The following is a 72,089-nucleotide window of genomic DNA, read 5'->3' on the forward strand; positions in this document are numbered from 1 at the left end:
GCGTTTTTCTTGTCACGCGTACGCGTCGCCTTCGACGATGCACCTCCTCACGCGTGCACGTCTGTCACGCGTGCACATCACTCTAAGCACTCCAAATCCTTATTTTTCCATGAATCCTCCACTTTGCATGCTTTTCTCTTCACCTCTTCCATCCAATACTTGCCTTATGAATCTGAAATCACTCAACAAACATATCAAAGCATCGAATGGAATTAAAGTGAATTAAATTTAGCCAATTAAAGGCCTAAAAAGCATGTTTTTACTCTTAAGCACAAATTCAGGGAGAATTACAAAATCATGCTATTTCATTGAATAAATGTGAGATAAGTTGATAAAATCTACTAAATTAAGCACAAGATAAACCACAAAATTGGGGTTTATCAGGGTTGACGAGACAGGGAGCGACGACAACAACCAGTCCCATGACCTGCAATTTCTGCTACCGACGACGATGAGGGCAGGAAGGACGTGCGAGCGCGATAGATTACGAGACCATAGGCTGTAGGAGAGACCAGAGCAGAGGGAGAGATGATGAGCTTGTCGAAGATAGTGAGAGGGATCGGAGCTGAGAGAAGGAGATGTTTTGGGTTCGAGAGCAATGAGGCAAAGTGCGAAGGATGAAAGAGCAGCTTCGAGAGTGACATTGAGTGAGGAGAGGGAGATGTTAGGATAGCTAAACGACGTAGTATCACAAATTTTTTAAAAAAATTAAGCATAATTCGAATCGGTTTATTTAAATCAGATGGGTCAAACCCAATTTAAAAAACTGAATTTAAAAAATAATTTATTAACCGATTATTAAGAAACTACCAATTATAGTGTGAAATGTCAGCAACTTATGAAAAAGTTGTTTTTCCCCTTTACTGATAGTAAGGTTGTTGATAAAATAGATTAGTAATACCCAGGTTGTTCGAAAGATTGTTAGTAAATTTGTTTCTTGTAGTCTGTATTATTTTTTTAACATACTAATTTAAAAAATACATTACTGATACTAATATAAAAATATCAATACATTTATACATGATTATTACTTTTGATTATTAAAAAATAAATACATCGTATTTGTATAATTTTTTTGACTTGTGTTTAAATAAATTATTCTCCCTAATGAGAACATTATATTCCATCTCTTTAATTCATCCTTTAATGATAAAAAGAGTTTTAGTTCTCAAGGATAATTATTCTAAAAAATATTGAAAAGAGTTAATTATAAAAGAGGACCTTCTATATTAAAATTATTAAGAATAACAATAAAGATCAATTTTTTTTAATAGACAAATATATCCCTATGTTACACAGACTAAATCATACTTATTTCAACTAAAAGTAATTTTTCGTAAGTTGAAATAAGGTTTAAAATTGGTAAAAAAAGTGCTATAAAGAGTTGTTAAATTTAATTATCAAGGCTAATACTGAAAAGAATTTTAAAATTTTTAAAGGATAATTTTTAGTTGGATTCAACTAAGAAATTGCATGAGATTGAACTTTACTATTATGTGATAATAGAGAATTTAGTTATTTCGGTCATTAAAGTAGAGAAGTAGCAGCAACTGTGACAGGTTAGTTTTTTTCAAACTCCAATTCTAATAAGGATATAAAAAAGCAAAAAATTTGAGGATAAAACATAATTCAAAGTTACAAAGTTCAAAAAGAATAATATGGATTAATATAAGAAGAAGATTTTTTTTTTAATTTTAACTTTAATTCTTTAAAGCATTGATAAAAGTATTTATTGAGTATGTTGTAAGTAGAGATGTATAATAAGAGAAATCGAAGGTGAAAAAAAAATTTTCAATGGGTCAATGGGATGTGAGAAAATAAAAAAATAAGAAAAAAAAGAGATGAATTTAAGAGATGAAAAAAGTGGTAAAAAGAGTGAATATTTGAATGAAAAGAATCAATTTTTGAGCAAAAAAGAGAGTTTTAATAGAAAGAAAGAGAATACTATAAAAGAAAAAGTCAACGAGAAAAAAAAAACTAAGAACAATAAATACACTTGTAATAGATCTAAAAAATGCTAGTTTAGACTAGAATATATTAGTATAAACAAAGTCCAAAAAATCTTTAATTTCTTATATTTAAACTACCTATTATTTTCATGTTACATTTTCAAGTTGCAGATTTTGTGGTGAGTTTTAAAGATATTAATGTGTACGGAAAGGAAAAAAAGAAAAAGACAGCGAATTGCATACTTATATGAAAAATTTCATAGAACATGTTTTAAGTACTTAATATATAACAATGTGTTCAAGAGATCTTGAGCAGGAGATATATAAAGTAGACTGAGTTGTTTAAATATCTTTTTCTTATGTGATTGAACAAGGTAATGAAAATTATAGTTTAGCCCATCTTACAGTCTTTTATATATTTTCTATCATAAGGCCTTTTTTTAATGTTTTTAATGTTTTTTATTGTACCATTAATTATACTTATTTTTAATATATTAAGTATTAAGATAATATACAACAACAACAACAACAAAGCCTTGTCCCACTAAGTGGGGTCGGCTACATGAATCAAACGACGCCATTGTGCTCTGTCATGTATCATGTCTACAGAGAGACCGTTTACATGTAGGTCTCGTTTGACCACCTCATGGATGGTCTTCTTAGGTCTTCCTCTGCCTTTCGCCCTTTGTTCATCTTCCATCTCATCCACCCTCCTAACTGGATGTTCTATCGGTCTTCTTCTCACATGTCCAAACCACCTGAGACGCGATTCAACCATCTTTTCCACAATTGGTGCAACTCCAACTTTCTCCCTTATATCTTCATTCCTTATTTTATCCAATCGCGTATGACCACTCATCCATCTCAACATTTTCATCTCTGCCACACTCAGCTTATGTTCGTGCTCCCCTTTAGCCGCCCAACACTCCGTACCATACAGCATAGCTGGTCTTATAGCGGTGCGATAGAATTTACCTTTAAGTTTTAAAGGCACTTTTTTGTCGCATATAAAACCAGATGCACTCCGCCATTTTGACCAACCTGCTTGGATCCTATGATTTACATCCTGTTCAATCTCTCCATTGTCCTGTATGATGCACCCAAGATACTTAAAACTTTTAACTTTTCGTAGAGTGTTTTCTCCAATCTTCACCTCTATATTGGGGTTTTCCCTTCTCAGACTGAACTTACATTCCATATATTCCGTCTTGCTACGGCTTATGCGCAGACCATACACTTCTAAAGCTTCTCTCCATAACTCCAACTTCTTATTTAGGTCTTCCCTTGACTCTCCCATAAGGACGATATCATCGGCAAAAAGCATGCACCATGGCACAGGCTCTTGGATGTGCTCTGTGAGTACTTCCAAGACTAATGTGAAAAGGTATGGACTTAAGGATGATCCCTGGTGTAATCCTATACCAATAGGAAATTCCTCTGTCACACCACCTTGAGTCTTCACACTAGTTGTGGCCCCATCATACATATCTTTAATTGCCCGAATATATGCGATCCTTACTCTCCTCTTTTCTAAAACCTTCCATAAGACATCCCTTGGTACTCTATCGTACGCTTTTTCCAAATCAATAAACACCATATGTAGATCCCTTTTATTACTACGATACCTCTCCATCATCCTTCTTAATAGGTATATTGCTTCAGTGGTAGATCTGCCTGGCATAAATCCAAATTGGTTCTCTGTTACTTGTGTCTCTTTTCTCAACCTCCGTTCTATCACCCTTTCCCACAACTTCATAGTATGACTCATAAGCTTAATCCCTCTATAGTTTCCGCAGCTTTGTATATCCCCCTTATTCTTGTAGATAGGTACCAAGGTGCTCTTTCTCCACTCATCAGGCATCTTCTTAGACCTTAAAATCTCATTAAAAAGCATGGTTAACCAGTTGATGCCTTTTTCTCCAAGACCCTTCCAAACCTCAATCGGGATATTATTAGGTCCTACTGCCCTGCCATTTTTCATCTGCTTTAGAGCCTCTTTTACCTCGAAGTCTCGAATCCTTTGATAGTAGTCAAAGTTTTGATCTTCTTCCCTTGTGCATAAACGACCAAGGCTCGGAAGAGTCTTCTGTCCCTCATTAAATAACTCGTAGAAGTAGCTCTTCCACCTTTCATTAATCTTCTCCTCTTGAGCCAACACCTCTCCATCCTTATCCTTTATGCACTTAACCTGATCCAAATCTCTCGTTCTTCTTTCCCGACTCTTTGCGATTCTATATATACCTTTTTCTCCTTCTTTCGTGCCCAAAGACTGGTAGAGACCCTCATATGCTCTTGTTCTTGCTTCACTTACAGCCACTTTTGTCTCTTTCTTAGCCGCCTTATATTTAAGATAATATATTCAATCTAAATTAAATATATAGTAAAAATTAAGAAATACATACATTTTTATACATAAAAAATAGAAACTAAAATATAATTAAATTGTTAGATATTTTTTATATTTATTCTTTATCATTTTATAACATAGAATAGAGCTTAATTTTAATACATTAACAATTAAAATCTTTTATACAATTACTCAATCATATTTGTCCGTTTAGATGACCATTCATATGGTCAATATAAGTAATTATATTTTGTGATTTAATGTTATGTAATTAGATGCACGCATAAATTTATTTTACACTATCAAATTTTATATGTATATAAATGTTGACCTTTGATATTTATTTTTTGTATATTTGAGTATTTGACGCATGTGTTGTATTTAAATGTAATTATGAGATTTTAATTGGAATTATCCTTTTAATTTGTATATATTTAAGAGTTATACCAAAATATATTTATATTTTTATATATTTATTTATCATTTGATATATTATTTTATTATAATTCGATTATTTTGGTTGAATTTCTAAACCGATAAATCAATAATTTGAGTAATTTGATGATCAATTCAGCTATAATCTTTTTTTTTTTTTGGTCGGTGGATTGGACAACTCCCAATCCTAGGTACCCAAATGGATTTGACAACCTTCAATTCTAGGTACACAACATATCCACACACTCTTCACATATTTTATCACATTTTTTCTCAATTGCATTCTTTAGGGTTTGAACCCTAGACCTTGAGGTGGGGAGGGGGGAGAAATGCCATTAGAGCCCAGGCTCATTGCCAGCTACAATCTTAAGTGGGATCAAACTATTGTTTGATGTCCAAATCGGGTTGAACACGGGTCATAGTACCCATGGCTTGAACAGGTCGAGTATGTCGACTCGTATAGTGTCTGGACCGGTCTTTATAGTTTGAACATGTATTATTGGATCTATTGAGGTGGGTTAACCCATTTTGGGCCTTGGCCTTAAGTATTGAAGCCATTATATGAACAAAATATATGTTAAAAACTTGTAACAAACTTGCAAATTCTTCATCTACCAAATAAAGGAATATGAGAACTAACTTGGGTTAGTCGAGTAGTCAGTTCACTCGTCTGCTTAAACAAGTGTTGGAGATTCGAATCTCGCCTTGTGCATGCAGCAACCTATTGGCCAGCGGTAGACCCTTAAATGAAGCTCAGATCCGCGACAGATTAGTCATTGACCTGTCGGATTGGGGAATATCGTGGACAACTAAAAAAAAAAAAATAAAGGAATACGAGAAAAAGAGTATGCAAAAATGAAAAAGCGGTGGACTCAATAATAAATTCAAATAAAAAAGAGAATTGAGCCAAAAATAAAACTAGTGGCATTATTGAAGAATGTTACCTCTTTTAACTGTTGCAAAAAGAATGAAGGCTACGTTAGCATTGCAAGGGACAATAACTTAGTTGATATGGTTATCCAATTCAAGCAATTGAAATATATTAGGTTGTCATATATTAACACTGACTTAAATATTTTATGGGTTAAGTATGATTTTGGTCCCCAACGTAGAGGTCGAAAATCGATTTCGTTTCTGGCCTTTTTTTCACTACAAAATGGTCCCCAAAGTTTCAGTTTGTTTTAAAATCATCCTTCGGACGAAAATTTCGTTCCCCCTTCACCCCAAAATCAATCAAACTCAGCAAAAGCAAGCAGAACAGAAGCCTAAGCCCAGAACCCACCACCACCACCACCATTATCATCATGGTCATTATCATCAGAATTTTCTCCAAAATCAACCAAAATCAACCAAAATCAAACAGAAGCCTAAGCTGAACCAGAACCCACCACCACCACCACCACCATTATCATCATGGTCATCATCATCATCAAAAGAAGATGAACCATCAACAAAATTGAAAATCAGAAGAACCATCAACCATCAGAAAATCAAAACAATCAAAACTCAGAACCACCAACAAAATTCAAAACTAAAAAACAATTCACAGAGAAGAAGAAGAAGCAGCGGGCGATGAGGGTCGTGGAGCAGCAGCAAAGATGCGGGTAGCAGTGCGAGCAGCGAGGAGCAGGAGTGGCGGCGGCGACGGCAAGGAGCAGCGGTGGTGGTCCTTAGCTTTCTCCCTTCCGATCTCTCTCTTCTCCCTTAGCTTTCTCCTCTCTTGCTTTCGGTTTCCCCTTCCGATCACAGGCGGTAGTGCGGCGGTGCAACGGTGCAGTGGTGCGGCGGTGCGGCCTTCCCTCCCCTCTCCTCTGGATTCTCTTTCTCCCCCCTCCCACCCCACCCCCACCCTTCTCTTTCTCGCTGCCCCTCCCCCTCCCCCTCCCCCAATTCTCTTTCTCCGTCTGATGCCTTTTTTCTTTTTTTTTCTTTTTTATTTTATTTTATAATTTTTTAATGGAGGGTAATTTAGTAATAAAAAAATAAAATTAATAAAAAGGATGATTTCAAAACAAACTGAAACTTTTGAGACCATTTTATAGCGAAAAAAAGGTCAAAAACAAAATTGATTTTCACCCTCTACGTTGGGACCAAAATCATATTTAACCCAAAATATAATTACTAATAAGTTATCTTAAAGGTAAGATCTAATAATCACTACTATTACTCTTATGTTGTTAGGATTTCAATATATGAAAATTTTTATATAGTTGACCCAGATTTTAGTTTAACATATGTTATATGTCCAATTGTCCATATAGAGGTTTAAAGGGCATAATAGAATAAAAAGAATCTCATATATATTATTTATATATTTTTGTTAGCCTTAAAGATATAAGTGTTGAAATAACTTATTCTAAACGCATTGCGCGTAAAAAAGTTGAATCTCAATTTTTTTCACATGTATTACGAATCTTTTTCTTATTCTTACTTATGCTTAGATTGCTATTTCTATAGATTTTGTAGTTGACTTACTTAGAATTAGAAAACATATAACACAAAATAATAACAATAATATTAAAAATAGTAATGTAATAATTATTATTATTATTATTATTATTGTTGTTGTTGTTGTTGTTGTTGGCTATCTAAAGTTGTTTCTGTTTTTTGGAAAATGAATTTATTGTTAAAAAAAATTGTGTAAAGTGTGATCTTTAACTCTTTATTGTTTTCTTTTATATTTATTTTTTTTATCTTACTTATAAAATTAATGATAATAGATCACACTTTACTCTTTCAATTATTAAAAAAAAAAATTAAAAGGATGCATTTTCTTTTTGGCGGGCTTCAGGTCTGACTAGGTTCAATTTGCAGGTGTTGTGCCATAAGTGCCATTTTACGGGCACTCCTTGTGAAATGGAGTTGAAATTTATTTTACAAACGGCGCATGTAAAATAAACTCTCTACATTTTGACACTTCTTGAAATTCATGCATATTTTGTAACGAGGAATGTTAGAGCCAGCAACTTTTGTAATTTGTAGCCATCAAATAGCCATCAATGATAGTTTTAATGGTGTGAGATTAATGTGAGATTTCATCCAATAGCTCACTTTTTTTTGCTGGTTATATGCTGACCAGAATTTAACAAAATTACTACCCCCTAGACTTTTCCTTAGTATATTTCCTAAAAACGTGTGATTATCTGTATCCTATCCACCTCAATATAAAGCACGAACATAAGTAAAGGAATTAATGCTTATTTGGATTACTGTTATGGAATTTGTACATGATTTGCAAGCATCACAAGTGGTTTAAAATAATCAAAAGGAAGCTATGTGAAACATTGATGCTGCATGGTGCATCCACCAATTGCCAGAAAAACCAGAGGTTGCCATGTAAGGGAAATACACTTCATTCCTCATTATCAAGTTAGTAACTATATATATTAAAAACAAAATTACATAAATAAGAATCTGGGTGGGTGAAGGTGATGAACTCTTGGAACTAAAGATGAACCTGATTTTCTTTTCTAAGTTGCAAACAGTGAGACCATCATGGCCAACAATAACACAATGAGGAATTGCAAGGATAAAAAAGGGCCTTGGGATGATGCTCTTTACAACTTTTATTTAAAAAGAAAAAACTATACCACACAACTCCAAACACCTTCTGAAGAGAGACCAACACAAAGGGCCAAAAGAAAAAAAAGGACTTTTATATCCACAAAAAAGAGAGAAAATATGCAGGATTCTATGGATAAACACTTTGTCACATACAAACTTACACCTCTGCAAAGGGGTCCATCCTAACTGTTCAAGTTGGAATTTTCAAGCTTTGAGGCAGCCTGCTTATCCAAAAACCAGACCAGCTTCCCCGTGGTCGGTTGGACCATTCTTGCCGGTATCAAGGAGCCATCAGGTCCAACTTCTTCTATTGCCAAGTGTAAGGCGTCCGCTTTACCCTCACCTGTGACCACCACAGCTACATTGGATGCGGAATTGATAACAGGCAAGGTGAATGTGATTCTTTCAGGTGGGGGTTTGGGGGAGTCTGTAATGAAAGTTACCCATTCTTCCCTCTCATCAAGGGCCGGGTGATTTGGAAATAACGAAGCAATATGGCCGTCTGCCCCCAATCCGAGAAGAATGAGATCAAACTTGGGGCAGTCGTTAATCTCGGACACGCTGACCACATGGGTTTTCACTAACTGCCGGATGACAAACTCGTAATTGTCAGCTGCTTCTTCTGCTGACACCAAATCGTTGATGGAATGAACATGACTGGGTACAATAGGGACCTGTCGGCATAACAAGCAGATGTCAAAGGAAGGATAAATCAATCGAAACTATACCATTTTGAATTTGTCAAACTCAACATTTAAATATCAAACAAGCAAAAAATCAAGTGATATATTCTAGCAGCAAGGAATCTATCCAGAAGCATCTCATGTAATTTATAGATGAACAAAAACCTATAAGGAACCAAAGAGACTTTGGCAGATTATATTTACCAAGAAATGACCCTAAAATTGGAAGCTAATTCATGGTTGCTAACGATTCAAATATACAAGGCAATTCAAATATCCAATTATAACGTATATTCATCATTCAATTGACAGCCATCCATCAAAAAGTATCATAAAGCATAAAGAATAACTGAATCATCCAGGTATGAAAAATTTTCACTAGATCCCAGTTATATATATATATATATATATATAGGGATAAACACTCTATACTGCTATTTAACCTGAAACAAAAGAACAATTTTCCGGAATTTGCAATCTAATGACCAAACATGCAGAATGCAACTTCCTCTATCTCTCAGTATGTAATGACCAAGAGATGTCTCATGTCTGTCTATAAAGTCTAGATGCCTAGAAAGCTTCAATTCAAAGTGCCATCTCATCTCAAAAATATAACACACATCTCTCAATTTATAGGAGAATGCAAGAAACAAAAGTAAAATTAGGACATTAAATGAATTTCAGCAAATTATGGCACAAAGTAAATGTAAACTGGGCAATGATATACAAAAATGCAACTCAATTGTGCTTCCCCTTTTCCGGGAATCATATTTGCTGTAATTTATCACACCAGAAGAGAAAAACCTATGTTGTAGGTTCACAAGCTTTTGCTTTTGGGAGCTCACAGTGCTACTGAAGTACAACCTTCAAGCATAATTTTGATGTGGTACAGTTCTTAGCACTGCTAAGACCTTAACTCCCAGTCCTGAAAGCAGACTTGAAAACCAACATTTGTAACTTCTATCAACAGGAAATAGGGAAAAAAATTGGAATTGAAGGGAAAAATACTGTGTCTGTGTAGTGAGAGCATAGAAAATTGTTGGATAAAATAAGCCTACAATTGGAAGTTTTCTTATGATGCAATCATAAATCTTGTTAGGACTGCGAGTCCCAAGATGACAGCAATAACTTTGCAGGAACTTAATGTTTCTGAGAGTTAGTAACCCTGCACTTGAGGAAAAGATCTTCCAGTAGCTTTTGGTTTGGGTCCCATAAACCAAAGACTGGCTTATCAACTAACAATTATACTTGTCTTGTGGTCTCTACTTAAAACGTTAGGAAATCAAGTGATGCTTCAGAAAGAATATTGAGAAGTTAGTCCCTGTTCATTTTCTCTTGATACTGACAATATGAACGAACGCATGCTTGCAGACAAAGGCTCTAACTGGGGATTTTTACTGTGTTTGCTGTCAATAGATTCAATAAGAATTTGAACCTCCAATAGAACTCTATTAAAGTAAACAGAAACAACACAACAGCCAACAGAACTAGAGTAATTCCTTGAATCAATTCTCTGAAAAGATTATCAAAAGCTCACCATTTCAGGTAAACAAAGAAGAAATGGAAGAAAGGGATATGGCCAGAATTAGGTAACAAGCTAGAGCACAGAGAGTGCTCTCAGCAGTCCAAATCTGAATCCTTTCCTGAAACTGAAAAATGTAAGGGCAAGTCAGAAATGCCACTCCTTCCTCCCTCCACTCAAAACTACTCTAGTGGAAATTAGCCTCAATCTTCCCAATGCTTTCCAACTAGTCTATTCCCAATCAAAAATGCTATTTGTACAATAAAATTAGCCACCAAAGTCAGCCATCATTTGTGTACAAATACATATGTAACTTAAGTCATTTTTTAAGTGTATTTTGTATTTCAATGTGCATTCTACACTGTGGCTGATTTTAGTGTACACACCTAGCATGGTTGACTCTCCCAATACTACAGTCATTCCCATATAGTCTAAATTATAAAATGTGATCGTGGCTCCACTTCTCCCTGCCTCTGAAACATAAGTCCTTCCAATTCTTCTCTTGCAATTCAGCCTAAGACAGCCTGCCTAGGGAATTCCCTTTCTTGTCAGTGCCCGAATTCTCAACTGTTCCCCTTTGGAATTGGACTTGGACTTGGCTCTCCCATCACTGAGACCACTTTAGCTCCTTCCCTTCCATGGAAAGCATCACCAGTTTAACATGTTGTTCCAGTCACACTACATTCACCTGGAAATACCTCTCCATCTTCAATTTAGGGCTGGCAACCCCCATATTTTCTCTTTCTTCTTTGTAAATTTTCTTCCTCCAATCTTTGCTAAATCCCTTAATTGGCTTTCCTACCATTGACGTCCTATCAGCTTCACCAGATTGTTGTTTATGAGGTAGTATTCCTTTTGCCTCATATGTACAAGCTGACTGGACAAGAAGATAAGAGAAAAGTCTGTTTATGAGGAAAACAAAACAGAAAGCTTAAGAAACAAGTGCCTAACACTACGACGAAACACACCACATCCACCTGATACCACCGGATTTTGCAAATGTATTGTCAATGGTTTTTTTGTCACCAGCCATCTAATTGATATAACAATGGTTTGTCTCAATCCTGCGCATACATGGTTGTCAATCCCATAGACAAATTGTTATTTATGTCAATCCTGTGGACACATCAGAATAACTCAATTGTAGATAATGAACTAAAGGGGTCTCTCAATCCACCTAAGTCATTGATCTTAATCTTCTAGCTCTCCTAACTTCAACTTGAAAACAATTGATCAGACATCCATAAATCTCAGTTGGACACGCCCTAGTATTCAACTTGCCAAATACCAAGTCGAGGTGCAACTGAACTGTATTAATCTCCTAGATCTGTGTTTTGTATAGCGCCAGTTAGCTCAGCCAGCTTTCTAGCACTTACAGCACCAAATGTTACTAACTAAAAACTCCAAATTGTTAAACGTTTATAACGGTATTTAAAAAGAGCCAACAACAAAGGATCCCAGTGATTGTCGCTAGCCAATATCAATCTTTATTGAGATTAAGGACTCCAAACATGACCAAGTACAGGTAAGAGAATTTCCCCTGCTTATAAATAGGGGCCTAGCTTCTCCCTGCTTATAAAATTCACCTATACAAGCAGAATATATAGGAAAGACTACCGTACTAGTTTGAATACAATGATCACTATTCATAGATTAACCACCATCACAACTGTGAAGAAAATTCACCATAACTTTACAGGTTACAACAGCCTAAAGTTACATGAACGAATACATATATGATGAACCCTGTGTCTCTTTCCCCCTGCCCTGACCATTAAAGGAAATGGAAATAAAAGTACAAAAAAGACATTAGAACTGGACTACTATGTCTGGCTCAAAATTCTATGTCTTGAAAGGGTGAATCCAAATATTACCTCTTGCAACCTTTCAGCTTACAAATCAGAATAAATGCTAAATATCGATAAAGTAAACAGTAAAAGTGACATCGAGTTTACAAATTTTCATGATGCAGCCCCAAAAGTACTTTGCATTGACTGCAAAAGAAAAGGGAAATAAAAAGAAGGCACCTTAACAACAAGATACACATTACCATGACAATTTTGAGGAAGTTTTTTTTTAAATATGCTCAACACTAGAATATCTATTGAAAATAAAGCACTTCGTCTTCTAATCAGATGATATTGTTGCTTTTTTCTCTTATAGAGCAGCCAGGAAACAAGTCAAAACAGCAACGAACAGTTTAATACTCGAGAAATAAGTAAATTTATTACTCCAAATTATTCCAAGAGAAATTTGTTCTTCATGGGAAATAGATAAAGCAATGAGAAACAGGAGATGTTTGAATTGGGGACAAAACCTTGGACAAAAGGCCATCCTTGGCAAGCTTATAATTGCTATCAGCATGGTTTCTCGCCACGACGCGCTCATCAGCCCAGAAGATATACCATTTCGACCAGTCCACTGTCTTGTTGTAAGGAACTTCGCAAAGTTTTCTGTCAGCAACCATAACTCTTAAATGGTAATACTAATCATGAAAGCAAAAGAAGAACATATGGCAAAGATAAGATACAGATACCCCATTAAGCCAATGAGAGAACCACCAGATAAAGCAATGGCAAAGAATCCGCGCTCCTTCACTGACACATCTGATAATTCAGCAATATAGTCTGCCAAATCTGTCTTCAGCTCATCCATACTCTCATGAATCCTCAACTCCCCTCTATCCTTCTGAGCACCAGGTAAAGCCATGTTTTCAAAGTGTCTAGGAGCTCTACTTTATACCAACAGGAATAAAAGGGTGAATAAGAAAACACAATTAAATAAATAAATAGCAAAATAGAGTTAATCAAATATAGATTATCACATAATTTTAGTATTTTATTTAATCATCAACATCATCATCTATAAGCTAAGGCATTTATATGATTAAACCCTTAAAATTCAATTCAGCATGTTAAGTCTATAATAATCAAAAGCAGCTCATTTCAGCAAAAGGGTCTCATACATAACAGAAACTTCCAGAGATCGATGCCATAATAATAATAATAATAATAATAATAATAAATAAATAAATAAATAAATAAATAAAAAGTAGAACAAGCACACACTGAAAGACTGAAGAATAAATCCACGGAAAAACAGACCCGGATAATTCACGGTGTTTGCGTCACATATAATCTCAGCAGCATAATAAAAATAGTAGAAAAGAAGGTCAATGATAGTCTCAGGAAGCTTGAGATTACTGAAACTGCATCACACAAAGGAATCGCCGATGCTTTTGAGAACCACATAGAAAGTAAGAAAATGCTTACCAAGAAAAACAGAAAGGGTGACACAGAGAAGAAGAAACTGAATAACGTTGAAGATGGGTATCAACACCAAGTGTTTATTTATAGTGTAATAGAGTAAAGTATCATTTTTGTCTCTAACATTTGGAGTTCTAAAGTTGTTCTTAATGTTTCAATTGTTCTATTTAAGTCTTAACGTTTTAAAATTGACTCAATATTGTCCTGTTGTTAGGGATCCGTTAACAGAATTGACAGCGGGACAAAATTGAGACGATTTTGAAACATTAGGGACTTAAATAGGACGAAAACGTTGCGGATAAAAATGATACATGGAAATAAATTTTAATTTTATCCTTCAATAATATTAATTTTTTATCTACACAGTATTCAATTTTTTTTAATTACATCTAAATAAATTACACTTAATCACATTACTTTCATTTTAAATAAATTAATTTTTTTATAATTTTATTCTTAAAGATTTTTATAAAATTATAAAAAAAAATTATTTAAAATGAAAGTAATGTGATTAAGTGTAATTTATTTAGATGTAATTAAAAAAAATTGAATACTATGTACAATAAAAAATTAATATTATTGAAAAAATAAAATAAAATAAAAATTTATTTTTATGTATCGTTTTTGTCCCTAACGTTTTCGTCCTATTTAAGTCCCTAACGTTTCAAAATCGTCTCAATTTTGTTCTGCTGTCAATTCTGTTAATAGATCCCTAACGGCAGGACAACATTGAGTCAATTTTGAAACGTTAAGGACTTAAATATGACGATTGAAACATTAGGAACAACTTTGGGACTTACCCCAGACGTTGAGGACAAAAACGATACTTTACTCTAGTATAATCAATATACACTATTAACTCTTATTTATTTGCTAAACGTGCATAAAGGTAACAAAAGTATAATTAGTTTAAACGGTAAATTACTTGTAATCTAATTAAGAAGTCTTGGGATTAAATTTTGAAAAAAGCAAAAAAGAATATTTTTGTGAGTTGTATATAATGATATATTTTACGTAGTCTTACTATTTAAAATGGTTCTTGAAATTTGACTCCCGATTTAATTTAGTCCTCTAATTTTTAATTGATCTAAATTGTATCTTAAAATTTTAAGGCATGACTCAAGTTGGTATATCCCTCTATTTTCGTCACCGAAAAAATGACGTGACACGATTGAACGATGTTGTTTTGCTGTTCGCGCCTAAACTATGTCGTTTTATTGTTCCTTCATTACACAAACAATTAATTGAACCTCCCTTCTTCCTCGTCTTCAATTTCATCAGTAAATCTCCCATGCTTTCTCTCTCACCTCATTACACAAACCTTAAGTAATCATTCTTCTTCTTCCTCCTCCTCAATATTTGTTTTTTTTTGTTGTCTGAAAAGGAAACTAAAAACCAGAAAAAAATCCTTTTAGACAGAGCAAAACTCAATTCACCGTAATCATATAAAAGCAACAACTCAATTCACCATAATCATATAAAAATAGCAGCAAATCAACATATTATAATCTAATAATTGAAACAAAAAAATTAAAAAACATACCTGATAATGTGAAGGCAGAATGCGGGAGAAGAAGAGGGAGACCAAGCACGGTGATGCAAAGACTGGTAAGGGGGAGGCAGCAGAAACGCGAGCAGCAATGCGAGCCCTGTCGGATGAGGACACGACGACGACGATGAAAGACACACAGTGGCACAGGAGCAAGGAGACGCGAAATGTAACGATCTAATTTCTAGCATGTCATGATCACACTAGAAGCTAGGCACTACTAACTTATCTTACTACATATTATTTAATATTTATTATATGAGCTTGTTTCGTTATTAGAGCGTGGTTATTTTGCCGGAAAATTTTTTTCTTGAAAACGTTCGGTTCGATAAGCAAAAATATTCAAAGATAAAATCACAGATAAAGCAGAATCAGAACTTTCATGTACAAACATTAAACATTGATTAACATCATTAGGAGCATAGTTGTCAGAACCGAACCGGTGATCGAACCGGTCAGGCTACTGGGTCACTGGTTCAACCGATGGGTCACTGGTTGAACCGGTTAACCCGGTCCCATATAAGTAAAATGTATAAAATAGCTAAAAACTTAAAAATTAACAGTTAAAAAATATATCTCCAATAATATTTTAATAAATATTAAATCTCAAATCCTAAAAATAAGTAGTAATACGAGAATAAACATAAAATTTAGTACTATTAGTCTATTACATGAACAACTCAATTTAACATAATGAAAATAACAATTCATGGATTATATCCAAGGAGTAACTTCAAAGTCTGGATATCTTTCTTCATCTGACAAATCTGGAGCTACATGTTGATTGGTTTCATTCTGATTTGCATTTTCCACAGAAGTATTATTAGCTTCACCATCATCTCGATCGTCTTCCAGATTCAATTCATCTAGCATTTCAATAATGTTTCACAAATCATAATCAATAATAAGGCAAAATATTTGGTTAAAGCATTACAAAATCATCCCTAACAACAACATACCCAAATCATCTAAAGCTGATTGAAGAGACATATTTGCAAGATCATTCCGTAAAGCATCAACTTCTTCAGGAGTTAAAAATGGTGGTGAATCTTCCATTATCCATTCCGAATGATCCTCAAATGCATCAAGACAAATTGGATCATAACTTTGCTTTCTCATTCGGTTCCTATGTTATCAATTAACTTGATTATTCTTATTATGACTAAAAATTTTAAATAATGCCTTCAAGAAAGAATAATAAAAAGTACCTTTGTTGTAGCCTTAAGTTGTAATGAACATAAACAAGATCATTAAGCTTTTGATGCTCTAACCGATTTCTTTTCTTTGAGTGAATGTGTTCGAAAATGCTCCAGTTACGCTCACAACCTGAAGAACTGCAAGTTTGACTCAAAACACGAATTGCTAACTTTTGCAGGTTTGGTGCTCCACATCCATAAGATTCCCACCATTGATCTTAACATAAAAAGAAAACAATCACAATCATAAAAATCAAATCTTAAACATATCACAATAATAAAAAACTAATTTTAATACAAAATTTACCAGGCATCACTGTGCTTCGCTCACGTATTGCAGGCTGTCTCCCAAAGTCTCCTTCAGCATTCTTAAAGATTCTCTTCTCACTTGTCAATTTAGTAATCAAATCAGCATCACCATAAGCATATCTCTCAATCACATCTAATAGGCCAGAAATTGTTTCTTTGTGCTTGTCAAATTCTGCAGAATTAAATCGAAAAGCTGGATTTAACCAATAACCAGCAGCATGAAGGTTTCTTTTAAGTTGTAAATCCCAACGTGAATCTAAAATCTTCAAATAAGGTTCAACAACCCTCTTTCTATTTTGAAACCTCTTCACCATGTCTTCCCTAGCCTTATACATAGCTTGATAAAGGAAACCCATTGCAGCTCTATCTTCACTATCCACAATACGCAATACATGAACAAGTGGCTCCGTAAGCTTAACAATATCAGTGCATTGATTCCAAAATTTAGAATCTAAGACTTGATCCACAAACTTTTTTGCTTTGGCTTTTTTAGAGTAAGTTGAACTTGTCCATTCTCTAGATGTCACCATAGCTCTCAATGCATCCTTTTGAGTCAAAATACTTTGCAAAGCAATGAAATTAGTGGCGAATCGAGTTGGAGCTGGACGAAGTATTTCTCGGCCGCCTATGAACTGCCTCATCAAGTACAAAGGATGGCAGTGATTATAGATATACTTCGTAATCATTGAAGCTTGTGACACAGTTTCAGTCACTTCCACAAACTTTCCAATATCCTGCAACATCAGATTAATACAATGTGCCGCACGAGGAGACCAATACAATCTAGAAAACTCTGATTCCAACAACCTTCCAGCAGCAACGTAATTTGCAGCATTATCCATCACTACATGTACAACATTCTCAGGACCAACAAATAACACAACATCCCTAAGCAACTTAAACAAAGTCTCAGCAGTTTTCGAGATATGAGAAGCATCAACTGACTTTAGGAAAACAGTTCCTTTAGGGCAATAAACCAAGAAATTAATTAAAGTACGCCTACAACGATCAGTCCATCCATCAGCCATGATAGTACATCCAGTTTGTTTCCAAATCACACGATAACCTTCAATCATCTTCTTTACATCTTCAACCAATTTACTCAACAAATATCCACGAACTCTTTGGTAATTTGGCCCTTTATACCCTGCACCCATATTTGCGATAGCATCGATCATCGGCTGATAATAAGCTGAATTAACCGCGTTGAATGGCACAGAAGCATCCATCATCCATCTTGCAATAACAATATCACACTTCTCCACAATTTCTTTGCTTTGGAGAACACTTTTAATACTTGGTTGAGCTCCAAGTGTTGCTGCCGGTGGAAAAAAGGATTGTAGTCCCTTGAGTTGTTTCCCAACTCCCTTTCTAGAGCTAGGTGCTGGAATTCTTGATGCTTGTTGTTGTCGCATCTCATTACGTTCAATCTCATCAAATTCCCTTTCAACGTCATCACAAGCACCATAACTTTCTGCATATTCTTCTTGAGTTTTCCTTTTCTTGGTTCGAAGATCTTCAATGTTTTGGGAGAATTGGTGTCTCACCGCAGCTGGCACCTTTCGACATGCCTCAATATCTCCACCTTTTCCAGCCAAATGATGCTTAACCCGGTTAATTCCTCCACCCCTAATAAGCTTCTCGCAATAAATACATACCAGAGTAGATTTTCCTTTATCCAAAACTTGTTTACAATGGCCCCATGCAGGATCAGTTTTTCCTCTGTAACTATTTTTTTGGGTTCCAATTGTTGGATCAGGAGTTGATCCTTGTTCCTGAGAAGTTGGTGTTGGTGTTTCTGATGGTGTATTTGATGAAGCCATCCTAAATTCCTAATCAACCAGGGTCCAGGACTAAATGACTAACAATACACAACAACAATCCACTAACTACTAAGAATAATATCCAACAGCAACCAACAATTCACAATCAACAAACTGAAGTACTGAACAGAAATAAAAAAAAATCAAGAAACATGAGAGATCAAACAGAAAAAACATGTGGAAGTGTTCATGTTCTCATCTGCCCACATACCAAAATCAAACAGAAATCAAACTATCAAACATATGTGAACCACCAATTAAAAAATTAACTTCAAACATATGTAAACTATCAAACATGTTCTCATCTGCCCGCATACCATAATCATTAATCAATTAACTTCAAAAAATTAAAAAATTAAAAATACTTACCTGCACGGCTGGACCCTGGACCTGGAGGGATGGAGCGACGAGTGTCGAGCAGAGAAGAGGGAGACCTGGAGCGAGGAGCGACGAGGAGGCGACTTCAATGTTCAATCTTCGATGGACGGGGTGAGTGGCACACTGCTCTGGATGCGGTGGTGAGGTGATTGCCGCGTGGTTGAAGGCTTGAAGCTGACGGGCCGACGGGGCAACGAAGTGGCTGAAAGCCTGAAGCTGAAGCAGAGTAGGCGAGTAGTAGGGGATGGAGTCATGGCGCCATGGTGATGGTGATGGTGGTCTCTCAACTCAAACCGTTTGGGTATGGGAACTTGGGAAGGGAAAGTGGGAAACATGGGAAGGGGATGGAGGCTAGGGTTACATCGTTGAAACGTAGCAGCTCTGCGCTTTTGTTTTTTTTTTTAAAGAAACGACGTCGTTTTTCATCGCAGAAAAATTTTTTTTTTTCGAATCAGTCCGGGTTAAACGAAACCCGCCGGTTTACCGGTTCTGATAAAACCCGGCCGGTTCAATACGGGTCTTGCCGGTTTAACTCCTTCTTCGGTTCGATGACTCACCCGGACCGGTTATAGCACCGATTCGCCGGTTTTTCGGTCCGACCGGCCGGGTCAGTCCGGTTCTGACAACACTGTTTAGGAGTAGCTAACTATTAACTATTTACATATATATATGACATCCCCTAGTCCCTCTAAACTACAAAGGGAAGGGAAAAAACACTCTAGGTCTTCAAAACTCGGGCTAAGCTGAACGTCGTCAAAATGCATGATATCATCCATCACCCTTCCGCACGATCATACGTTATCACTCGGCCACCGGTGCTCCATATGAGGGGAGAAGGAAAGAGGGTAAGAATTTGGGGGTTCTTAGTAAGGTCGGAGTTGTTAGTTAAGTTCATTAATTCTTTATTATTACCAAATAACCGTGCTTGAACATAAAAATAAGAAATAGTAGATAAATAAAAAATATAGAAAAATAGTAAACAAACAAAGAATACAGAATATAGAATACAACAAAAAAAGCTCACACACGTACAAAATATACATCAAGGAATATATGTGGCAAACAAGTATGATGTATGTCTGTCCTTTGCAGGCCATGAACTCACGTATTCGTTTACACCCTGCAGTCCGATATTACTTGGGCACAAGTCTCAGATATGGCTTTTCAGTTGCATCATTTTCATACAAGTTGTATGACCGAAGCCACATCAGTTGACTTTTGACCCATTTTCAATAGATATGCGTACCCCTGGAGAGCAGTTCTCAGTCTGTGGGCGTCCCTACTATACAATCGGCACCAAGGCCTGATCAATATTTACCTTTCTGTTTTCCTTTTCTAAAAATCCTTTTCAATTCTTTCTCTATTCCTTTTTCGTTAATCATTTCATTCAATTATCAGTTCTCAATTACTATAACTCATCTTAGTTTCTCTTTTTCTGTTATTCCTTTCTCTCAATTACATTCTTTGATATCCATTTTTCCGTCTTTTATTCTCTTGTGTTATTATTCTTTCTCTATTTTCTTTTATAATTTTAATCAATCTTAGTCTCTTTCACTCGCCAAACTTAGGTCTTTTAGGGCTTAACCCACTTTTGATAATCTTGTTTCGCTTTTCTCTTGTATTAATGTCTTCTCTTGATATTTTTAACCTTTCTTTAGTACTATAATCAATTCTAAACCTCTTCTCGAGCCTTTTCCTAAGTATTTTATGAAAAGCCCTAGAGTTTAAGCTACTAAATTATCTTTCTATGTCTTTTATTATAATTATTGTTATATTCTTAAATTTTACGGCACTTACCTCAATCTGTACTTACATTTTTTTACATCTTTTCATTTTTAAATATTACACTTACATCTTACATGTAATCTCAAAATTTTAATTAGTTATAATTTAGTTCATAAACTTTACTTAATTATGCTTTAACTATTCAATTTTTTTCTACTAATTACACTAACTCTTTTGCATTTAAATTAGTTATATTTTAATTCTACTAATAAAATATATTCTTCTCTTATTATTATTATTATTATTATTATTATTATTATTATTATTATTATTATTATTATTATTATTATTATTATTATTATTATTATTATCTTTTTCTTTTTTTTTACTTTTATACATAATATATGTATTAATAATTATATAATATATACAATATATATATGTCAATGACTATTATATATAATATATACTATATGTTATATACATATTTTTATATTACATGTTATAATTATTTATTATTCATGTGCGTAGTTTGGACGCCTGGCGTCCTTATTATTTTACAACACATATTAAGTTATATATATATATATTACGATTTGTTCGATTGCTCATTGGAATGGATGGTCGTTTGAATGGCTAGATATAAGCAACGGTGGGATGATGAGAATCAGGACTTGGATGCGGGTTTGGTGAGGGAGTGGGGCCACGATTGTCGGTAAGTCGGTGGGTGGGGTCACTTGTAAGGACACTCTGATGTTAAAGTAAGTGTCCGTACAATGAGGCTGCTAATTAGGGTAAAAAAATGACATACCTTGAGGGGGGTAAATCCCTCCCCTTTTATACCTTCTACTCGGGTGGGCCCTTTCGCTCGGGCCCATTCGTTTGAAAGCTTCTGTTAGCTATCCAGTTCATTTTCAAGATATGGTGTGACACATGGGTCACTTTAGTTCATACGAGTTGGAGTCTAGTCGCGCGGGTTGGTAATCTGCCAAATGGACTTCTGACCCTTATTGGGCTAGGACCAAGGTTCTGAAAACCGGTTCGGACTGGTCGATTAAACCGGTTGAACTGTGAACCGCTCATAAAAACGAAATGGTTAAACAACAAAATCGCAAAATTTGAAAAGTGAAATTGAACTGGTGAACCGGCCAGTAACCGGTCGGTCGAACCAAATTGTGACCTAGCTGGTTTTTTGGCTGGACAGCAAAACGTTACCGTTTTATACCTTCTGGAGCCCTAAATCCCCAATTCGATCCTCCTCCTTCTCTTCGAGCTTCAAAAACTGAGAACTGCAACTGAGAGTGAGAACTGGGACCTTGGAATGCTTCTTTGACTCTCACACGATCGTCCTCGTCCCTCACCTCCGTCCAGCCACCGCGTCGTGCTGCCGTCGTCGTTCATTCGAACATCCACCTAATCGCGCAGCAGCCGTCGTTCCTTCGCCAAGCCACCTCCGTCGCGCAGCAGTCGTTCCTTCGAATAGCCACCTCCATCGCGAAGCAGCCGTCGTCTATTCGAAGGTGCTCCACCACTGCTTGGTCACTTGGCCTCGCTGTCTCCCACTCTCCCTATTGCATGTTCTGTTGAAGCCTTGAAGGCACCTTCGAGCTTCCATAGTTCCAGGTAATTTTTTAAAAATCTTTCTTCAGTTTAGAATGTCTCTGTCTCCCTGATGAGTTTGATTGAGTAGTTGTTTGATTTTGCAAAGCTCTGTGAAGTGTGAACTGAAGTCACTGCAGTGTGACATGATGAACTCTGAAACTGTGAACTCTGTCTCCCTATTTTATTTTTCTGTGAACTGTAAAGTGTGAAACTGTGTAGTGTGAAATTGTTCCTGCTAAACTGAACTGTGAACTTTGGTTAATAATTGTTGTTTACTAATTATTGAACTGGACTGATTCCATAGTTCCTACTTACTGATTACTGATTACTGATTACTGATTACTGAACTGGTTCTATAGTTCCTGCTTTGTGTAATGAACTTGATTTTGTTGTTTGTTGAGTAATTGTGAATAATTTTTAATAATTTAGGATGTTGTTTGTTGTGAACTTGAGAGTTGAGATTATTGGGTTGGATTGCTGGTAATGTTTAGGTATGAATGAAAGTATCAACCAAGAACTACCTAGGAATGATAATGCTGGAAATAATTCTGCTTCGAATGAACCTTCTCTTCCTCCCGCATCTAACGAAAGTCAGTCACAAACTTCTAATGTTCAGAGAAAAACTGATCCTGATTGGTTGTTTTGTTTTTTGACTTTTGAATTTGTATTTGAATTAGATTATAACATTCTGGTTTATGTAGTACTTTTAATTTGAATGATATTTTAAAGTTTACATTAGACTATAATTATATTTTCATGTGTTTATTTATATTTTATTTATTATTTTATTATAAAACAATTTTTTCGATTTGACTACGGTCAAACCGGTTGAACCTATAAACCAGTGAACAAGTAGCTAGAGCGGTTCGGTTTTCAGAACCTTGGCTGGGACAGAACAGTGCCCCTAATGCGGCAAGTCGCGAGACTCGCGGTTGGTGCATCAATCCTGACCCGTTATCTTCTTGCATAGTTGCTCCCCTTTGATCGCGAGCTCGGCTATCCGGGAAATGCTTCTAGCACCTTCCTCATGCATGTGAGCCGCCCCTTACCGTTGCTCGAAAGAGTCGCTTCGATTTCCATGCCAACAACATTAAATGCTCATTATGTGTAATTTGAAAGCAAAGAAAAAGGTCTATTTTTTCCTTGGTCTTTCGCGCTTCTTCCTTGACGATTACCATCCTCTTAATCATATTTTCCTTTCATTTTTCACTCACCTCATAACTACTATTCCCCTCTATGGCTATTTCTTCATCTTCCTTCTCCATGATTTGCTACTTCTATCCCTGGGTCATTTGTGGGTCTTTGCGCCGCCGCAATTCTCCATTTCATCCTTTCCTATTGGACATATTGGTAAGTAGGCCTTTTTTGTACTTATTTTGCTTTTGTTTCTTCTATTACTGTTCTGTTTCTTCTATAGTTGCTGCCTCTTGTTCTTAAAATTAGCACTGTAGTTTAGGCTAGAATGGCCTTAGTTTCCACGGGGTGTCGTAGGTCTCCTTGTATTTTTAGGCCTAAAATGGTGTAGTATAGGATAATAGTGCCAAAGAAGAACATAGTTTTAGTTTTGGCTTGTGCCAATATTTCGACTTCCCGTTTTAACTTAAGTGGTGCCCCCACTGTAGGTATGGCGTAGCGACCTCTCGTAAATCATGACGCCTGGTGTACGAGCGATGTTACGAGCACGTCCTCCAAGGTGCCGCAGAGGACTTATAAGAGCTTCGCAACTCGGGAGCGTTATGTAGGGATGGTCCCGAAGAAGCCAACTATGACATTTTTGTGCCGAGCCCCTGGGAGCGTGTCTGCCAACTTAACCCCGAGGCTCCTCGGGTTCCCGATTAGATGTGGGTGTATAAACCCATGTCACTTCATTGGGTGTCCGGCTTCCATTTTCTCCCTTCGTCATGGCTCTCTTAAACCGATGAAAAGTTGCTCCCTCGCAACTTTACCCTAATAGTTGGGCCGTGATGACAAGTCATCTTAGCCTAGTTTAACTAGTCTTTTTCTTTTGTTTTCATTAGAATTATGCACTTTCTTGAGCCACAAGCAAGCCAATTAGGTAGATTTTCATGTTTCCCTTGATTGAACCAACCATATATGAATTCATGCCATTTCATGAGGTTTTATGCTATATTTGTTGCATATTATGAAAGAATGAATATCTCATGATTTTGAGCATAGCTTTGATGAGTTTGGTTGATTAATGATAGGTGAAGAAAGCTTGGAGAAAGGTTGAAGCAAGAAGGAATGGCTAGGAGTGAAGAGAGGACAATGGAATAAGTGAAATTGAACCAAGAAGCAAGAAGCTGGACCTAAAGTTAGCATCAAACTTTTGCACAAACTTTTGGTTGAAAAGTTAGCCCCAACGTTAGCCCCCTAACTTGGAGGCTAACGTTGGAACTTGAAAATTCTCCCCTGGGCTCCAAAAGTTTGCGCCAACGTTAGCCCCCTAACTTTGAGGCTAACGTTGGCACATGAATTTCTCCCCTGGGCACCAAAAGTTTGCGCCAACGTTAGCCCCCTAACTTTGAGGCTAACGTTGGCACATGAATTCCTCCCTGGCCATCCAACGTTTGCGCCAACGTTAGCCCCCTAACTTGGAGGCTAACGTTGGCACATGAAAATTCAATGGGGAAGGAGCAAAAGTTTGCGCCAACGTTAGCCCCCTAACTTGGTGGCTAACGTTGGCGCCACAAGCACACTAGGCAAGGCCAACGTTAGGGTCAAAGTTAGACCCCTAACGTTGGCACCAACGTTGATATCAGCAAAATGTGCTAGCTGATATGAAAAGTTGGAGCCAAAGTTAGACCCCTAACTTTGGCTCAAACTTTTGGTCCAACTTTTGCTAACCTCAAAACCGGTTCAATTGGTTCACTTCGGTTCTTCTCCAAACTTCAAGAGCAATCAACCAAGGCCTCTTTCAACCCAATTCCACCAAGAGCAAAGGCCCAACTCAAGGCTTGAAGATCATTTGAAGAAAGTGTATAAATAGGATAGAATTCAAGTTCTTCGGGGAGCTTTCTTTTGGAATTTTCATAATAGTTTTCGGAGAGCTTTGGGTATTGAGTGATCTTTAATTTCTTTGTCTTGGGGAAGGAGAATTCACTTCTCTTCCTCTTAGTTTTATTGCTTTCAATTTCAATTACACTTGTCTTGGATCTTGGATTGGAGAATTGAAGAAATTCTGTTTCAATCTCAATCTTGGATCTCTCTGCTTTACTCACTGCATAATTGAATTTAATTTTCTGTTAATTGCTCTTCATCTATTCTCTTTGCAATTTACAATTTCCTTGCAATTGTTCTTGTTGGATCTAGGAAGGCATTGAGATCTAGACTTGGTTTTCTAGTCTCTGGGTCCTGAGATCCAAATCTCCAATTTACATTCTGTTTCTTCCTTTCCATGTTTATTTACTTTTCTGCTATAAGATCCGATCCAATCCCCTTTCCCCTTTACTCTTCTGTTTGATGCAAGTTAACTTTTCCTTGTTTAATTTCTGCAAATCCACGTCCCAATCCCCTTTACATTTCAAGCAATTTACATTCCTTGCACTTTAAGATTCCGCAATTTACATTTCTTGCACTCTAAGTTTCTGCCATTTAATTTCTTGTCCTTTAAGTTTCAGCAATTTATTTCTTGTTCTCTTTAATTCCATGCACTTTAATTCTGCAAGTCACAAATCACCCAACCAACACTCAATTCGCTTGACTAAATCAACCACTAAACTAAAATTGCTCAATCCTTCAATCCCTGTGGGATCGACCTCACTCCCGTGAGTTTTTAATACTTGATGCGACCCGGTACACTTGCCGGTTAGATTTGTGTGTTTTGGGAGAAATTTATTTTTCACCAAAATACTCATCAAGTTTTTGGCGCCGTTGCCGGGGATTGATTAGATTGACAATGATTAAGTGAAGTGGTGATCTAGATCAAGCACTTTTTCTTTAATTTTTGACTAACCCACTAACTGTTTGAAGTTTTGCCTGAGCTAATAGAAACCTCATTCTAGCAATAGAGTGAAATTTCCTTGGCTCATCCTGCTGAATATGATTTTCATAGTTTGAAAAACAAACGAGAGGAGTTGTTTTCATTCATTACTCTCTCAAGTTTGCCAACTGTTTGATACTTTGTGTCAACTGATCCTTCAATCATATCCTGGCCTGAATATGCTCTATCTTCACTTGAATTGGTTGTGACTGTGCAGATCATGGAAGGGAACTCAACAAATTCTAGCAATCATGAGAGTGATACCCCCACCTCGGATGATAATGTAACCCATAGTTCGAAGCAACTATCCATAACCATGAATGATGTTGCCCAATGGTTTGAAGCTTTTCCACAAGGAAGCATTATTGGATGGGAAGAACTGATGAATGGGCTCCTAGTCAAATTGAACCCATCACAAAGAATTGTTAAGCCAGAGGCAGAAGTGCATCCATTCACACAAGAGAAAGAAATTGAAGGTGCTCGTGCAGTAATAAGCCAAAACAAGCAGATACATCAGCAAACTCTATAACAACTGGACATGATGGCTAGGAAAATCACTGAGTTGAGACATACTGTAATACATACATACAACCTAACTCAAAGCTCATATGGGAGTAATCAAGCTGAACACAATTTTGGGGTCATTAACCATGAGCAACAGAATTATGAGCAACTACAATCTCCAAGCAATCACTCTAGCATGCTCCAACACAGGCCACAAAATGATGTGTACAATCCACCTTGGAGAACTCATTCTAATGGGAGGGGGTTGAGAACCAAAACCAAAAACCAAGGGACTTCAACTGTAACAATCCCAGCTTCAAAAACCAACTTAAGACACACCTCCACAATAACAATCACACACACTTCCAACCCCGTCCTACTTTACCATTCGCTCAAAATGACCTTCATCAACCACCACAATTGACACAGCCACAACCACCTCCAACCTTTCAAAGAATCTATATTCTAGAAATGCTGATGGAGAGGTCCATAAAAATTCAAGAAATGATGGCAATAGAGCGGGAAGAAATAAAGAAACATCAAGAGATGATAAGCAAGAACCAGGAGGCTTCACTCAGAAGACTTGAAAGGCAGATGGAACAACTGGTTCAAAACCTTGCTGAATTGAGTAAGAAGGAGGGGACTCTGAACCCAAAGAGCCATGAAAAGGATGCTGTGTTGAAGGAGAAGGGAGTCATGGCGGAAAGTAAGAGGGCTATGGAAAGAGAAACAGAGGGAAGGAAGCCCATAGCAAGAGGAGGAAACCTAAGGCAACAGAAGCCTCAACTTCCATGAGCACAGAGTGAAGGATGTCAAGCTAGTGACAATAAAAGAGCGCTTGTTGGGAGGCAACCCAACCGGAGGTAACTATCTTTTCATATCTATTTCAATAAAAAGGTTAAGTAGTTTTATCTATAATGCAAGAAGCTAAGTTTGGTGTTGCACACCAAAACAATCTAAAGGAGAATGCAGTATTCTAAGTTTGGTGTTTCACCAAAATCCCATTATAAAACACATTCTCACTCTCTACATAATGCTGGCTTCAAGCATGTTGGATGAACTAGTTAACTATTCTGCTGTTTCCTAGTTTTCAGTTTTATTGCTTTTGAAAAAGAAGAAGAAAAGAAAAAAGTTATTACACATGGTTAATTTGATGCATGAAACCCATTGGCAAGGTACTAAGTTTGGTGTTCTCACACCAAAGTAAGTTCAAAAGCCGATAAATAAATCAACCAGATTAACCATTGTTTCCAAGTGCTTGGGGAACAAGCAACTTTCAATATCATTGCAGAATGTCATACAAGCCTTTGGAGGGATTAAGAATCATCAACCAAAGAAACAAAAGATGAGCATAAAGGCCAGCAATGGTGATGAGAAGGAAAGCAAGTGAACTCCAACAGGTTGTATTGTTAAGAGATTGTTTACATCAAATATTGCTGCTATTGCAAGTTGGATTGTATCCTTATTTGCCCTGCCTGTCTGCATAGTATAGTTTTTTTTACATATATACCCCCTGCCTGCATGCATAGCATAGTCTCTTTATAATTCAATAAGTAAGATGTTTGATCATTCACAACATTCTTATCTTCAAAACTTGTTTGCACTCAATTTTCAAGAATGCATCACATGAAAGTTCTTTGAAAAGAAGGATTGAGGAATTAAACAATTTTGAGGCAAGCAAAAGATTAGGAGAAGTGGTGGTTCTAGTTGTATGATTATGTATTGAGGTTGCATGCTTGTGAAAACTTGCATGGGAGCTCATAGGCGGGACATGAAGTTCAAAGAAGTATTGTGGAGATTCTCAAAAATCAATTGATCCGAGAAGCAGCAAACAAAACAAAAGAAAGTAAAGAAAGTACAAAAACAAAAAGAACATGGCCCAAGGCTCTGAGCATCAATTACTAGGCAGAAAAAGAAAGAAAGAAACAAAAACTCAAAGAGTTGTTATCCTAGTAAATGCTTGTGGTTGAAGTGTGTCAAAGAAAGAGGCTTGAGCAAGTAAATCCTTAGGGGTGCTTCAACACCTAATACCTTAAAACCAACTGGTTTAGGAGTATTGATTGAAAGCTTATCTAAAGAGCCGCTTTGAGACATGATACTTAGAGTCGAGGCCAAAGCACAGAAACTATAAGCTGCTTCAAGGTGATTACATATAAAGAGATCTCCATGGTACCATTTGGATGAAAATCCTAAGACCTACGACTCCCAATATGTAAGGACTAGTGAGCACTGAAACCCTTGCATGAGCATATGATTTAGAATTCACTCCACTGATACTTGATCACTTCACTCACTGCACTTTACAAGTGTTCCTCAATCCATCTTAATTAAAAGAATCTCTGAGCTTAATTCATTTCTTGCTTGGGGACAAGCAAGCTTTAAGTTTGGTGTTGTGATGACAAGTCATCTTAGCCTAGTTTAACTAGTCTTTTTCTTTTGTTTTCATTAGAATTATGCACTTTCTTGAGCCACAAGCAAGCCAATTAGGTAGATTTTCATGTTTCCCTTGATTGAACCAACCATATATGAATTCATGCCATTTCATGAGGTTTTATGCTATATTTGTTGCATATTATAAAAGAATGAATATCTCATGATTTTGAGCATAGCTTTGATGAGTTTGGTTGATTAATGATAGGTGAAGACAGCTTGGAGAAAGGTTGAAGCAAGAAGGAATGGCTAGGAGTGAAGAGAGGACAATGGAATAAGTGAAATTGAACCAGGAAGCAAGAAGCTGGACCTAAAGTTAGCATCAAACTTTTGCACAAACTTTTGGTTGAAAAGTTAGCCCCAACGTTAGCCCCCTAACTTGGAGGCTAACGTTGGAACTTGAAAATTCTCCCTTGGGCTCCAAAAGTTTGCGCCAACGTTAGCCCCCTAACTTTGAGGCTAACGTTGGCACATGAATTTCTCCCCTGGGCACCAAAAGTTTGCGCCAACGTTAGCCCCCTAACTTTGAGGCTAACGTTGGCACATGAATTCCTCCCTGGCCATCCAACGTTTGCGCCAACGTTAGCCCCCTAACTTGGAGGCTAACGTTGGCACATGAAAATTCAATGGGGAAGGAGCAAAAGTTTGCGCCAACGTTAGCCCCCTAACTTGGTGGCTAACGTTGGTGCCACAAGCACACTAGGCAAGGCCAACGTTAGGGTCAAAGTTAGACCCCTAACGTTGGCACCAACGTTGATATCAGCAAAATGTGCTAGCTGATATGAAAAGTTGGAGCCAAAGTTAGACCCCTAACTTTGGCTCAAACTTTTGGTCCAACTTTTGCTAACCTCAAAACCGGTTCAATTGGTTCACTTCGGTTCTTCTCCAAACTTCAAGAGCAATCAACCAAGGCCTCTTTCAACCCAATTCCACCAAGAGCAAAGGCCCAACTCAAGGCTTGAAGATCATTTGAAGAAAGTGTATAAATAGGATAGAATTCAAGTTCTTCGGGGAGCTTTCTTTTGGAATTTTCATAATAGTTTTCGGAGAGCTTTGGGTATTGAGTGATCTTTAATTTCTTTGTCTTGGGGAAGGAGAATTCACTTCTCTTCCTCTTAGTTTTATTGCTTTCAATTTCAATTACACTTGTCTTAGATCTTGGATTGGAGAATTGAAGAAATTCTGTTTCAATCTCAATCTTGGATCTCTCTGCTTTACTCACTGCATAATTGAATTTAATTTTCTGTTAATTGCTCTTCATCTATTCTCTTTGCAATTTACAATTTCCTTGCAATTGTTCTTGTTGGATCTAGGAAGGCATTGAGATCTAGACTTGGTTTTCTAGTCTCTGGGTCCTGAGATCCAAATCTCCAATTTACATTCTGTTTCTTCCTTTCCATGTTTATTTACTTTTCTGCTATAAGATCCGATCCAATCCCCTTTCCCCTTTACTCTTCTGTTTGATGCAAGTTAACTTTTCCTTGTTTAATTTCTGCAAATCCACGTCCCAATCCCCTTTACATTTCAAGCAATTTACATTCCTTGCACTTTAAGATTCCGCAATTTACATTTCTTGCACTCTAAGTTTCTGCCATTTAATTTCTTGTCCTTTAAGTTTCAGCAATTTATTTCTTGTTCTCTTTAATTCCATGCACTTTAATTCTGCAAGTCACAAATCACCCAACCAACACTCAATTCGCTTGACTAAATCAACCACTAAACTAAAATTGCTCAATCCTTCAATCCCTGTGGGATCGACCTCACTCCCGTGAGTTTTTATTACTTGATGCGACCCGGTACACTTGCCGGTTAGATTTGTGTGTTTTTGGAGAAATTTATTTTTCACCAAAATACTCATCAGGCCGCCATTTGGTGCTTTGAGATGGTAAGAGAATACTTGGAGCTCCCGGCCTCCATAGAAGTGTCCCTCTATTTTTTTCTTTTTACCAACCCCTTCTAGGAAGGTAAACACAAAAAAGGTTACCTCTCCTTTCGGGCCGTGCAGAATCGGATGATCTTCGGTATTTTCGAAGATTCTTTTCACAGTTTCAAGGAGATCTTTTTCAAAGTGAGGCTGACCTGGGGCCGCCATCCCTTCTGGCTTACTCTTAAGGGGGAATGGCGGATCCCAGCCTACTGGAGTTTTGGTGCCGGCCGAAACTATATGATCAAGGTAACTTAAGATGGCCTAGGTCGATAGAACCAACAGATCGCCGACATCTTGTTGGCAATTTTTGGTTCTAACAACCTTAACCCCCATCTCTTGATGGGTGACTAGGAGGTCGGTCGCGATTGTGTAGGTAAGATCCTTCCCTTTATTGTTGTTCTTCCATTTTCTCGATGTGTGCCTTACTATGCTGTTCCCGATTTCATGACTTGCTCTTTTTTTCATGACTTGCATTTTCATAGATTTTTTCTTATCCATTTGAAGTTAGGATGGCTGCCAGACACACCACTTTGATCCATTTTATGACTCATCTTTTTCCTGCTAGACACACCAAGTCACCTGCCGAGACCGACCCCACCGACGAGGCAGATCAGGGTAAAGGGGTCATGATCAAACCAGAGCCGGCAGTAATCGTCATCTTCAAACCCAAGAAAAGGAAAACTGACTCTAGCCCTGGGCAATTTCTCATTGTGATGGAGAAGAATTTTGACTCCGAGATTTTTATCGACTCCCAACTCTTGCCGGGCATTGAGGATTTCTTCGGGGATAAGGATCTGGCTACTCAGGCGAGGTGGACATACTGGAGCATTCTCTGGGTTACTGCCATTGCCAGAAAGGTGGAACCAGTATTGGCTCAATGCCAGGTTCTGGAAGGAAAACATAGGGCTGCCCAAAGGGATATCGCTAGCATGAAGACTGAGGGGGAGACCCTGAGGACCCTACTTGCCGAGGAAGAGAAAAAAGTAAAAGAGGCAGGCAAAGAGATCAGCCGCCTCACAGACCGGGACCTCTCCCTCTCCAAGCAACTTAGTGATGCTCAAGGTCGGGCTACTGTAGCGGAGGCCAAAGTGAAGAAGCTGGAGGCGAAGCTAGCAGAGGCCAGGAAATCGGCGAACTCTGCTCGGCAGGAGACTGCTAACATGAAGATGAAAAACAAGGAGATCATTAAGGAGGCGATCAAGGCCCAAGTCTCTTTTCTTGATCCCGATTTTTATACTTCAGCTGTTGGTGCCTTTAAAATGATTCAAGATGGCAAGATTGTTGATATTCCGAGGAAATGACATGCTTTAGAACTTGTAATATTTCTTTGATGCCCCTTGTATTTGTAATTCGGAACTTTGTCATTTTATTATTGTTGTTGGGCCCATGTGATGCCCTTTTGGACTGCCATTTTAATGGTTTCGATATTTATGACTAGAAAATTGGGTTATATTGGTCGCTTTACCGCCATATCATTTCTTCATTCGACTGTTAAGTCAAAATTCGATGGATATCCGTATATTGTTGCACAGAGGTTCCCGGGGTGATCAGTCCTAGGAAGTCAATTTTATGACTTGATAACAATTATAATGAATAAATATCAACACAGCATGAATAAATCTCAAAATAACACATAAACATTTTTCAAGAATGGATCTTGTTAAAACCCCTTGCCGCCATCTCCGTTCTGACGTTAAGGGGAAAGAGTACCCTTTCTTTAACGATTTATGACAATACAGGTAAATCAGCAAAAAGTAAAACAAAGTAAATGAAAGTATGAAAGTAAATGAAAGTAGAGACATTAAATGAGCTTGAGAGAAAGGAAAGATAACCGGTTGGCCATAGCCGCGTTAGCTCCAACTCTTTTGCAGTGCAGATTGCGTGCGAGAAATATTTTCTATAAAATTCTATCTTAAATCTATTCCAAGGGATATCTGTTAACTCTACCTGCAAGGTATGACATAGCTCATGCCACCAATTCTGAGCATCTCCCTCCAACATATAAGTTACTATCTCCACCTACTGCACTTCAGGAACACGCTGAGTGTACAAAAACCTCTACACGTCTCGAAACCACTGATCGGGCTCCAAAGCGTTGACGTTTTTGTTAATCCAAGGTGGACCACTCTTAAGAAAGTCAGTAAGGGTCACAGACCTATAGTGTCGACCTATGTTACTTGTACCAGCACCAGAGTTTCCATCTCGACGTCCTTGAGCCGGTTCAACCACGGGATTTTCTCTCCGTGTACCTCACTCGGATCCGTGAGACGCCATTTGGTCCCTGTTTACACCAAACAATTGATAATAAGGTGATCAGTCTCAATATCTCAAGTTTAGTGCCTTAGAGCCACAAATGCATGCTTACGAAGTTTATGCTATGTATATCAGTCAGATATCCTAAATAGCACATAAACATGACTCAGAGTATGCTCAGAAGCTTAGTCAGTCCATCTCTTAGGCTCTGCAGGAACGAACTGCTCTGATACCATAACGTAAAACCCTACCACACAGAGTCTTATGCTTAAGTCATAAACTGAGGTGGCAAGGTATTACGACATCTAAAAGTAAAATTATATATATAATATAGATGGAAAATGTTTTATCTAGAAGCCTTTGAAGAAATGTTATTGAATGAAATACAAGCAGAACAACGCAACACTCACGATCGGATAGAAGTAGCAAGGTGGATAAGATTGAACGGAAAAGATAATATAAACATATAAGATCTAAGTTCCAAAAATGCAATTACCAAGCTCCAGGCTCAGCCTGCGAAGCAAAGACTGACCAGAGTATACATATACATATATATACACCCCAAAGTAACCCAAAACCGACAACCTGTTTCTCCGAGTCAACATCTAAGAGGGACAAACATAAAATACAAGGTGGAGAATCTATAAACATATATAAATATAAATAAAATACAATCCTAAATCCCAAGAGTTCTTTGCTTCCTTAGACTCTCCAGAATACATAGTGTGGTGCTTCTCATCCTGCATTTGAAAAATACAAATATCTGTATAGAATGAGAACCAGGAGTTCTCAGCATGGTAAAGGTGCCGCATACATAAGATATAAGGTCCCGGAAAAGCCAGAGGCATTCCTAGAACTCCAACACTTAGATTATAAAACTTAAAGATTTGAAACCGTAAACCATAAACAGGGTGGTTCTCTAAAGTTCTTAAACTTAACCAAACTCTAATTAAAATCCTCAATTCTCCGCCTTCCTCCAATCTTTCAAACTCCGGTAGAACCACGGACAAACAAACAAGCAAAGCAAGCACAGATAGAATACAGATACAACAGGTAACAATTTAGCAAGTAAGCAAAATAATCACATAGGCAAGCACAATTGATGCACAATCAAACATAATCATGCAAATGCATATGATAAATGTCTATCCTACTGGCCATGAGCTCACGTGTCGGTTAACTATCAGAATCCGACACACCCGGTAGCTAACCCGGATACTATCTCTCGACTACGCATCTCCAGAAGGCATAAAATTGGGGGATTAGTGTCCTACCACCTTCTCGTGGAGTCATGCACAGGGGAAAATAAATCGGGGGATTAGTGCCCTACCACCTTCTCCTGGAGGCATGCACCAGGGGAAAATAAATCGGGGGATTAGTGCCCTACCACCTTTCAGACACAGAGAGAAAGAATGTGAGGGAATACGTCAGGAGATTAGCACCCTACCACTTTCCTCACATCCCACAGAACACAGATCACAATAAGCGCGGGGAAAGAATCGAGGGATTAGCGCCCTACCGCCTTCCCCGCATCCAATATATCCATATCATCATCATTGTTCATTCATTCTCAAATTTGACATTATTACTCCTTTACATTCGTTCATAATCATCGCATAATCATTCATTATGGCCATGGCATCACATATACATCATATCTTTGCATGTTTCATACATAATTCGTCATTTTCTAAGCTTACTTCGTCCCCAAGCTACCTTTCCTTCCTAGCTTCATCTCATTACTAGGAATACCACTAAGGTCTAGGGGTTAAAATAGTAAAAATAGAGGTTTAGAGGAAATTAGGTTTTAAAACACAAAGTTCATTTTGCTTAAAACAGGGGTCACGCGTACGCGCATTTTTCCCTGCTCGCATACGCAAGCACCTTGCTCGCGTACGCAAGATGCCCAACCTGGAAGGGTTGGTCACGTCACGTGTAGTGGTCGTGTAATCAAGATATGCAGAGTGGCAAAAATGCTGAATGCTACAGAATTTCAATTTTGTACTCCGAACTTCCGACGCGCATAACTTTTTCGTTTTAAAATATATTTCATCCGTTCTTCGAACGGCATAAACTTTACGGACCCAATTTTCATATGAAACAAGTTTGAAAGAATTTGGGGGCTCTAGAAGCTGAGCTATAGCTCGCCAAAGTTTGACCAAAAATTAGTTTTTCACAAAAATTCATAAACCTCTATTTTCACCAAAGTCAAACTCAATACCAACACCCCCCTCATGCAAATAGCACCACAACATACCATTTACAGTACCACAATCTCCACATCCTACCACAATCAACCATACCTCAATATTACATAATCTCATACATAATTCCTCAATTAACCAATAAGATCATCAATAATTCATCACACACACACACACACACACACACACACACACACACACACACACACACACACACACACACACACACACACACACACACACACACACACACACACACACACACATATATATATATCATCATATAGTATTGAATTTTCATCACCATCATCAATTATTAAACCAATGCTCAACCTATTTTCATCATAAACAATAGTTACCAACAAATACTCAATCCATATCAATAATTATCATCAAAGGTACTAAGCATTTAACATACTCATCCATTCCAACCTATCCTATGGTCATCTAGCCTAAGTTTCCACAAAACATTATATATTAAATACGAGAAACCAAAACCATACCTTAGCCGATTTTCTGATAAACCCGAAATACCTCAAGCGTTCCTCGCACCCCAAGTTATCAACTTCGACTCTCAAAATTGATCTTAAGCTTCAACTTCCTCAAATAAGCTCCGATATCACAAGTTTTGACCTTCAATTAATTTCTCACCAACAATATTCAATATAAACCACATTTATCACTATAGTTAATCCCTAAACTCAAAATCTCAACAATTCCATAAGAGGTTTAGGGTTCTTACCTTACCCACAGCTCAAGTGAGCCACACCCAACAAAACCCGCAAGCTAATTCGAACCTAAACACCGAAATTAAACAATTTTCAACATAATTATTCATCAAATTCAAAATTGGGAAGGAAGAAATTGAGGAAGAAAATGTGACTTCCTTACCTTACCACGTACTGGGCTTTGTAGAGCTCGACGCTGCGGTTGCGTGGCCGTAAACAGTGCAGTTATCGGAGCTGGAGTAGGAAGATGTATCAAATTAAAGTTTGAGTGAAAGTTTGAGTTAGGGTTCATGGACTCCTTTCTCTCTTCAGCGTTCTTGCTGAATGAATGAGGAAGAAGGAGTTTTCATTTAGTATATAGGGCTGAGTGGGTTGGGCCAAATTCTTTAAAATTGGTGTCAAAATTCTTATTTTAATTAGCTCTACCTCATTAAACTATAAAATTCCATTTTCTAATTTCTTGGGTTAATAGTTAAGTTATTGGCTAATTATTTACTAATTTTACGGGTTTTATAATAGGACCGAAGCTAACTCGTCTGCCCAAGAGCCCTTCCTCTGATCCAAGCGTTTCTTCAGCCCATTCAGAATGACCTTGTTTGCCGCCTCGACTTGTCCATTGCTTTGGGAGTGTTCCACGAATGAGAACTTTTGTTTGATTCCAATGCCTGACAGGAACTCTCCGAATTTCTTGTCAAAAAACTGTGTTCTATTATCCAACACCATGCCTTCCAGAATTCCAAACCTCGCAATCACCTGTCTCCAAAGAAATTTTTGGCAGTTCGCAGATGATATGCTTGTCATAGGTTCAGCCTCCACTCATTTGGTGTAATAATCAATGGCTATAATTAGATACTTGACCTGTCCTGGGTCCAATGGGAAGGGGTCTAGCAGGTTGACTCCCCATTGGGAGAAGGGTCGTGGGGCCAAAACAGAACTTAGCGCTTCTACCAGTGTGTTGTAAAAGTTCACATTTTCTTGACACCTCCTGCACTTCTTAACGAACTCGTGAGAATCTATCATCATAGAAGGCCAATAGTAGCCAGCTCTAACGAGCTTCCGAGCTAAGAATTTTCCTCCAATGTGGTGTCCAAGCACCCCTCACGTACTTCTCTTAGGACGTAGTCTGTCAGACTGGGCCGCAGGCATTTCAACAAGGATTGGTTGAGCCCTCTCTTGTATAGCTGCCCTTGCACTATTGCGTATTTAGCAGCCTCTCTTCTCAAAACCTTGGCTTCTTTCTCGTTTTTCGGCAACTCCCCTTCCTCGAAAAACCATTGGATCGGGTTAATCCAAGAAGCAGGTTCCTCTTGACTTTGGGTTAAGCAAAGGGTCACCGATGGCTCCTTTACAAAGCCTTGGATGAGAGATCGGTTTTCCATTCCAGGCTTGATGCTCGCCAATTTTGACAAAAGATCTGCTCTAGCATTTCTCTCACTGGGTACCTGTTGGACCACTACCTCTTCAAAATCTTTGCACAATTGTTTGGTTTTTTCAAGATATTTTTGCAATAACGGGACTTGAGTTTGGTATGTCCCATTCACTTAGGCTGTCATGACCTGTGAGTCGCCGTTAACTTGAAGCTTTGCCGCCTCGACCTCCTTGGCTAGTATCAAGCCGCCGATCATGGCTTCAAATTCGGCTTGGTTGTTAGAGATGGGAAACTCAAATCTAATAGATTTCTTGTAAGTTATTCCTTCTGAGATTTTTGGAATAATCTCAACTCCTCTGAATGCTTGGTTAGAAGCTTCGTCTACATGGAGCATCCATCGTTTGCTTAGGACCTTGAAAGCATCTCTGGTCACGTCAACAAAGAAATCAACCATTGCTTGTGCTTTGATTACGTGACGGGGTTTGTGCTAGATATCATACTGAGACAGCTCTATTGCCCAGGTCATCATTCGCCTTGCTAGGTCAGGCTTCTGCAAGATTTGTCGGATCGCTTGGTCAGTGGTGCACGAAATTGTGATCCTTAACAATGGCGCCAAAAACTTGGTGCTCGGAACGTAATTCACACACTTTGTCACAACTTCGCACAAGTAACCAGCAAGTGCACTGGGTCGTCCAAGTAATAAACCTTACGTGAGTAAGGGTCGATCCCACGGAGATTGTCGGCTTGAAGCAAGCTATGGTCACCTTGTAAATATCAGTCAGGCAGATTCAGATGGTTATAGAGAATTGATAATCAAAACATAATTAAAATATAAACTAGGATAGAGATACTTATGTAATTCATTGGTGAGAATTTCAGATAAGCGTATAGAGATGCATTCGTTCTTCCTGAACCTCTACTTTCCTGCTGTCTTCATCCCATCATTCCTACTCCCTTCCATGGCAAACTTATGCAGGGCATCACCGTTGTCAATGGCTACATCCCGTCCTCTCAGTGAAAATGGTCCAAAATGTGTTGTCACCGCACGGCTATTCATCTGTCGGTTCTCGATCATACTGGAATAGGATTCAGTCATCCTTTTGCGTCTGTCACTACGCACAACACTCTTGAGTTTGAAGCTCGTCACAGCCATCCCTTCCCGGATCCTACTCGGAATGCCACAGACAAGGTTTAGACTTTTAGAATCTCAAGAACGGCCGCCAATAATTCTAGCCTATACCACGAAGACTCTGATCTCATGGAATGGAAGGCTCGGTTGTCAGGCGAGGCAACCATGCGTCATGAACCAGAAGGCTAAGAGATATGCACTTAAGCGATTGCAAGTAGAACGGAGGTGGTTGTCAGGCACGCGTTCATGGGTGAGAATGGTGATGAGTGTCACGGATCATCACCTTCCTAAGGTTGAAGAACAAGTGTATATCTTAGATAAGAAATAGGCTTGAGTTGTGTAGAAAAACAATAGTACTTTGCATTAATTCATGAGGAACAGCAGAGCTCCACACCTTAATCTATGGTGTGTAGAAACTCTACCATTGAAAATACATAAGAACAAGGTCCAGGGATGGCCAAATGGCCAGCCTCCCCAAATGGCATATGAATTCGAAATTAAGGGAAAAGGACCCCCAGTACAATAGTAAAGAGTTCTATTTATGCTAAACTAGTTACTAGGGTTACAGAAATAGGTAAATGATGCAGAAATCCACTTCCGGGGCCCACTTGGTGTGTGCTTGGGCTGAGCATTGAAGCTTTCACGTGGAGAGGTCTTTCTTGGAGTTAAACGCCAGTTTATAACCTGTTTCTGGCGTTTAACTCCACTTTGCAACCTGTTTCTAGCGTTTGACTCCAGAATAGGGCCGGGAGCTTGCGTTTAACGCCAGTTTGCATCATCTAAACTCGGGAAAGTATGAACTATTATATATTGCTGGAAAGCTCTGGATGTCTACTTTCCAAAGCAATTAAGAGCGCATAATTTGGAGTTCTGTAGCTTCAAAAAATCTACTTTGAGTGCAGGGAGGTCAGAATCCAACAGCATCTGTAGTCCTTCTTCAACCTTTGAATCTGATTTTTGCTCAAGTCCCTCAATTTCAGCCAGAAATTATCTGAAATTATAGAAAAACACACAAACTCATAGTAAAGTCCAGAAATGTAAATTTTATTTAAAAACTAATAAAAATATATTAAAAACTAACTAAATAATACTAAAAACTATGTCAAAACAATGCCAAAAAGCGTATAAATTATCCGCTCATCACAACACCAAATTTAAATTGTTGCTTGTCCCCAAGCAACTGAAAATCAAATAGGATAAAAAGAAGAGAATATAATATAAATTCCAAAATATCAATGAAACTTAGCTCCAATCAGATGAGCGGGACTAGTAGCTTTTTGCCTCTTAAATAGTTTTGGCACCTCACTTTATCCATTGAAGTTCAGAATGATTGGCATCTATAGGAACTTAGAATTTAGATAGTGTTATTGATTCTCCTAGTTCAGTATGTTGATTCTTGAACACAGCTACTTTATGAGTCTTGGTCGTGGCCCTAAGCACTTTGTTTTCCAGTATTACCACCGGATACATAAATGCCACAGACATATAACTGGGTGAACCTTTTCAGATTGTGACTCAGCTTTGCTAAAGTCCCCAATTAGAGGTGTCCAGGGTTCTTAAGCACACTCTATTTTTGCTTTGGACCTCAAATTTAACCGCTCAGTCTCAAGCTTTTCACTTGACACCTTCACGCCACAAGCACATGGTTAGGGACAGCTTGGTTTAGTTGCTTAGGCAAGGATTTTATTCCTTTAGGCCCTCCTATCCACTTATGCTCAAAGCCTTGGATCCTTTTTATTACCCTTGATTTTTGGTTTTAAAACCTATTGGCTTTTTCTGCTTGCTTTTTCTTTTTCTTTCTCTTTTTTTTTTCGCCATTTTTCTTTCTCTTTTTTTTTTCTGCAAGCTTTGTATTCACTGCTTTTTCTTGCTTCAAGAATCAATTTTATGATTTTTCAGATCTTCAAATAATATTTCTCCTTTTTCATCATTCTTTCAAGAGCCAACATATTTAACATTCATAAACCACAATTTCAAAAGACATATGCACTGTTCAAGCATTCATTCAGAAAACAAAAAGTATTGTCACCACATCAAAATAATTAAACATGTTTCAAGGATGAATTCCAAACCCTGTACTTCTTGTTCTTTTGTTTTTAGAACATTTTTTTTAAGAGAGGTGATGGATTCATAGGACACCATAGCTTTAAGACATAGACACTTAAACACTAAAGATCATGTAATAAAGACACAAACATCAACAAACATGAAGCATAGTAAATGAAAAACAAGAAGATAAGAACAAGGAGATTAAGGAACGGGTCCACCTTAGTGAGGGTGGCGTCTTCCTCTTCTTGAAGAACCAATGGTGCTCTTGAGCTCCTCTATGTCTCTTCCTTGTCTTTGTTGCTCCTCCCTAGTGATTTTGGTGCTCCTATCCTTAGTTGCTCCCAATAGTTGTGTGGAGAAAAATGTATCCCTTGAGGTATCTCAGGGATTTCTTGGTGAGGGAATTCCTCATGCTCTTGTTGAGGTCCACGAGTGGGCTTTCTTGTTGTGCAGTCAAATGCTTTACTACTGAGCTATAGACCCTTGAGATGAATCTCTCCATCTCCCATGACTCGAAGGTGGAAGCTTTTGTCTTCCCTTTCCTCTTTCTAGAGGTTTCTCCGGTCTTAGGTGCCATAAATGGTTATGGAAAAACAAAAAATAATGCTTTTACCACACCAAACTTAAAATGTTTGCTTGTCCCCGAGCAAAAGAAGAGGGAATGAAGGAGAAGAAGAAGAAGAATGGAGGAGAGGGAGAGAGGTGTGTATTCGGCCAAGGGTAAGAAGAAAGGGTTGTGTTGTGTGAAAATGAAGAAGGAATGAGTAGTTTATATAGGAGTGGGGAAGGTTTAGGATTCAGCCATCAGGGTTGGGTTTGGGAGGGAAAAGAGTTTGAATTTTGGAGGTAGGTGGGGTTTATGGGGAAGAGTGAATGGATGTGAGTGGTGAAGAGATGGTGGGGAAGAGTGAGTGAGGTGATTGGTGAAGGATATTTGGGAAAGAGAGTTATAAAAAGGTGTGAAGAGGAGAGAAGAAGTGGTGGGGATCCTGTGGGGTCCACAGATCCAGTGGGGCCAAGGACTTAACATCCCTGCTCCAATTAGGCGTGTAAAACGCCCTTGCTGTGCAATCCTGGCATTTAACGCCAGACTACTACTTGTTTCTGGCGTTAAACGCCTAAATGTAGCCTGTTTCTGGCATTTAACGCCAGGTAGATGCTTGTTTCTGGCGTTAAATGCTAGCTTGGTGCTTGTTTCTGGCGTTAAACGCCAGACAGATGCTTGTTTCTAGCGTTTAAACGCCAGAATGATCATCCTCCAGGGTGTGCTATTTTTAATGCTATTTTTCATTCTGTTTTTGATTTTTCAGTAGTTTTTGTGACTCCACATGATCATCAACCTAATAAAATACGAAATAACAAAAAGAAAATAAAATAGATATGATTAAATAACATTGGGTTGCCTCCCAACAAGCACTTCTTTAATGTCAATAGCTTGACAGTGAGCTCTCACGGAGCCTCACAGATAATCCGAGCAAGGTTGAAACCTCCCAACACCAAACTTAGAGTTTGAATGTGGGGGTTCAACACCAAACTTAGAGTTTGGTTGTGGCCTCCCAACACCAAACTTAGAGTTTGACTGTGGGGGCTTTGGTTGACTCTGCAATGAGAGAAGCATTTCATGCTTCCTTTCCATGGTTACAGAAGGAGATCCTTGAGTTTTAAATACAAGGTAGTCCTCATTCAGTTGAAGGATCAACTCTCCTCTGTCCACATCAATCACAGCTTTTGCTGTGCCTAGGAAGGGTCTTCCAAGGATGATGGATTCATCCTCATCCTTCCCAGTGTCTAGGATTATGAAATCAGCAGGGATGTAAAGGCCTTCAACCTTTACTAGCACGTCCTCTACTAGTCCATAAGCCTGTTTTCTTGAGTTGTCTACCATCTATAATGAGATTCTGGCAGCTTGTTGATGCCAAGGCATCTTAGGCGAGTTTCACTAGCATTTTTTCTTTTATTTTTAGTTGTTTTATGCATTTTCTTGAGCCTTAAGTAATCATTTGGGCCAAATAGTCATGCTTGTCTTAAATCATTCAACATGAAGATTTTGATGCAAATTTCATGAGTTTTAAGTTATATTACTTGAATGCTATGAATGGAAGATTCTCATGAAAATTTGCAAGACTTTGATGCAGTTGTTTGGATGATTTCAGGGAAGAAGAGGCTAGGCAAGGAAGCAACAAAAATCAATAAAGGAAGGTTGAATATCACATGTGGAGTTTAAGTTCTAGTTTAAGCTTAAACTGGAACTTAAACTACCAAAATCATGAAAGCTGAGGAAAGGGTAAAAGTGGCGTTTAACCTCCAGTTTAACCTTAAACTGGAAGTTAAACGCCAGAAACGGGAAATGCACCAGGGAGCCAATTCCACGTTTAAGCTCCAGTTTAACCTTAAACTGGAGCTTAAACGTGTTCGACCAAGTTTTCTCCTCCAGGGTTGCTTTCTCCATTTCCACGTTTAAGCTCCAGTTTAACCTTAAACTGGAGCTTAAACGTGTTCGACACCTCCAGGGCTACCTTTCTCCGCTTCCACGTTTAAGCTCCAGTTTAACCTTAAACTGGAGCTTAAACGTGTTCGACCTCCAGGATGGCTTTCTCTATTCCCACGTTTAAGCTCCAGTTTAACCTTAAACTGGAGCTTAAACGTGTTCGACCTCCAGGGCTGCTTTTCCTATCTCCACGTTTAAGCTTCAGTTTAACCTTAAACTGAAACTTAAACGTGTTCGACTACGTTACCCTCTAAGGCTGCCTTCTTCCATTTCCACGTTTAAGCTTCAGTTTAACCTTAAACTGAAGCTTAAATGTGCTTCCATAAAAGGCATCACTGGAAGTGTCTGGCGTTTAAGCTGCAGTTTAAGCTTAAACTGCAACTTAAACGCCACTATTGGAAAAGGTTTCTGGGCCAAAAATATTGCAGTTTAAGTTAGCTTTTGAGCACAAACATTAACTTAAACTTACTCTGGTATGAAACCCAATTGAATATCATGGTTTATGGGATTGGGCCTGAAGGATTGATGAGTCTGGAATTTCAATTTGTTGAGTCATGTGTCATTACTTGATTATCACTAAGTTGGCTCAATAAATGTTACAGAATGTGGATCAGCAGCCTCATCAAGATTATGGATCATAAACCCAAAGCAAAAGGAAAGCAGGGAGAGGCCTCAAAGCCCAAGAAACACAACAGAAGCTCAATATAGAAAGTGTATAAATAGGATAGAATTTAAGTTAGGAAGAACTTTTGAACCTTTTCATTTTGCTAGTTTTCATACCTTTGTAATTGAATTCAGAGCTATGACTCACTAAACCCCCTTTCATTGGGTTAGGGAGCTCTATTGTAATTCAATGAATCAATAATAGTTTATCTTCTTCTTCAATCTTTTCTCTTGAATTTTTGTTAGAAAGCTTCTCGATCTAATTCCATTGGGTAGTTGTCTTGGGAAAGAAACTACCCATAATTGGAATCCTTCGGAACCTTGGGAAAGGAATGGAGGATTCATGCTAGAGAAGCTTTCTCACAGTGAATTGGATTGGGGTTTGGATGGATATTGTGACATGTAATCCTACCAAATTGTGGTTCATGAAACTGTGTGGTATAATCAGTGATCGAGCATCATCTCTTCTTATGAACATTTAAACCAAGGGATTGGGAATTTGTTTGTTTTTAGAGAGAATTGGTGAGCCAAGGGATTGGGATCCAATCATATAAGATTGCCAAGCAAAATTCAATGAACGCATTGGTTGAGGAAGAGATAAACATGTTTTGATTCGGAGATCTCAATATCTCCTATAACCCAATGAATTCCCCATCTCCGATTTCCACTTTCTCTTTACATTCTGCAACTCAATTCATGCAATCACCCCCATTCCCTTTTAATTTCAGCAATTTAGCTTCTGCTCTTTAATTCATGCAATTTAAGATTCTGCCATTTCAATTTCTTGCCATTTACGTTTCCCGCCAATTTTACATTCCGCAACTCTCATCTAATTCTTGATTCCGCTCAACTAGACACACTTCTAATCCGAATTGCTCATTCAACCAATCCTTGTGGGATTCGACCTCACTCTATTGTGAGTTTTTACTTGACGATAACCGGTGCACTTGCCGGAAGGAATTTTGCCGATCGTGCAATTTCCTAAATCGTGGCATAACTAGTTTATGCGCATCAAGTTTATGGCGCCGTTGCCGGGGATTGGTTTTCGATTGACAATTCTCAAATTGGAAGTTAACTAGATTGAGCATTTTTCTTGCTTTGTTAATTCAGTTCAAGTTACTTGTTGAATTTCAATTTCTGCACTCTGTTACATGCTTTCTTTCTTTATGCCTTTAAATTCAAGCAACTAACTCACTGACTCACTAACTATTTGAATTAATTCCTCAACTGCTCTAACCATACTCTTCCATTAACCAAGAGTATTTCACTTGTTTGTTGCCTGTGCTGTGTTCTTGTATGACAGGTAGGAGAGGAGAGACATCAACTCCTCCATATACCGAACCAGAGAGGACCCTTCATAGACTTAGAAGGGAAGCAAGAGGGAAGAGAGTACTGAGAGAAGAGGAATCTGAAGGAGAATCTGAGGACAATTTTGAGGAAGCTCTAGATCTCAACATGGATGGAGAATTTCACAACCATGAGAGAGCTGATGGAAACAATGCCATTCCCGAGAGGAGGGTTCTTAGTTCATACATAAACCCAACCTCTGGGAATTGTGGTAGCAGCATTCAGAAACCACCCATTCAGGCCAACAATTTTGAACTCAAACCACAGCTAATATCACTTGTGGAGAATCATTGTTCATTTGGTGGGAGTGCTAATGAAGATCCAAACCAACATCTCACAAAATTCCTGAGAATTTGCGACACTGTGAAGTCCAATGGAGTCCAGGAAGATACCTATAAACTGCTCTTGTTCCCATTTTCACTTAGGGACAAGGCAGCTAAGTGGCTGGAATCATTCCCAAGGGGGAGCCTAACAACCTGGGATGAGGTGGAAAGCAAGTTTCTGGCACGTTTCTACCCCCCACAAAAGGTCAATAGGCTTCGATCTGAGGTTCAGACGTTTAGACAACAAGATGGTGAAACTCTCTACGAGGCATGGGAGAGATTCAAGGATTTGACAAGGAAATGCCCACCAGACATGTTCCATGACTGGGTGCAATTGCATATTTTCTATGATGGACTTTCTTATGAATCAAGGAAGGCTGTAGATCATTCATCAGGAGGTTCATTGAACAGGAAAAAGACTGTGGAAGAAGCCATTGAAGTGATTGAGACAGTGGCTGAGAATGAGTACTACTATGCTTCAGAGAGACACAACACTAAGGGAGTCATGGAGCTGAACCATGTTGATACAATTTTAGCCCAAAACAAGGTGTTTGCCAAGCAACTAGCAGAGCTCACCAGGAAATTAGAAACAAAGCAAGTGGCTGCAATACACACACAAGATCAAGTGGAAGTAATCCCTGAAGGAGGTGATTGGGAAGAGGCCAACTTTGTGGGAAACCAACAAAGGCAATCATATGATCCACATTCCAACACTTACAATCCAGGATGGAAAAACCACCCAAACTTTGGGTGGGGGAACCAACAAACCCAACCACAAAACCACAAACCTTACAACCACAACCAACATAACAATTCCACATACCAAAACTCCAACCAAAGATCATACCAAGCCACACAAAACACTTACTCCCAACCATCATATCATGGCCAAAATAATCAACCTACCCAACCTAATCCGAACCAACAATTTCAAGATCAATTAAACAGGATAGAAGGAGTGCTTGCAAACATGGGTCAGGACATAAGTGAGTTGAAAAACTTTAGGGATGATGTGAGATCTACCTTAAGGAACCATGGTGAAAAACTCAAGAGGATGGAGTCTCAAGTAGGAGAGCTATCTCAACAGGCCCCCAAGTCAACTGCAGTGTTCCCTAGTGACACAGAAAAGAATCCTAAAGGGGAACAAAAGAGAGTGAGATGGGAAGAATGCAAGGCCATCACCACATTGAAGGAAGTCTCAGAAGAAGAAGGAATCAGACCCTCAGAACAGGAGCCAGAAATCTTGAAGGAAGGTGTGGAAGAAGCTAAGCAGGAAGGTGAAACTGAACAAGCCAAGGAACTGCAAACAGGCATGCTGGAAACATACCAACCAAAAGCACCATTTCCTCAGAGGTTAGGAGGAGGTGAAAAAGGGAAAACCTATTCAAGGTTTTTAGAGACATTTAAGTCTCTCCATATTAATATTCCCTTCCTTGAGATCCTCCAGCAGATGCCTACACATATCAAGTATTTAAAGGAATTGCTGAGCAAGAAAAGAGTTTTGAAGGGAGGACAAACTGTAATAATGAACAAAGAATGCAGTGCCCTCATCAAGAAGGACATAGTCTCTAAGAAAACAGACCCAGGAAGTTTTCATATACCCTGCATCATAGGGGAAACAAAAATTGACGGAGGATTCTGTGATCTAGGAGCTAGCATAAATGTGATGCCTCTGACTCTTATGAAGAGGCTACAACTGAATGAGGCGAGATCCACTGATGTAATCATACAACTGGCTGACAAAACTCAGAAGCAAGCTGAAGGGGTAGTTGAAAATGTGCTGGTGAAAGTGGGAAATTATTTCTTCCCCACAGACTTTGTCATTTTGGACATGGAGGAAAGCCACCTACACCCTATCATTCTGGGAAGGCCATTTCTAGCCACTGCTAGAGTGCTCATAGATGTAGAACAAGGAGAGCTAATCTTGAGAATACATGATGAACAGCTCATTTTCAATGTTTTCAAACCTGCATCTGAGCCTGAACCAGAACCTGAAAAGCCTAAGGATGATAGTAGCCATCTGTGTTTGGAGGAAAGCAATCCAGCAGCTGAAACTCTAAAACAGTCCTTGGAAGGCAAACAAGAATTGCAAGAGTTAAAGCCACAAGAATCAATAGAAACAGATCAGAAGGATCCTCCTGGCATAAAGGTCAATGAAGAAATCCTCAAGAGAAAGGGAAGAATTGTAAAGAAATTGCCAAGAGGGTGGAGAAACAAGAAAATTCCCACTGAAGGTTTCTCTCCGGGAGATAAAGTGATATCAAGTCATTATCTGCCAATTCCACCTGGCCTCAAAACCATTCCTTCCCAGCTCCCGCAAGTGTTCACAATCAGGAAAGTTCTTTCTATGGAACATTTAGAAGTCATGAAGGAATCAAATGGGGACGTTTTCATAGTGAGAGGAGAAGACATCAAGCACTACAATCCACCCTAACAAGGGACAACCGTCAAGCTAGTGACGTTAAAGAAGCGCTTCATGGGAGGCAACCCATGTTTTAGTATCCTTACTCTTTATTGTTTTGCTTCGCATCTAATAAAGCATGGTTTCTTATGCATGAACTTGAATCCTCAGGACAACTGTTGATAAAGTGCACTAAACATTGCATGTAAATTACAATTGGTCTCTAAGTTTGGTGTGCCTGAAGGCACTCCCAAATCTTATTCAAATTGTATTCATTCTTTCATTCAAGGTGCACGACCAAACATTAAGTTTGGTGTCTCTTTTGAACACAGTTAATGAAAAGCAAGAAGATCCTCTGGATTTAGAAATTCATGACAAGTATACCATTTGCATGTTTTAATACTTTGATTTCAATTACTTTAGGTAGTGAAATTATTTAGGATCAAAAAGCCAAAGTGACTATGATTTATTAGAATTATGCACATTCATTAAGGACAACCAACATGATTTCATGTCATCAGGAGACATTACCAAACACTAAGTTTGGTGTCCAGTAATAAGTGTGCATACATACAAAGGTCACGGCTATAAGCTCAGGAAGTCAATCATTGATTTACAATTCAAAAGAAGGAAAAACATCAAATTTGTTTGTTTGTGCAGGTACAAAAGGAAGGATAAGAATGGAGGAAAAAGACAAGGGGGGAGGTACGGTGCTTGGTCAAAAAGGAAGTTCACAAGTCTTTGAAACTAACACATGGGAAAAGGAAGTTCTGCATGAAAAGATAGCTACATGTACAACCTAATGCACTCAGAATACTTCCAAGAAAATGAAAAGCAATTCGTCCTTTTCCCTAATTCATATATTTACCATCAAGCCACCCTTTACAAATCACCCTAGCCGTCCATTTTTCACTTACGGGCACTATAAAGAACCACTTGGGGAACGAGTTCCACACCACCAAATCTCCTTCATGCACATTTTCTTTCATCATAGCATAACTATCTCTTGCCGAAAACAACCTCACCACACTTCCAACAACACTTCTTGCTTCACCTTGTCAACTTTAGCTTGTCACTTACCAAAACTAAAGAACCAATGGCAGCCTCATCTAGCCACAAAAGAAGAAAAGACAAGCAGCCAATGGAAGAGAACAGGGAATTCGATGCATGGAGATACAAATCAGTTTTCCATGAGATTCAAGCCGAATGGATGAGACCTAAAACGGTACTAGCTGAGGTTCCCTTTGACCTTGAAAAGGATGAGTTCCCAGGTGTTTGGGAGAAGATCAAAAAGAGGAAGTGGGAGCTCCTGACTAAGCCAATCACTAGAATCAACATCAACCTGGTGAAAGAGTTTTATGCAAATGTAGTGAGGGAGGATTCAACCGTGAAACCCACATACAAAAGCTATGTGAGAGGGGTGGAAGTTGACTTCAGCCCCAAGGCAATCATGAAAACTCTTGGCCTGAAAAACATACGTTTCAGCCAAGCAAGTTATGAGGAAAGGATGATAGGAGAACCTGACTATACGACTATTGCTGAAGACCTTTGTGCCATCAGAGCTGAATGGGTGAGAAAAACAAGAGGGGCTCCAAGAGTCTTGAGAAGGGAAGACCTAACACCTGAAGCTAAAGGGTGGTATGCAATAGTTAGGAGATCCATCCTACCCACTGCAAACTCTTCAGAAATAGTCCCTAAAAGAGCCATCTTGCTACATTGCATTATGGTGGGAGGGGAGATCAAAGTTCATAAACTCATTGCTGAACAGATACAAGAGCTTAGTGAGAAAAGTGATCCTGAATCCTGGCTCCACTTCCCTAGCACCATCATTAGACTATGCATCGATGCCCAAGTACCACTTGAAGATGAAAGACCTAATTGGCTACATCCTGGAATGGCCATAACTGCGTACAGAATGACTCTTGGCCCAATTGCTCCAAGACATACAAAGAGAAGAAATGAAGAAGGGCAACAAGCAGAAGCAGAGCAAGAAGCAGAGCAAGAAGGACAAGAGGGAGAAGAAGGAGAAGAAGAACAAGAAGAGCAAGGAATTCCAGAAAGAAGACAACAAATTCCCAGAGACCCCATGGATATGAGCAGAATGCAGGAAATCATAGAAGGAATGTCTCAACAATACATGAGGTCTCAGGAGAGACAAGAGGACTTTCACCTAAAAATGATGGATATGCAAAGGAACTTTGAATCAAGATTCTTAGATCTGCAAAGGGAACAGAATTTACAATTACAGGAATCCTTCAGCTACATATGCCAACACCAAGATGCCAATGTCTTGGCAATCAAGGAAGCCACCACTTTACAGAACGCAAGATACTCAGTTCAAGCTGATTACAACATCAGTTCTCAAATCAAGCTTAACTACATAGGGGAACATCTACACAAGATGGACCCAGCATTCCCAGCTTTTGATGAGTATTTCAAAGGGAGGAAAGAAGGAGAAATAAACAAGGCAATGATCCTTGAAAAAGGAGTGGAAGAAACAATGAAAAAGGCTGGATTCTGGAAAAAGCTCATAAGAAAAGACAAAGGAAGTACAAGTGGTCAAAAAGTGGTAGGAAGCAAGAAGAAGCAGGATCCCAAGAATCAAGAAGAACCAAGCAATAAATGAGAGGTGGTCTCGTTCCTTAATAATCAAATGATAATTGGTGAATTGTCTTTATGAGCTTTCTTTCATTATAAGTCATTTAAGTTTTATGTGAACGTTCTAGTATGTTTGTCTGTTTATTGCTTTGAATAAAGTGAATGCCTAGATGTTTGGATATAACTTCACCTTCTTAAACAAATGCTTGCCATGCTTGTTCTGTTTCCAAAAATTAAAAGAAAAGTTTGAATAAAAGTAACTTGGCTCAATTAGTGACAAATCAAGTAGAATTAAGTGGTGGTATGCATGCTTGATTGTTTAGTCAGATCACTGGAAATAGAGTGTAGAATTATCATTTTTTGTGTAGAAATTGAAAACTGTCTATGGATCTTGATGAATAAATGTCTTTGGCCATGAAAAAAAAAGAAAAAGAAGAAGAAAAAGCCACTGAAAAAGGGCAACCAAAAAAAAAAAAATTGAGAAAATAAGCTAGGCACCAATGGTTTGAACTTCTGAGACAAATGCCTGTGGTGTTTATGTATTAAGGATATGCTTGGATGAATAGGTTCTGAGGAGTGTTTCAACACTTGGTAACTTGGGTTAACTAACCCGGGATTATCAACCAAAAGTCCATTATCAAGAGCAACCTAAATACAAAACATTTAGTCACACAAAGAGGTGCTGGGCACCAATGTCTCAAGAAGAAATGTGAACTAAAATGCCTGCAGTGGATATGTGTAGTGCACTGATAAGAAAAAGAAAATTCCAAAGGCGTGTGCAACACATGACACTAAGCAAACAAGGAGCAAAGGAGCTCAAAGAAAAAGAAAAGAAAAACAAAGAAGAGAAAAGTGCCAAGGACATAAGAATAACAAGAGGCCATAGCAGTGTTTGATGAATGCAATGAAAAAGTGATAATCTTACCTGATAAGAATGAAAAAGTGATGCTGCAACTTTCTGCATAAAACCCTTCTGATGAACTTCAAGTGCTTACTAATATAGCCAATGTAATTGCTTTCTGTTTCATACTTTCTTCTCAAATAACTCAGGACTTGCTTAGGGACAAGCAAGTATTAAGTTTGGTGTTGTGATGCCAAGGCATCTTAGGCGAGTTTCACTAGCATTTTTTCTTTTATTTTTAGTTGTTTTATGCATTTTCTTGAGCCTTAAGTAATCATTTGGGCCAAATAGTCATGCTTGTCTTAAATCATTCAACATGAAGATTTTGATGCAAATTTCATGAGTTTTTAGTTATATTACTTGAATGCTATGAATGGAAGATTCTCATGAAAATTTGCAAGACTTTGATGCAGTTGTTTGGATGATTTCAGGGAAGAAGAGGCTAGGCAAGGAAGCAACAAAAATCAATAAAGGAAGGTTGAATATCACATGTGGAGTTTAAGTTCTAGTTTAAGCTTAAACTGGAACTTAAACTACCAAAATCATGAAAGCTGAGGAAAGGGTAAAAGTGGCGTTTAACCTCCAGTTTAACCTTAAACTGGAAGTTAAACGCCAGAAACGGGAAATGCACCAGGGAGCCAATTCCACGTTTAAGCTCCAGTTTAACCTTAAACTGGAGCTTAAACGTGTTCGACCAAGTTTTCTCCTCCAGGGTTGCTTTCTCCATTTCCACGTTTAAGCTCCAGTTTAACCTTAAACTGGAGCTTAAACGTGTTCGACACCTCCAGGGCTACCTTTCTCCGCTTCCATGTTTAAGCTCCAGTTTAACCTTAAACTGGAGCTTAAACGTGTTCGACCTCCAGGATGGCTTTCTCTATTCCCACGTTTAAGCTCCAGTTTAACCTTAAACTGGAGCTTAAACGTGTTCGACCTCCAGGGCTGCTTTTCCTATCTCCACGTTTAAGCTTCAGTTTAACCTTAAACTGAAACTTAAACGTGTTCGACTACGTTACCCTCCAGGGCTTCCTTCTTCCATTTCCATGTTTAAGCTTCAGTTTAACCTTAAACTGAAGCTTAAACGTGCTTCCACAAAAGGCATCACTGGAAGTGTCTGGCGTTTAAGCTGCAGTTTAAGCTTAAACTGCAACTTAAACGCCACTATTGGAAAAGGTTTCTGGGCCAAAAATATTGCAGTTTAAGTTAGCTTTTGAGCACAAACATTAACTTAAACTTACTCTGGTATGAAACCCAATTGAATATCATGGTTTATGGGATTGGGCCTGAAGGATTGATGAGTCTGGAATTTCAATTTGTTGAGTCATGTGTCATTACTTGATTATCACTAAGTTGGCTCAATAAATGTTACAGAATGTGGATCAGCAGCCTCATCAAGATTATAGATCATAAACCCAAAGCAAAAGGAAAGCAGGGAGAGGCCTCAAAGCCCAAGAAACACAACAGAAGCTCAATATAGAAAGTGTATAAATAGGATAGAATTTAAGTTAGGAAGAACTTTTGAACCTTTTCATTTTGCTAGTTTTCATACCTTTGTAATTGAATTCAGAGCTATGACTCACTAAACCCCCTTTCATTGGGTTAGGGAGCTCTATTGTAATTCAATGAATCAATAATAGTTTATCTTCTTCTTCAATCTTTTCTCTTGAATTTTTGTTAGAAAGCTTCTCGATCTAATTCCATTGGGTAGTTGTCTTGGGAAAGAAACTACCCATAATTGGAATCCTTCGGAACCTTGGGAAAGGAATGGAGGATTCATGCTAGAGAAGCTTTCTCACAGTGAATTGGATTGGGGTTTGGATGGATATTGTGACATGTAATCCTACCAAATTGTGGTTCATGAAACTGTGTGGTATAATCAGTGATCGAGCATCATCTCTTCTTATGAACATTTAAACCAAGGGATTGGGAATTTGTTTGTTTTTAGAGAGAATTGGTGAGCCAAGGGATTGGGATCCAATCATATAAGATTGCCAAGCAAAATTCAATGAACGCATTGTTTGAGGAAGAGATAAACATGTTTTGATTCGGAGATCTCAATATCTCCTATAACCCAATGAATTCCCCATCTCCGATTTCCACTTTCTCTTTACATTCTGCAACTCAATTCATGCAATCACCCCCATTCCCTTTTAATTTCAGCAATTTAGCTTCTGCTCTTTAATTCATGCAATTTAAGATTCCGCCATTTCAATTTCTTGCCATTTACGTTTCCCGCCAATTTTACATTCCGCAACTCTCATCTAATTCTTGATTCCGCTCAACTAGACACACTTCTAATCCGAATTGCTCATTCAACCAATCCTTGTGGGATTCGACCTCACTCTATTGTGAGTTTTTACTTGACGATAACCGGTGCACTTGCCGGAAGGAATTTTGCCGATCGTGCAATTTCCTAAATCGTGGCATAACTAGTTTATGTGCATCAAGTTTATGGCGCCGTTGCCGGGGATTGGTTTTCGATTGACAATTCTCAAATTGGAAGTTAACTAGATTGAGCATTTTTCTTGCTTTGTTAATTCAGTTCAAGTTACTTGTTGAATTTCAATTTCTGCACTCTGTTACATGCTTTCTTTCTTTATGCCTTTAAATTCAAGCAACTAACTCACTGACTCACTAACTATTTGAATTAATTCCTCAACTGCTCTAACCATACTCTTCCATTAACCAAGAGTATTTCACTTGTTTGTTGCCTGTGCTGTGTTCTTGTATGACAGGTAGGAGAGGAGAGACATCAACTCCTCCATATACCGAACCAGAGAGGACCCTTCATAGACTTAGAAGGGAAGCAAGAGGGAAGAGAGTACTGAGAGAAGAGGAATCTGAAGGAGAATCTGAGGACAATTTTGAGGAAGCTCTAGATCTCAACATGGATGGAGAATTTCACAACCATGAGAGAGCTGATGGAAACAATGCCATTCCCGAGAGGAGGGTTCTTAGTTCATACATAAACCCAACCTCTGGGAATTGTGGTAGCAGCATTCAGAAACCACCCATTCAGGCCAACAATTTTGAACTCAAACCACAGCTAATATCACTTGTGGAGAATCATTGTTCATTTGGTGGGAGTGCTAATGAAGATCCAAACCAACATCTCACAAAATTCCTGAGAATTTGCGACACTGTGAAGTCCAATGGAGTCCAGGAAGATACCTATAAACTGCTCTTGTTCCCATTTTCACTTAGGGACAAGGCAGCTAAGTGGCTGGAATCATTCCCAAGGGGGAGCCTAACAACCTGGGATGAGGTGGAAAGCAAGTTTCTGGCACGTTTCTACCCCCCACAAAAGGTCAATAGGCTTCGATCTGAGGTTCAGACGTTTAGACAACAAGATGGTGAAACTCTCTACGAGGCATGGGAGAGATTCAAGGATTCAAAATTGTTTGCTCCAATGGCAGGGATTGAGATGCTTCTTCCATGTAAATTGGAATTTGGTGCAGTAAAGCCATCAAGCATCTTCCTTGCATTGTTATTATTTTCGGCCATGTCTCCTTCTTTTTCGAAAATTTCAGTCAGATTTTCTCCAGAGAGTTGTGCTTTAGCTTCCCTTAGCTTCCTCTTCAGAGTCCTTTTAGGTTCAGGATCGGCTTCAACAAGAATGTTCTTATCCTTGTTCCTGCTTATATGAAAAAGAAGATAACAGAAAATAATAGGGAACCTCTTTGCCACAATAGAGATGTTCCTTTATGTGAGTAGAAGAGAAGAATAAAAGAAGGGGAAGAGAAAAACTCAAACACAGAGAGAAAGATGGTGTTCGAATTTTGGGTGGAGGAGAAGTGTTAGTAGATGAATAAATAAATAAAAGGAAATGAGAGATGAGAAAATAATTCGAAAATTAAACAAAATAAAAATAATTTTTTTTAATTTAAAAATTAAAGTTAGAATTCGAAAATAAAAAAATTAAATTAAATTAAATTAAAATTTAAAACAATTAGTTAATTAAAAATTAATTTTGAAAAAGAGAGAAGGGATTTTCGAAAATTAGAGGGAGAGAGTTAGTTAGGTAGTTTTGAAAAAGCTAAGAATCAAACAAAAAGTTAAGTGGTTAATTGAAAAAGAATTGAAATTCAAATTTTGAAAAGATAAGAAGTTAGAAAAGATTTTGAAATTAATTTTGAAAAAGATGCGATTGAAATTTATTTTGAAAAAGATTTGAAAAAGAAATTTAAAAAGATTTGATTTTGAAAATTAAAGTTGATTACTTGACTAACAAGAAACAAAAAGATAGTATTTTAAAATTTAAAATTGAACCTTTCTTACTAGGCAAGTAACAAACTTAAAATTTTGAATCAATCACATTAATTATTAGCATTAATTTCGAAAATATGAAATAGAAATAAGAAAAAGATTTTGAAAATAAATTTTGAAATTTTTGAAAATATTAAGAAGAAAATTGAAAAAGATTTGATTTTTGAAAAAGATTTGAAAAAGATAGAATTTTTAAATTGAAAATTTGACTTGACTCATAAGAAACAAGTAAATTTTAAAATGTTTTGAAAATGTCAACTCAAATTTTCAAAATTTATGAGTGAAACAAGGGAAAGATATTTTTTTTATTTTTGAATTTTTAATGATGAGAGAGAAAAACAATAAAAAGACTCAATGCGTGAAAGTTTTGGATCAAAACAAATGATGCATGCAAGAACATTATGAATGTCAAGATGAACACCAAGAATACTTTGAATGTCAAGATGAACACTAAGAACTTATTTTTGAAAATTTTGAAGAAAAGAAGAACATGCAAGACACCAAACTTAGAAACTTTTAGTTTTTAGATACTATGAATGCAAGAATGCATATGAAAAACAAGATGCAATACACAACAAGAAAATATGAAGATCAAACAAGAGGATTCATCAAGAACAACTTGAAGATCATGAAGAATGCAATGCATGAATTTTCGAAAAATGCAAGAAAGAAATAAACATGCAATTGACACCAAACTTAAAAATTGACTATAGATTCAAGCAAGAAACATCAAATTATTTTTGGTTTTATGATTTTATAAATTTTTTTTTTGGATTTTTCGAAAATTCTTTTGAAAAGGAAAATAAGGATTTCAAAATTTTTAATAGGAATTCTAGGAATCTTGCAATGTTAGTCTCAAACTCCGGTCTAGGAATTAGACATGGCTCACTAGCCAGCCAAGCTTTCAGTGAAAGCTCCGGTCCAAAATACTAGACATGGCCAATGGCCAGCCAAGCTTTAGCAGATACCAATCAGACATACAACAGCTGATACTTCATTCAACTTGCTTCTGTGCTGATGAGTGGAAGCCTCGGTCCAAAAGAGTTAGACATGGCTTTACAGCCAGCCAGGCTTCAACATGTTTCATGAAACTCTAGAATTCCTTCTTAAAAATTCTGAAGAACATAAATTAAAATATATATTTTTTTGAAAAAAATTTTTTCGAAAATAAAAGAATAAAAACAAAAAGCTTAAAATTAAAATAAAATTACCTAATCTGAGTAACAAGATGAACCGTCAGTTGTCCAAACTCGAACAATCCCCGGCAACGGCACCAAAAACTTGGTGCTCGGAATGTAATTCACACACTTTGTCAAAACTTCGCACAACTAACCAGCAAGTGCACTGGGTCGTCCAAGTAATAAACCTTACGTGAGTAAGGGTCGATCCCACGAAGATTGTCGGCTTGAAACAAGCTATGGTCACCTTGTAAATATCAGTCAGGCAGATTCAGATGGTTATAGAGAATTGATAATTAAAACATAATTAAAATATAAACTGGGATAGAGATACTTATGTAATTCATTAGTGAGAATTTCAGATAAGCGTATAGAGATGCTTTTGTTCTTCCTGAACCTCTGCTTTCCTGCTGTCTTCATCCCATCATTCCTACTCCCTTCCATGGCAAGCTTATGCAGGGCATCACCGTTGTCAATGGCTACATCCCGTCCTCTCAGTGAAAATGGTCCAAAATGTGCTGTCACCACACGGCTATTCATCTGTCGGTTCTCGATCATACTGGAATAGGATTCAGTCATCCTTTTTGCGTCTGTCACTACGCCCAGCACTCACGAGTTTGATGCTCGTCACAGCCATCCCTTCCCGGATCCTACTCGGAATACCACAAACAAGGTTTAGACTTTCCGGATCTCAAGAATAGTCGCCAATAATTCTAGCCTATACCACGAAGACTCTGATCTCATGGAATGGAAGGCTCAGTTGTCAAGCAAGGCAACCATGCGTCATGAACCAGAAGGCTAAGAGATATGCACTTAAGCGATTGCAAGTAGAACGGAGGTGGTTGTCAGGCACGCGTTCATGGGTGAGAATGGTGATGAGTATCACGGATCATCACCTTCCTCAGGTTGTAGAACAAGTGTATATCTTAGATAAGAAATAGGCTTGAGTTGAGTAGAAAAACAATAGTACTTTGCATTAATTCATAAGGAACAGTAGAGCTCCAGACCTTAATCTATGGTGTGTAGAAACTCTACCGTTGAAAATACATAAGAACAAGGTCCAGGCATGGCCGAATGGCCAGCCTCCCCAAATGTCATATGAATTCGAAATTAAGGGAAAAGGACCCCTAGTACAATAGTAAAGAGTTCTATTTATGCTAAACTAGTTACTAGGGTTACAGAAATAGGTAAATGATGCAGAAATCTACTTCCGGGGCCCACTTGGTGTGTGCTTGGGCTGAGCGTTGAAGCTTTCACGTGGAGAGGTCTTTCTTGGAGTTAAACGCTAGTTTATAACCTGTTTCTGGTGTTTTACTCCACTTTGCAACCTGTTTCTGGCGTTTGACTCCAGAATAGGGCAAGGAGCTGGCGTTGAATGCCAGTTTGCGTCATCTAAACTCGATCAAAGTATGGACTATTATATATTGCTGGAAAGCCCTGGATATCTACTTTCTAACGCAATTGAGAGTGCGTCATTTGGATTTCTATAGCTCCAGAAAATCCACTTTGAGTGCAGGGAGGTCAGAATCCAATAGCATCTGCAGTCCTTCTTCAACCTCTGAATCTGATTTTTGCTCAAGTCCATCAATTTCAGCCAGAAATTATCTAAAATCACAGAAAAACACACAAACTCATAGTAAAGTCCAGAAATGTGAATTTTATTTAAAAACTAATAAAAATATATTAAAAACTAACTAAATCATACTAAAAACTATATAAAAATAATGCCAAAAAGCGTATAAATTATCTGCTCATCAGTCGATTTGCAGAGTGACTGGGTGCCCATGAAAGTATTGCTTTAACCTCCGTAAGGAGACAACAAGGCAAAAGCTAATTTTTCTAGCCTTGTATATCTCAGCTCCGCTCCCTAGATCACCTTACTTATGAAATATACAAGCTATTGTTGCTTATTCTCTTCCTAGACCAAGGTAGCCACCATTGCCTCTTCCTTGACTGCTGATGATCTGATTGTTGTGATGGTATAGAATTTCTCAATTGAATGAATTCTCATTGCAAGTGTAGTTCTACACTAACAAACAATCCTCACATGCAAAAATTTTGGTTGTCACAAAGTACAAACCCCAAATAAGAATTAACCGAAGTATTTAGACTCCGGGTCGTCTCCCTAGGATTGCAATGAAGTGGTCAATTATTGGCTACAAAAATGCAAGGGGGTTTTGATTGATAAAGGGGCAAGAATTTAAATGTCAAGAAGAGTAAATCAAACAAGCAATTAAAGAAAGCAAGATAAAGGACTCTTGGCTAAGACTTAGGTAATCGAGATCACTATCCTTGTCAACAATTCAAATATTGATAATTATGCGGAACCGAACTCATTAGGTCTACTCACTAAAGCCTTAAGTACATAATGTCTACTCCTAGGCTTGGAGTATGTCAAATGGCTTGATCAACATCAATCCATAAGTCCCAGCCTTGCTACTAGTTGACTTAGTAGTGGGCTAGAGTCAATGGTTATCAAATTGATCCCCAAGGGTTCTAAAATTACCAATTCAACAAAGTCCAAGGATTCAAGATCACTCAATCCCCTTAGCCTAGGCCAAGGGTCAAGAGAACTACTCAAAAACTATAGGAAGCATTATATCAAACACCTAATGTGCAATAAAAGTAAACATCACAAATGCTAAAATTAAGGAGAACCATAACTATCGTAAGTAAGAACTCAACAATAGCAAGCAAGATCAACATAAAAGAAACATAGAAACATGAAATCTACATTAAAGGGAATTTTGACTCCACAATGTTCATCATCACAAAAGGAAGCAAAATGAGAAATTAACATTACAACTAAGAAAATCAAGATGTAGAAGTGAGAAATTGTAAAAGAACCAAGATGGAAGCAAGGAATTAAACATGGATCCAAGACATTCTAACCTAATCCTAACCTAATTCTAGAGAGAAGAGGGAGCTTCTCTCTCTAGAAAACTAACTAAAGGCTCATGTTGACTAACTAATTGCTCCCCCTTTGCTTGGACTTCAATTCTACATGAAATACACTCAGAAACAAGTTGGATTTGGGCCTGGGCAGCTCAGAAATCGCCCCCAGCATTTTGCCTTTAAGTGGGCCACGTGAGAGTATCGGCGCGTGCGCGCCACGTGTGCGTGCGCGTCAATTGGCTATTTCTTCACCCGCGCGGACGCGTCATGTACGCGTGCGCGTCTCTATGTGAATCCACTTTTGCGCGTGCGCGCCTTGTACGCGTGCGCGTCCATTGGTGCATTCCCAATCTTTGTTTCTTCATGCATTCTCCTCTTTGTATGCTTTTCTCCTCATTTCTTCCATCCAATACTTGCCTTATGAAACTGAAATCACTCAACAAACACATCAAGGCATCGAATGGAATTAAAGTGAGTTAAAATCACCAATTTAAGGGCCTAAAAAGCATGTTTTACACTTAAGCACAATTCAAGGGAGAATTACAGAACCATGCTATTTCATTGAATAAATGTGAGAAAGAGTGGTAAAATCCCCTAAAATAAGCACAAGATAAACCACGAAATCGGGGTCTATCAAATCTCCCCACACTTAAACTAAGCATGTCCTCATGCTAAAATCAAGAAAGAAGCAAAGGGTATTAACATTTATTCAATACAAGCTAACTAAATACAATCTATCTATATGCAACCTATTTACATGAATGCAATGGCTCAATCAAAATAAATCAATCTCCAAAAATACACATGCAAGCACAAGGGGCAAAGGCATTAACAAGCAAAGCAAACCACAATTGGATTGAATCATTGAAAGATTTTACAAACTTGTAAGAAAAGATGATCATGGGTGGAAACGAGTAATTGAGCGATCAAACCCTCGCCGGATGTGTATCTGCTCCAGGCACTCAGGTGTATGGGGTTGATTCACTCAATTCTCTCCTAATCATGCTTTCCAAGATTTATTTTTCATCTAACAATCAACAATTACTTTATGCATGCATACAAATATCATGAGGACTTTCCCATAGGTTGTAATGGGGCTAGGGTCAAGGTAGGATGCATATGGTCAAGTGAGTTTGAGATTTAGATCTTTTGATTAACTTAAACTTCCCACCTAACCTATGACAACCTATACAATTCTAAACAAACCTAACTACCCATTCTTCACTTTTTCACACACTCATGCATTCTCTTTTTGATCACCACCCATACGCATTGACTTTATTGAACTTTAAACTTTGGGACATTTTGTTCCCTTTTTATTGTAATTTAAAATTTTTTTTCAAACTAAAATATATACAAGAATATCAGTGCATATGGTTTACATATGATTAAAACATAAGTATTTACCCAATTCCCAAGATTTTTCAACAAAAACATAAACACACCTTTATCTCTACCCAATGTACCCAACTTTCCTACAATCAAATGATAAGCACTCTTACTAGCCTAAGCTAATCAAAGATCCAAACAAGGGACATTTATTATTTTTTACTTAGGTTTGTAATGTGCTATAATTAAGAACAAATGGGTTAAGCATAGGCTCAAAATTGGCTAGCAATGGAAGATAAAAGGTTAGCTAATTGGGTAAGTGAGCTATTTGAACAACGGCCTCAATCATACAAATGCATGTATACACAAAATAATGGACATAAAGAATTAAACAAATCAATGATTACACTTATAGGAAGAGAATAATGCACACAAGAATGAAAATAAGTGGTTATATGATGTAACCACACAATTAGGCTCAAAACTCACATGCTTGTGTTCCTTGCTCAAAATATGATCCACAAAGTGTATAATTCAAGCAAGTCCTAAAAAAAAAAATTTCAACCAATTGGGGTGGTGTCCTAAAAATGGATTTCTTGGAAATTTTCATCATAATGACTAAGCTTATTCTAATGCAAGGTTGTGATTTAGAAAATTTTAAAAATTTTCCCTAGTTTACCCTCTTTTCACTCAAAAAAAAAAAATTTGATACAAAAAGGGTCAACTGGGTTTTAACAATCCAAAATATTTTTCTAATCACAATCAAGAGCTAAGATGCAATATTCCTATATATATATAATAAAAGTGTGCATCAACCAAAATAAGGGTATCCACAATAGCAAATATGTACAGTAATTCCAAAATGATCTCAAAGATAAAGTGCAAGGATAAAATAAAGTAGCAGAAACTAGAAATAGATGTTTAAAATTCACCACATAAATGCTATTCACCGGTCACGAACGGTGACCTTCCCATACTTTAGGATGAAGCATCGTCCTCAATGCTACTGCTGAAGCTTGAGATAGGGGTCAACAATCGTGCCGGGCTGTGGTACTGGCTCAGGCTGTGGATCCTCAGGAGGCTGTTGAACCTCTGTGGTGGCCTGTGTCTCTGGTGGTGCCTCCTGCTAAGTCGGCTCCTCAACATGCTCCTCCTCCTGATCCTGCTCGTCAGAGGCTGGAGAGTCTGGAAGTGGAGGTAGCTCGATGCCCTATGATATGAACACCTGGTCTATGCGGTCAAGACCTCGCAGGATACGACGCTCGCTGCGCTCCATGAAGCGAAATAAGCGCTGCACCAACATGTATGTCGGCTCAGGTGCAGGAGGTGGTGGCAAGGATGTTGCGGCTGGTGAAGACGATGCGGGTCCTGTTGTTGCTGCTGATGATGAGGGCTGAGCTGCCTCCACCACTACTCTGGCTCGAGAACGGCGTTTGGGTGGAGGCTTCTCGTGCACCCACCCACCCCATAGAATAGTAACCTCCTTGTCGTCATCATTTGGGGGTGGTGATGTCACATCATCGTCCTCCCATGGGACATCAGCCAGCTCAATCATACTAGTGACCAAGGTAGGAAATTGTAGGAGGCCACGGATACGTGCACGCCACATACTCTGCCTAATCAACCGGGGGAAGTCTACCTCTTTCCCCTCCATCACACACCCAATCAGAACCAGCATATCCATCGGAATCTCTGAGAAGTGAGCGGTGGGTAGGACATAATGGGCGAATATATGCTGCCAAGTCCTAGCCTCTCTCGACAGATAGGCGAATAGCATCCCCTTGGGCTTCTTGTTCCCAGAATCGATCACCCAAGGGGCGTCAGGTATGGCAATCACGCGCTTAAGCGCCTCATAGTCAAATGTCATGCAGTGGATGGCTACCTCTGCCTGCTGATAAGCGCAAGTGCCATCAGTGCGAGGTCGGCAAAGCAATGCCTCCCCAATGGTAGCCTCAGTGATCAAGATCTCTCTACCCTCAGCTGGACTGAATCAAGAGTGGCACGAAATAAGTTGCAGTAGAATTCTCTCACCCATGAAATATTTATCCTCCCTAAATCTCTGTCAACAAAGTCCAATCCCAACTCCAGAATGCGGGTGTTTATGGCGCGTCTCACATCATTGGGGAGGACCAGCTTCTTTTTAATGTTCTGGTTTGTCTTCCGGAATTTAGGGAAGCGAAGCTCACAGTAGAGGTTGGGGAATTTGATTGGGTCGGTGGATGGGAGCAGCTGATTTTCTTTGTCCACTTCATTCAGGGGATTCTTAGCATAATTAGCATAGGGAGAAGGGGTACAGTTTTAGAGCACTTTCTCTTCTTTGAGGTGGTAGCAATGGCTTTCCCTTTGTCTGACATCCTAAAAAACAGATGTAGCATGATATAAGCAGCTAGCCAAGCAAATGTAAAGCACTCAAAGTAAGGCATACTCATGAAGTGAGTGAAGAAAACAGAATGCTTGAAATGCAAGTAACAAAATTCAGAATTCAATTCAAGTTACAAATAAAGAATTCAAACCACAATTGCACAATGCTTATTTATTGAGCCTAAGAAATGCCATATCCAAAAGAATGATTAAAGGAGTTATGTTCAAAACAAAAGGAAGAAATCAGTTGGTTAATCAAGTTAGAGTTAGAAATTAGTTCAAAAATCAGTGATATGACAATTATCGGCTCAATTAAAAGAAGTGTACAAAACAGGGGTGCAAGCATACCCACAACCATGAAATGCATATAGTCATTGATGATGAAATATGATATTGCCAAAAAGCAACCAATTATGAAAACAAGTTATCAATCAATGTGAAAATCACTAGAATTGTATGAATTGGTGTTGGTAAAATTAAAACTTCAATGAACAATGCACATAAATGAAATTCAAACACCAAATTTCAATGAGGCATGAAGGTCACAAGGTTGAGATAAGAGTTGAAAATTTATGCACCATGTGACTGAAGGTAATTTGGGTATAGAGAAAATGAGTCACATTAGCCACATAGGTGGAAGAAATCATCAACCTTGTGAAAGCAAGCAAATGGGGCTCAATTTCAAATGAAAACCAAGTTTATGGTCAATCTGAAAATTTACTCAAACTATTCAATGCATAGAAGTAAATCAACATTGTAAACAAGCAAAGAATATAATAAGCATGACCAAAACTTGCAAACACGCCCTTGAAGAGTTTCCAAAACCATTTAGAAAACAAAATTCTATTGACACAGAATTCCGTCGAATAGAAGTTTGTTGCATCAATTAAACAATGTTATTTCACGAAATATGGTTAGAAAAAATCCGACAGCATTTCAACAGTAAATTGGCCATTTCTCAAATTCAAACAATAAATTCAGGTTCCATATGAATGCATTACAATCAAAGACAAAAGCCAGAAGTGACTTCATATGAAAGAGGCATGTAAGCCAATAGGCAGCAACAAACAGCAATAAGCAATTTAGACCAAATCAGCCAGCAACAAATACCATTTTTGCTTTGGACAATGAACAAAAATACTGGCTTAAAATACAGCACCAAATATGCCCAATGAACAGAGATAATGAATTTAGGCAGCATGCTATTTGTTGAATTCAAATTGCAAATAGCATTCCAAGACAATAATCATTCCACTTGTAAGCAGCGTGAATTCAAACAATTAAGCATGATTGGATCCAACAATGAAGTGCAAATTTAATCAGGAATTCAGCCAACAGTGTCAGCAAAAGCAAATAATCAGGCAGCAGTATTCTTTTCTTTTATTGGACAATAACAGAAAATAATGGCCTGAAAACATAGCACCAAAACAGCACAAGGAACAACAGTAATTGCTTCAGTCAGCATTCCTTTCATTGAATTCAATAATCAATCACAAGTGGGCAGCATCAAGAGATCAAATGAGCACAGAACAAATCACTGAAACAAAACAATTCCAAACAGCAGCATAAATTCAAACAAGCCTAAATCCACTACTCAGCCCAGATTCTCTAACCACCTAATCAAACTAAACTAACTAGACTAATCTAACTAAGCAAGCTAAACAGAATAAGCTGAACCAGATTAATCAAACAAAAATAAAATGAAAAATGAGAAGAAAGGAAACCTAGGAAGTAGGGGGGTTGGAACAGAGGAAGGAAAGGTGGAGGGAGGGAAGTGAACCAGCCAGAGCAGGGCGGCGGTCTGGTGGTAAAGTGGAATGTGCGCCGGCGACAATGGAGGTCGCGGCGGTGCTTGTGGCGGTGCCGGGGTGCTGTGAGAACGGGTGAGAGAGAGAGACAGGGCCAAGGAGTGAGAATAGAGAGAGGGTTGAAAGAGTGAAGGATGAGGAGAGGGGGTGTGTGTGCAGTGACGGTGGGTTGCAGACAGTGGAGTTGGAGGTTTGGAAATGGAGGAGAAGAGAAAATGGAACGTTGGAGAAGAAGAGAGGGTTGGGGTGCGACTACGCTAGGGCTTTCGCGTCCCTGGTTAAATGATATTTTTGAATCCATGCGTGCGCTGGTGCACGAAATCACAATCACACTTTTGCAATTCCGCACAACTAACCAGCAAGAGCATTGGGTCATCCAAGTAATACCTTACGTGAGTAAGGGTCGATCCCACGGAGATTGTCAGCTTGAAGCAAGCTATGGTTATTCTGTAACTCTTAGTCAGGAAATTAGTAATAAAAATGATTGGATTTATGAAGTGTAAATAACATAAAATAAATACTTGTATTCAGTAATGGAGAACAGGTTGAGGTTCTGGAGATGCTCTGTCTTCTGAATCTCAGCTTTCCTACTGTCTTCTTGTTCACGCACGCAGGTCTCCTTCCATGGCAAGCTGTATGTTGGTGGATCACCGTTGTCAATGGCTACCATCCGTCCTCTCAGTGAAAATGGTCCAAGTGCGCTGTCACCGCATGGCTAATCATCTGTCGGTTCTCACTCATGTTGGAATAGAATCCATTGATTCTTTTGCGGTTGTCACTACGCCCAACACTCGCGAGTTTGAAGCTCGTCACAGTCATCCCTTTCCAGATCCTACTCGGAATACCACAGACAAGGTTTAGACTTTCTGGATCTCAGGAATGGCCGCCAATAATTCTAGCCTATACCACGAAGACTCTAATCATGGACCAGGAGGCTAAGAGATACACACTCAAGCTAGTACAGATAGAACGGAGGTGGTTGTCAGGCACGCATTCATAGGTGAGAATGATGATGAGTGTCATGGATCATCACATTCATCAAGGTGAAGTGCGAGTGAATATCTTAGAATAAAAACAAGTGTGATTGAATGAAAAACAGTAGTAATTGCATTAATTCATCGAAACACAGCAGAGCTCCTCACCCCCAACCATGGGGTTTAGAGACTCATGCCATCAGAAATACAACATGAAGTGTAAAAAATCATGAGGTACATAGTAAGTCTCTAAAAGTTATTTTTATACCAAACTAGTAGCTAGGGTTATAGAAAATAAGTAACTAAGTGCAGATAGTGCAGAAATCCACTTCCGGGGCCCACTTGGTGTGTGCTTGGACTGAGCATTGAGCTTTACACGTGTAGAGGCTTCTCTTGGAGTTAAATGCCAGGTTGCAACCAGTTTGTGGCGTTTAACTCTGGTTTGTAACCTGTTTCTGGCGTTTAACTTCAGAATAGGACAGGAAGTTGGCATTTGAACGCCAGTTTGCATCGTCAAAACCCGATAAAAGTATAGACTATTATATATTGCTGAAAATCCCTGGATGTCTACTTTCCAACGCAATTGATAGAGCACCAATTGGGTTTCTGTAGCTCCAGAAAATCCATTTCGAGTGCAGGGAGGTCAGAATCCAACAGCATCTGCAGTCCTTTTTCAGCCTCTGAATCAGATTTTTGCTCAGGTCCCTCAATTTCGGCCAGAAAATACCTAAAATCACAGAAAAACACACAAACTCATAGTAAAGTCCAGAAATGTGAATTTTGCATAAAAACTAATAAAAATATAGTAAAAACTAACTAAATCATTCTAAAAACTACCTAAAAACAATGCCAAAAAGCGTATAAATTGTCCGCTCATCACAACACCAAACTTAAATTGTTGCTTGTCCCCAAGCAACTGAAAATCAAATAGGATAAAAAAAAGAGAATATACTATAAATTCCAAAATATCAATGAAACTTAGCTCTAATTAGATGAGCGGGACTAGTAGATTTTTGCCTCTGAACAGTTTTGGCATCTCACTTTATCCTTTGAAGTTCAAAATGGTTGGCATCTATAGGAACTCAGAATCCAGATAGTGTTTTTGATTCTCCTAGTTCAGTATGTTGATTCTTGAATACAACTACTTTATGAGTCTTGGCCGTGGCCCTAAGCACTTTGTTTTCCAGTATTACCACCGGATACATAAATGCCACAGACACATAACTGGGTGAACCTTTTCAGATTGTGACTCAGCTTTGCTAGAGTCCCCAATTAGAGGTGTCCAGGGTTCTTAAGCACACTCTTTTTGCTTTGGATCACGACTTTAACTGCTCAGTCTCAAGCTTTTCACTTGACACCTTCACGCCACAAGCACATGGTTAGGGACAGATTGGTTTAGCCGCTTAGGCCAGGATTTTATTCATGTGGGCCCTCCTATCCACTGATGCTCAAAGCCTTGGATCCTTTTTACCCTTGCCTTTTGGTTTAAAGGGTTACTGGCTTTTTGCTCTTGCCTTTTGGTTTAAAGAGCTCTTGGCTTTTTCTGCTTGCTTTTTTTTTCGCCATTTTTTTCGCAAGCCTTTGCTTTTCACTGCTTTTTCTTGCTTCAAGAATCAATTTTATGATTTTTCAGATTATCAAATAACATTTCTCCTTTTTCATCATTCTTTCAAGAGCCAACAATTTTAACATTCATAAACAACAAATTCAAAAGACATATGCACTGTTTAAGCATTCATTCAGAGAAACAAAAAGTATTGTCACCATATCAAAATAATTAAACTAATTTCAAGGATGAATTCGAAATATTGTACTTGTTCTTTTGTGATTAAAAACATTTTTCATTTAAGAAAGGTGATGGATTCATAGGACATTCATAGCTTTAAGGCATAGACACTAGACACTAATGATCATGTAAGAAAGACACAAACATAAATAAACATAAAGCATAGAGAACGAAAATAGAAAAAATAAATAGACAAGGAGATTAAGGAACGGGTCCACCTTAGTAAGGATGGCGTCTTCTTCCTCTTGAAGAACCAATGGTGCTCTTGAGCTCCTCTATGTCTCTTCCTTGCCTTTGTTGCTCCTTCCTCATAGCTCTTTGATCTTCTCTAATCTCATGGATGGTGCCATATGGTTATGGAAAATTAAAAAATGGGGCTTTTTCCACACCAAACTTAAAATATTTGCTCGTCCTCGAGCAAAAGAAGAAAGAAAGGAGGAGATAGAGATGTGTGGTGGGTTCGGCCAAGGGAGGGGTTTATGATGGATGGATGTAAGTGGTGAAGAGAGTATGGAAAATAGGGTGGGGTAGATGGGGATCCTGTGGAGTCCACAGATCCTGAGGGGTCAAGGACTTAGCATCCCTGCTCCATTGAGGCGTGCAAAACGCCCTTAGAGTGCAATCCTGGCATTTAACGCCAGACTGCTGCTTGTTTCTGGCGTTAAACGCCAGCTTTTCCCACTTTCTTGGCGTTGAACACAAAGGTGCTTGTTTCTGGCGTTAAACACCAAGCTGTAGCCTATTTCTGGCGTTTAACGCTAGCTTGATGCTTCTTTCTGGCATTAAACGCCAGTATGATGCTTCTTACTGGCGTTTAAATGCCAATAAGTCTGTCCTCCAGGGTGTGCTATTTTTGATGCTGTTTTCGATTCTGCTTTAATTCTGCAGCTGTTTTTATGACTCCACATGATCATCAACCTAAAGAAAACATAAAATAACAATGGAAAATAAAATGAAAAAGTAATTAACATAGATAAATAAGATTGGGTTGCCTCCCAATAAGCGCTTCTTTACTGTCAATAGCTTGACATTACTGAGCCTTATAGTTTGCAGTGTCTGTAAACCACGGAGCTTCCTGAATAGCAAACAATTGCTCAAACAGAAAGATTTCAGAGATCTCAGTAAGAGGGAGGGACGCTCTTGCTACTGGTTCTATCCGGGACAGGTGATCAGCTACTTGATTCTCTGTCCCTTTTCTGTCTCTTATTTTTATATCAAACTCTTGCAGAAGCAACACCCATCTTATGAGTCTGGATTTTGAATCCTGCTTTGTGAGGAGATATTTTGGAGCAGCATGGTCAGTGTACACAATCACTTTTGATCCCACTAAATAAGATCTGAACTTGTCAATGGCATAAACCACTACGAGCAACTCCTTTTCTGTGGTTGTGTAATTCTTTTGTGCGTCATTCAAACACGGCTAGCATAGTAAATGACGTGCAGAAACTTGTTATGCCTCTGTCCCAATACTGCACCAATGACATGGTCACTGGCATCACACATTAGTTTGAATGGTAATGTCCAGTCTGGTGCAGAAATGACAGGTGTTGTGACCAACTTAGCCTTCAGAGTCTCAAACGCCTACAAACACCCTGTGTCAAAGACAAATGGTATGTCAGTAGCTAGCAGATTGCTCAGAGATTTTGTGATTTTTGAAAAATCCTTTATAAACCTCCTATAGAATCCTGCATGTCCCAGAAAGCTTCTGATTGCCTTAACATTGGTGGGTGGTGGTAATTTTTCAATTACCTCTACCTTAGTTTGATCCACCTCTATTCCCTTGTTCGAAATTTTATGCCCAAGGACAATTCCTTCAATCACCATAAAGTGATATTTTTCCCAATTTAAAATCAGGTTAGTCTCATGACATCTTTTCAGAACAAGTACTAGATGGTTAAGACAGGAGCTAAATGAGTCTCCAAATACTGAGAAGTCATCCATGAAGACTTCCAAAAATTTCTCTACCATATCAGAGAAGATAGAGATCATGCACCTCTGAAAGGTTGCAGGTGCATTGCACAGACCAAAAGGCATTCTTCTGTATGCAAATACTCCAGATGGACATGTGAATGCTGTTTTCTCTTGGTCCTGAGGATCTACTGCAATTTGGTTGTAACTTGAATAGCCATCCAAAAAGCAGTAGTTTTCATGACCTGCTAGTCTCTCTAGCATCTGGTCTATGAATGGTAAAGAAAAATGATCCTTCCTGGTAGCTGTATTGAGCCTTCTGTAGTCAATACACATACGCCACCCTGTAACTGTTCCTGTAGGAACCAGTTCATTCTTTTCATTATAAACCACTGTCATTCCTCCCTTCTTAGGGACAACATGGACAGGGCTCACCCAGGGGCTATCAGAAATAGGATAGATAATCACAGCCTCTAGTAACTTAGTGACCTCTTTCTGCACCACCTCCTTCATGGCGGGATTTAGCCGCCTCTTTGGTTGAACCACTGGCTTAGCATCATCCTCCAATAGGATCTTGTGCATGCATCTGACTGGGCTAATGCCCTTAAGATCACTTATGGACCACCCAAGAGCTGTCTTGTGTGTCCTTAGCACCTGAATTAGTGCTTTCTCTTCATGTGGCTCTAAAGCAGAGCTTATGATTACAGGAAAAGTGTCACCTTCTCCCAGAAATGCATATTTCAGGGATGGTGGTAGTGGTTTGAGCTCGGGTTTAGGAGGTTTTTCCTCTTCCTGAGGAGTTTTCAGAGGTTCTTTTATTTCCTCTGGTTCCTCCAGATCAGGCTGAACATCTTTAAAAATGTCCTCTAGCTATGATTCGAGACTCTCAGTCATATTGACCTCTTCCACCAGGGAGTCAATAATATCAACGCTCAGGCAGTCTTCTGATGTGTCTGGATGCTGCATAGCTTTGACAACATTCAACTTAAACTCATCCTCATTGACTCTCAGGGTTATCTCCTCTTTTTGGACGTCAATGAGGGTTCGTCCAGTTGCTAGGAATGGTCTTCCTAGAATGAGAGTTGCACTCTTGTGCTCCTACATTTCCAGCACTACAAAGTTAGTAGGGAAGGCAAATGGCCCAACCTTGACAATCATGTCCTCAATTATGCCTGATGGGTATTTAATGGAGCCATCAGCAAGTTGAAGACAGATCTGGGTTGGTTTGACCTCTTCAGTCAAGCCAAGCTTTCTGATAGTGGATGCATGGATTAGGTTGATACTTGTCCCAAGATCACATAGAGCTGTCTTGGTACAAGCACCCTCTAATGTGCATGGTATCATAAAGCTTCCGGGATCCTTAAGCTTTTCTGGTAAGCTTGTTAGGATGACTGCACTGCATTCTTCAGTGAGAAAAACTTTTTCTGTTTCTCTCCAATCCTTCTTATGACTTAAGATCTCTTACATGAACTTAGCATAAGAGGGTATTTGCTCAAGTGCCTCTGCAAACAGAATCTTTATTTCAAGAGTCCTAAGATAGTCTGCAAAGCAGGAAAATTGTTTATCCTGTTCCACTTGGTGGAGTTTCTGAGGATAAGGCATTTTGGCTTTATATTCTTCAACCTTAGTTGCTGCAGGTTTATTTCCTACAGAGGCAAGTTGAGAAGCCCTCTTGAGGGAGTTATTATCAGCACTTACAGGTGTCTGATCCCTCACTGGCATTTGAACGCCAGAACTGGACATGGATTGGGCGTTTAACGCCAGATTCCTACCCTTTTCTGGCGTTTGAATGCCAGAACTGGACATGGATTGGGAGTTTAACGCCAGTTTTTCACCCGTTTCTGGCGTTTGATCGCCAGACTTATTCCTCTCTGGGCTCTTACTGTCCTCAGAGGGATTTTGGGTAGCAGGTTGTTCATCCTCTGTCAGCTATTCCTTTCTTG

General features: G+C 38.4%; 2 protein-coding genes and 1 non-coding gene across 6 annotated transcripts; all 3 read right to left on the reverse strand.

Annotated features, from left to right (window-relative positions):
• Positions 1 to 8,060: 8,060 nt before the first annotated feature.
• LOC112750272 (probable 6-phosphogluconolactonase 2) lies at positions 8,061 to 13,901 on the reverse strand. Of its 4 annotated transcripts, none has more exons than XM_025798910.3 (4): positions 13,773 to 13,901; positions 13,037 to 13,231; positions 12,818 to 12,953; positions 8,061 to 8,969 (listed from the first exon to the last, which is right to left on the reverse strand). In XM_025798910.3, the coding sequence occupies exons 2-4, from the start codon at positions 13,207 to 13,209 to the stop codon at positions 8,478 to 8,480; spliced, it is 801 nt and encodes a 266-aa protein (XP_025654695.1). In that variant the 5' UTR covers positions 13,210 to 13,231; positions 13,773 to 13,901; the 3' UTR covers positions 8,061 to 8,477. The 4 variants fall into 4 exon arrangements, with proteins under 4 accessions (XP_025654695.1, XP_029148899.1, XP_025654696.1 ...); XM_029293066.2 differs by having other exon boundaries at positions 13,037 to 13,234; positions 13,773 to 13,886; XM_025798911.3 differs by having other exon boundaries at positions 13,605 to 13,821.
• Positions 13,902 to 16,029: 2,128 nt separating this feature from the next.
• On the reverse strand, positions 16,030 to 23,613 carry LOC112748399 (uncharacterized). Its single transcript, XM_072217918.1, has 6 exons — positions 23,563 to 23,613; positions 19,013 to 19,237; positions 16,819 to 18,652; positions 16,524 to 16,728; positions 16,275 to 16,441; positions 16,030 to 16,181 (listed from the first exon to the last, which is right to left on the reverse strand). Exons 1-6 carry the CDS (start codon positions 23,611 to 23,613, stop codon positions 16,030 to 16,032), a joined length of 2,634 nt encoding a protein of 877 aa, XP_072074019.1.
• Positions 23,614 to 45,955: 22,342 nt separating this feature from the next.
• Positions 45,956 to 46,059, reverse strand: LOC112753678 (small nucleolar RNA R71). The gene has a single exon (XR_003178052.1). It is a non-coding gene; the product is annotated as a small nucleolar RNA R71 (small nucleolar RNA).
• Positions 46,060 to 72,089: the final 26,030 nt, after the last annotated feature.

The sequence above is a fragment of the Arachis hypogaea genome, chromosome 15, assembly GCF_003086295.3.
Source record: "Arachis hypogaea cultivar Tifrunner chromosome 15, arahy.Tifrunner.gnm2.J5K5, whole genome shotgun sequence".
Taxonomy (NCBI): domain Eukaryota; kingdom Viridiplantae; phylum Streptophyta; class Magnoliopsida; order Fabales; family Fabaceae; genus Arachis; species Arachis hypogaea.

Coding starts and splice junctions, on each gene's coding strand:
- LOC112750272 (XM_025798910.3), bottom strand. CDS start 13,209: ATGGCTTTACCTGGTGCTCAGAAGGATAGAGGGGAGTTGAGGATTCAT. Junction 12,954..13,036: donor TCTCTCATTGGCTTAATGGG/GTATCTGTATCT, acceptor GGTTGCTGACAG/AAAACTTTGCGAAGTTCCTT. Junction 8,970..12,817: donor AGGATGGCCTTTTGTCCAAG/GTTTTGTCCCCA, acceptor TTATGCCGACAG/GTCCCTATTGTACCCAGTCA.
- LOC112748399 (XM_072217918.1), bottom strand. CDS start 23,613: ATGGAGAAGGAAGATGAAGAAATAGCCATAGAGGGGAATAGTAGTTAT. Junction 16,729..16,818: donor GCGAAGCACAGTGATGCCTG/GTAAATTTTGTA, acceptor TTTTATGTTAAG/ATCAATGGTGGGAATCTTAT. Junction 16,442..16,523: donor AACTTAAGGCTACAACAAAG/GTACTTTTTATT, acceptor TTGATAACATAG/GAACCGAATGAGAAAGCAAA.